This window comes from Acomys minous, assembly GCF_964271855.1.
Source record: "Acomys minous genome assembly, chromosome: 15".
In the NCBI taxonomy this organism is placed as follows: domain Eukaryota; kingdom Metazoa; phylum Chordata; class Mammalia; order Rodentia; family Muridae; genus Acomys; species Acomys minous.
In genome coordinates, this window is record NC_140497.1 from 94,156,519 (window position 1) to 94,220,883 (window position 64,365).

The 64,365-nt window shown below is 47.0% G+C and overlaps 1 protein-coding gene across 1 annotated transcript; it reads left to right on the plus strand.

The window, feature by feature from the left end:
• The first annotated feature begins 12,255 nt into the window (after positions 1 to 12,255).
• Positions 12,256 to 56,957, plus strand: LOC311584015 (ATP-binding cassette sub-family G member 3-like). Its single transcript, XM_084758036.1, has 16 exons — positions 12,256 to 12,518; positions 19,094 to 19,306; positions 21,351 to 21,410; positions 22,583 to 22,697; positions 23,181 to 23,333; positions 26,397 to 26,533; positions 34,925 to 35,076; positions 36,171 to 36,272; positions 39,945 to 40,195; positions 43,663 to 43,745; positions 46,439 to 46,528; positions 47,863 to 47,987; positions 49,625 to 49,779; positions 53,634 to 53,723; positions 54,537 to 54,622; positions 56,360 to 56,957. Exons 2-16 carry the CDS (start codon positions 19,113 to 19,115, stop codon positions 56,547 to 56,549), a joined length of 1,983 nt encoding a protein of 660 aa, XP_084614162.1. The 5' UTR covers positions 12,256 to 12,518; positions 19,094 to 19,112; the 3' UTR covers positions 56,550 to 56,957.
• The last annotated feature ends 7,408 nt before the right edge of the window (positions 56,958 to 64,365 follow it).

A 64,365-nucleotide genomic window follows, 5' to 3' on the forward strand; every position in this document is an offset into this window, starting at 1 on the left:
CCCACCGTTAGGGGTGTGACAAAAGCACCACGCTGGCAAGTGTAGCATGCGCAGAGGGCCTGGTGCACACCCACGCTCGCCGCTTTGGTCTCTGAGCCCTGCTTAGTTGACTCAGTGGGCCATATTCTGGTGACCTCTGTCCTCTCCAACTCCTATGATCTTTCTACCCCTCTTCTGTGGAATCATAGGGACCTGATAGAAATCTCAAATTTAGGCCGTGTCTGTATAATGTCTGGTGATGGGTCTCTGTATCCACTCCCGTGTGGTGCTAGAAGCAGCTTCTGGATGATCTGTGAGTATAGCACACTGTCATTAGGAATCCTTTCATTGATTTTTTTTTTAATGGCCAGTAGTGTTTGGTTCTCGGGCAGTGTCAAGTATGGGCTCCCTCTGCTGGAGTAGGCCTCAAATTAATCAGACATTGGTTGGCCACTTCCACAAGTGCTGTGCCATCACCGCCCCAGCGCATCTTGCAAGTAGGACAGATTGTAGGTCAAAGGTTTTATGACTGGGTTGGTGTGGTGGTTTGAAAGAAAATAGACCCATGGGCTCATATGGAGTGGTACTATTAGGACTAGGACATGTGGCCTTCCTTTTTAGAGTGGGTGTGGCTTTTTTAGAGGAAGTGGTTCACTAGAGCCAGGCTTTAAGATCTCAGATGCTCAAGCCAGGCCCAGGGGCTGCAGATCCAGATGTAGGGATCTGAGCTCCTCCAGCACCACGTCTGCCTGCATGTCACCATGTTTCCTTCCGTGAAGATGGACTGAACCTCTGCACTGTAAGCCAGTCCCAGTTAAATGCCTTTCTTTATAGGAGTTGCTGTGGGCCTGGTGTCTTTTGACAGCAATAGAAGCCCTAACTAAGGCAGTGGTGTCCAGGTATCTTTTTCAGTAGCTTACAGACTACCTTTCCCACAAAGAGACTAGGATGTAGGGGTGAAAGTTATATGCAGGCACCAGCTTGACCGCTCCACATTCAGTGGGCTATGTGGGGTGTTGTCCTCTGCAACGGGGCCTGCTGTCAGTTTGTGGAGAGTAGCCCTCTTGTCATAGTGTCAGTCTGGGCTTGCAAGTGCAGTCTCCATGGCTTAGACCAGACCATCAACAGTGTCTAGAAGAAAACTTCCCCAAACTCAGGAACGACACCCACCCACACAGACACAGGAAGCACACCGAACACCAAATAGACAAGACCAGAAAGAAACTCCCCTGGCCTATGACAGTGCAAACACTAGGTGTGCATAACAAAGGGCGTGTGTATGGAAAGCTGTGGGATAATAAACACAAGTCACACATGAAGAAAATGCATCAGAATAACGACTGATTTCTTGATGGAAAGTTTGAAAGTGTTGAAAACCAGAAGAGCCCAGAGCGATACATTCCAAGTCCTAGAAGACCATCTGCTGAAACAAACAACAGAGCTGTTGAGATGACTCGGTGAGTCCAGGCGCGTGCTGCAGCAGCCTGCTTGGACCCGAACAAATGGACAGGTGGGAAGGGGAAACCACCTGCACAGAGTTGTTCTCTGACGCCCACAGGCATGCTACATCACATGCACACAGCTATGTCACACAAGCAACACATACATAAAATATTAATGATGGTAATGCTTCTGAAGCAATCTCATAGCTTTAATTGTCTAAAGTGAAAGGATTTATTTGCTGGTACTGTCTCCTTGACAAGTCAGAAAATGCAGGCTTGTAGTTGGTTTTAGAAAGCTCTTAGCCATGGCTGGACAGATGGCTTTGTGATGAAGATCATTGCCTTTGTTTTTCTTCCCGAGGATCTGGTTTCTATTGCCAGCACCCACCCTATGGAGGCAGAGAGGGCATCATCGGGCCCCTGGAAGTGGAGTTACAGATGACTGTGAGTGTCCTCTCCATTGCAGGACAGGTGGCCAGGTCTAGAAGCCGAGATTCTAGACCTCACACAGGCTCCGACAGTGATCATGTGTAGGTGAGGCTGTAGCAAATAAAAACCCTTTTCTTTGTCATATCTCCTATAGTTTTCACTATAATTGTGTGCATCGTGTAGTATTTTTTGCATGTGTACATGCATGCTTCTATGTAGTGAGCATGTTCGCATGGGCATATGCATATATGTGGATGTCAGAGGGCAGTGCCAGGTGTTTCTTGGATTACATCAACATCATTTTCCCCACTTTGGAGACAAGGTCTCTCACTTGGTTTCTTCTTAGTGGTTATCCTGGCTGAAAGGCCAGCGACTCCAGCAGTCTGTCCATCTCCCCCATCCCAGCACTGCAGTTACAGTGTGGCTGCCGGGCCCACCTTGTGCATATGTGCGCCGGTGATGGGTGGGTCCACACGCATGCGCAGCAAACACTTCGCTAACTGAGCTCACTCTGCTCCACTGTCCTGTCCTATTTTCCTATTTGGTTGGTTAGAGAGCAACTAAAGTCCCAGGAGAACTACACTGAAAGCAAAACCTACCAACAGGCTCAGCATGAACTCAAAAGGGACAGAAAAAGATCACTGTGTGTCAAGTCATGACTCTGGCCTGCGCTCCTGACTTGCTCAGTCACTCCTAGAATCTGTAAAACAAGAGTGGAGAAAGTGAGGAAAATGCCTCAACAACGTGTATCCTCAGAGTCTGTAGAGAACGTGGAAGACACACTCAAGGAACTCCATCAGTAGATGTTTGGGTGTCAAGAGTCACCTCCCTTCCACGTCTCACTGGCGCCATGAGGAAAGCCCACTGAGAATTGCAATAGATTACCATTCATTTTTGTAATAATGAGTATTTTTAAAAATGTGACGCTGTTGTCACTAAAAGCTCTTAAGTACAAGGACTGGGAAAATTCAGCTGACTCTTAGGTGCCAGCTTACACTCTCACCTACAGCATGTAAGGGTTTCCCCTTTCCCACATTGTCACCATCACTGCCGTTGTTTCTTGGTGCAACTCACTTTCACGGGAGTGAAACGGACCGCAAAATACTTTAATCTACAAGCCCTGGATCGCTAAGGGTGCTGAAAACTTTAAAAATATTTATTAGTCACTGTTTTTTCTTTTGCCCTTTGTGTGTGTGTGTGTGTGTGAGAGAGAGAGAGAGAGAGAATGTCTCTGTGTGTGCATGTATGTGTAGTGTATGTGTATGCGCTTCCTCTGTTGAGAAGTCTGTTCAGTCCCACAGCCCACTTTTTACTGTGGCATCCGCTTTCTTGGTATTTGCAGGCTCTTCTGTATTCTAGCTATGGTTCCCCTGTCTTATGTGGTTCTGAGGAGGATTTCCTCCCCCCACATAAATCCGAAGGGCTCTGTCTCCTATTACAGAGATGCTGGCACTTCTATGTTCCTTGCTGCTCTGGTCATAATAGAGAGGAAATGGAAATATCCCAGCTGTGCAGTGCTTGGGCGGCACTGCTGATGGATGTCATGGAAACGTGGTGCTGTAATAAATCCATGCCAGGAAAAGACAGCCAACACACTGATTTAGCCAGTGAAGCTTAAAAAAATATCCTTAAATTTTGGCCATTGACCAAGAGTGAGCCCAGGCTTCAAAGTCTCTTGGTGAGGAAGATCAGAAGCACTGCATTTTTTTAAAAGCAAAAATAATTTCATTGATGTTGGGCGAGGGGCAGAGTAACCTTGAATCATATGCTTTGTTTTGAAAGGGCATGATAGTTATTTGTTACATGGCAATTTGACTTACACTTTCCAGGTTATTTTAGTTTACGTTTTTATGTCACTAATTGTTTTTGTTATACGTCTAGTTGTTTTGTTATACATACTATTGGAAATCCCAAGTGTGTGTCCAAGGCAGATGAGGGAGGGAGGGGGAAGGAGGTGAGGGGTGGAGGGAAGATTGAAGGCGAGAAACCTGTCCTTTGGGATCCCAAGTGTGGGATCGAATGGTCTAGTAAGAGAACAGGTGATGTTAATTCACTAGAAGGGCAACCACCTGGTACAGGAGCTTAATTGCTACCAGATGAAAAAGATCCTGTGAACAGACTCTGGGAGGAGCTATATAAACGAGCCCAGAACTGGCGGAGGGGCAGATTGGAGACTTGGGATAGATTTGGCTGTTCATCACTGCCCTTCAAGATGCTCCTAGAGAAATCTGCTTGAGGGAAGGCTTCAGAGCTCCGGCTCCTGCTGAGGCTCTGGGGTCTGGATACTCCCGGTTCCAGTGGAAGAAATACTGCGGCTCCCAATTGGAGAATCGTTCCTCGGGACTGGTATCCTTAAGGTTTTGTTTTGTGTCAATTAATCTTCATTTCCTACTGTTTTGGTTAATCTGGTTATAATTGACGTAGGCTCGGTCAATAAGTTGTTAATAAAATATTTTGGTTAAAAAAATTGAGTCTACAGAAGATCGTCTGAAACTACTAACTCTGTATGGGAAAAAATTCATGTGGAGATTTACAATTTTGTGAATCAATTTAAGAAAATTAATTTTAAAAGTGAGTTGGAAGGGTGGTGCCCGTATGAGTGGATACTGCGGCTCCCATAGTCGGAGGTTCTTAGACAACAATCCTGCATAGATGAGGGACGCCTCCTTATGAGCTATTGGTCCAGGGGATCCAGGGGCCAGAGGAGCGTAAGGCAGGTGTCACAGATCCACTCAGGCTTAGACTCAGGCCAGGCTAAGGTTAGTGGGTGAAGAGAATCAGCGGGGACATTCATCACATAGCCACCAGGCCTCAGATCTGGGGGTGTGACTCAGTGTCGTGCCTGGAAGCCCTCAGTAGGTCACCAGCACTGTGACGTAGAAATAGAAACTAAGGAGAAGGAGAGAAAAGACCCACAGAAGCATCAGCATGGCGGTCTTTGGAAAGGACGAGCAGGATGGAGCTGGAGGCAGCTGAGGCACCACCATGTTGTCAGCACAGGAACCTACACATTCAGTCTGTTATCTTCTGTGTTTTGGATCCCACCCCTCCAGCCTCTTTGCTTGTATTTATGTGCAGCTGGTTTGGAGTCCAAGTTATTGTACCTGTCCGTTCTGGGCTGTGGCCTATGAGAGCATCTCCACTGGAGCCTCAGAGCCAGCCTGATCTCCACTGCAGTCCCAGAGTTAGCCTGATCTCTATTGGAATCCCAGAGCTAGCCTGATCTCCACTGGAGTCCCAGAGCTAGCCCAAGTCACAGAACTAGCTGTCCTGTAATAAACACACCACCTGCTAAAACAAACAAACAAATAAGTAGAAATAAAAACAAAATAGAAGTAGGCCAAAAGATGCACAGAGGTGAACATGGAACCTTCAGAAAGGAAGAGCAGGATGGAGCTCGGGGCACTCTGTGGTACCCAGTCTTTCCCTTCGTGTCTCTACTTTGTCCTTCCTCCTCCTCTCCCCCACCTCTGTCATTTTGCATTCTTTTTCTTCTTTTCTTTATGCTCTTTTAAGTTTTGCTTCCAGGTAGAGGGCAGAAGCGGTTTTATTTTATAGCCCAGGCTGGCCAGCGCCTCCCTATGTACTACAGGCTGTCCTGCAGCTTAGAAACCTTAGGCCTCAGGCAATGAGTCCTGATATTACAGGGGTGTGCTTCCCCCCACCCACCCCGCGCCCACTCCTGATACTACAGGTGTGTGCTTCCCCCCCCCCAGTCCTGATATTACAGGTGTGTGCTCTCCCCCCAAGTCCTGATATTACAGGTGTATGCTCCCCCCAGTCCTGATATTACAGGTGTGTGCTCTCCCCCCAAGTCCTGATATTACAGGTGTGTGCTCTCCCCCCCAAGTCCTGATATTACAGGTGTGTGCTCTCCCCCCCAGTCCTGATATTACAGGTGTGCTCCCCCCCAGTCCTGATATTACAGGTGTGTGCTCCCCCCCAGTCCTGATATTACAGGTGTGTGCTCTCCCCCCAAATCCTGATATTACAGGTGTGTGCTCTCCCCCCAAATCCTGATATTACAGGTGTGTGCTCCCCCCCAGTCCTGATATTACAGGTGTGTGCTCCCCCCCCCAGTCCTGATATTACAGGTGTGTGCTCTCCGCCCAAATCCTGATATTACAGGTGTGTGCTCCCCCCCAGTCCTGATATTACAGGTGTGTGCTCCCCCCCAAGTCCTGATATTACAGGTGTGTGCTCTCCCCCCCAAGTCCTGATATTACAGGTGTGTGCTCCCCTCCCAAGTCCTGATATTACAGGTGTGTGCTCCCCCCGAGTCCTGATATTACAGGTGTGTGCTCCCCCCCCCCAGTCCTGATATTACAGGTGTGTGCTCTCCCCCCAAATACTGATATTACAGGTGTGTGCTCCCCCCCCAGTCCTGATATTACAGGTGTGTGCTCTCCCCCCAAGTCCTGATATTACAGGTGTGTGCTCTCCCCCCCAAGTCCTGATATTACAGGTGTGTGCTCTCCCCCCCCCCAGTCCTGATATTACAGGTGTGTGCTCCCCCCCAGTCCTGATATTACAGGTGTGTGCTCCCCCCCCCAGTCCTGATATTACAGGTGTGTGCTCTCCCCCCAAATCCTGATATTACAGGTGTGTGCTCCCCCCCAGTCCTGATATTACAGGTGTGTGCTCCCCCCCCAGTCCTGATATTACAGGTGTGTGCTCTCCCCCCAAATCCTGATATTACAGGTGTGTGCTCCCCCCCAGTCCTGATATTACAGGTGTGTGCTCTCCCCCCAAGTCCTGATATTACAGGTGTGTGCTCTCCCCCCCAAGTCCTGATATTACAGGTGTGTGCTCTCCCCCCCAGTCCTGATATTACAGGTGTGTGCTCCCCCCCAGTCCTGATATTACAGGTGTGTGCTCCCCCCCCAGTCCTGATATTACAGGTGTGTGCTCTCCCCCCAAATCCTGATATTACAGGTGTGTGCTCTCCCCGCAGTCCTGATATTACAGGTGTGTGCTCTCGCCCCAAGTCCTGATAATACAGGTGTGTGCTCTCCCCCCCCCCAGTCCTGATATTACAGGTGTGTGCTCTCCCCCAAGTCCTGATATTACAGGTGTGTGCTCTCCCCCCCCCAAATCCTGATATTACAGGTGTGTGCTCTCCCCACAAGTCCTGATATTACAGGTGTGTGCTCCCCCCCAGTCCTGATATTACAGGTGTGTGCTCCCCCCGGTCCTGATATTACAGGTGTGTGCTCTCCCCCCAAGTCCTGATATTGCAGGTGTGTGCTGCCACCCAGTCCTGATATTACAGGTGTGTGCTCTCCCCCAAGTCCTGATATTACAGGTGTGTGCTCCCCCCCAAGTCCTGATATTACAGGTGTGTGCTCTCCACCCCCCAAGTCCTGATATTACAGGTATGTGCTCCACCGCAAGTCCTGATATTACAGGTGTGTGTTCTCCACCCCCAGTCCTGATATTACAGGTGTGTGCTCCCCCCAGTCCTGATATTACAGGTGTGTGCTCCCCCCAATTCCTGATATTACAGGTGTGTGCTCTCCCCCCCAAGTCCTGATATTACAGGTGTGTGATCTCCCCCCAGTCCTGATATTACAGGTGTGTGCTCTCCCCTAGTCCTGATATTACAGGTGTGTGCTACCCCCCAGTCCTGATATTACAGGTGTGTGCTACCCCCCAGTCCTGATATTACAGGTGTGTGCTCCCCCCAAGTCCTGATATTACAGGTGTGTGCTCCCCCCAAGTCCTGATATTACAGGTGTGTGCTCCCCCCCAAGTCCTGATATTACAGGTGTGTGCTCTCCCCCCCCAAGTCCTGATATTACAGGTGTGTGCTCCCCCCCAAGTCCTGATGTTACAGGTGTGTGCTCTCCCCCCCACCAAGTCCTGATATTACAGGTGTGTGCTCCCCCCCAAGTCCTGATATTACAGGTGTGTGCTCTCCCCCCCAAGTCCTCATATTACAGGTGTGTGCTCTTTCCCCAAGTCCTGATATTACAGGTGTGTGCTCCCCCACAGTCCTGATATTACAGGTGTGTGCTCTCCCCTAGTCCTGATATTACAGGTGTGTGCTCTCCCTCCCCAAGTCCTGATATTACATGTGTGTGCTCTCCCCCCAAGTCCTGATATTACAGGTTTATGCTCCCCCCAGTCCTGATATTACAGGTGTGTGCTCTCCCCTAGTCCTGATATTACAGGTGTGTGCTCCCCCCCCCAAGTCCTGATATTACAGGTGTGTGCTCTCCCCCAGTCCTGATATTACAGGTGTGTGCTCTCCCCCAAGTCCTGATATTACAGGTGTGTGCTCTCCCTCAATCCTGATATTACAGGTGTGTGCTCTCCCCCCAAGTCCTGATATTACAGGTGTGTGCTCACCCTCAAGTCCTGATATTACAGGTGCGTGCTCACCCCCAAGTCCTGATATTACAGGTGTGTGCTCTTTCCCCAAGTCCTGATATTACAGGTGTGTGCTCCCCCCCAGTCCTGATATTACAGGTGTGTGCTCTCCCCTAGTCCTGATATTACAGGTGTGTGTTCTCCCTCCCCAAGTCCTGATATTACAAGTGTGTGCCCCCCCCCAAGTCCTGATATAACAGGTGTGTGCTCTCCTCCCCCAAGTCCTGATATTACAGGTGTGTGCTCTCCCCCCAAGTCCTGATATTACAGGTGTGTGCTCCCCCCCCAAGTCCTGATATTACAGGTGTGTGCTTCCTCCCAGTCCTGATATTACAGGTGTGTGCTCTCCCCTAGTCCTGATATTACAGGTGTGTGCTACCCCCCAGTCCTGATATTACAGGTGTGTGCTACCCCCCAGTCCTGATATTACAGGTGTGTGCTCCCCCCAAGTCCTGATATTACAGGTGTGTGCTCCCCCCAAGTCCTGATATTACAGGTGTGTGCTCCCCCCCCAGTCCTGATATTACAGGTGTGTGCTCTCCCCCCCCAAGTCCTGATATTACAGGTGTGTGCTCCCCCCCAAGTCCTGATGTTACAGGTGTGTGCTCTCCCCCCCACCAAGTCCTGATATTACAGGTGTGTGCTCCCCCCCAAGTCCTGATATTACAGGTGTGTGCTCTCCCCCCCAAGTCCTCATATTACAGGTGTGTGCTCTTTCCCCAAGTCCTGATATTACAGGTGTGTGCTCCCCCACAGTCCTGATATTACAGGTGTGTGCTCTCCCCTAGTCCTGATATTACAGGTGTGCGCTCTCCCTCCCCAAGTCCTGATATTACATGTGTGTGCTCTCCCCCCAAGTCCTGATATTACAGGTGTATGCTCCCCCCAGTCCTGATATTACAGGTGTGTGCTCTCCCCTAGTCCTGATATTACAGGTGTGTGCTCCCCCCCCCAAGTCCTGATATTACAGGTGTGTGCTCTCCCCCAGTCCTGATATTACAGGTGTGTGCTCTCCCCCCAGTCCTGATATTACAGGTGTGTGTTCTCCCCCCAAGTCCTGATATTACAGGTGTGTGCTCACCCCCAAGTCCTGATATTACAGGTGCGTGCTCACCCCCAAGTCCTGATATTACAGGTGTGTGCTCCCCCCCAGTCCTGATATTACAGGTGTGTGCTCTCCCCTAGTCCTGATATTACAGGTGTGTGTTCTCCCTCCCCAAGTCCTGATATTACAAGTGTGTGCCCCCCCCAAGTCCTGATATAACAGGTGTGTGCTCTCCTCCCCCACGTCCTGATATTACAGGTGTGTGCTCTCCCCCCCATGTGCTGATATTACCGGTGTGTGCTCCCCCCCCAAGTCCTGATATTACAGGTGTGTGCCCTCCCCTAGTCCTGATATTACAGGTGTGTGCTCCCCCCAGTCCTGATATTACAGGTGTGTGCTCTCCCCTAGTCCTGATATTACAGGTGTGTGCTCTCCCCCCCCATGTCCTGATATTACAGGTTTGTGCTCTCCCCCCACGGCCTGATATTACAGGTGTGTGCTCCCCCCCAGTCCTGATATTACAGGTGTGTGCTCTCCCCTAGTCCTGATATTACAGGTGTGTGCTCTCCCTCCCCAAGTCCTGATATTACATGTGTGTGCTTTCCCCCCAAGTCCTGATATTACAGGTGTATGCTCCCCCCAGTCCTGATATTACAGGTGTGTGCTCTCCTCTAGTCCTGATATTACAGGTGTGTGCTCCCCCCCCAAGTCCTGATATTACAGGTGTGTGCTCTCCCCCAGTCCTGATATTACAAGTGTGTGCTCTCCCCACTCCTGATATTACTGGTGTGTGCTCTCCCCCCAGTCCTGATATTACAGGTGTGTGTTCTCCCCCCAAGTCCTGATATTACAGGTGTGTGCTCACCCCCAAGTCCTGATATTACAGGTGTGTGCTCACCCCCAAGTCCTGATATTACAGGTGTGTGCTCACCCCCAAGTCCTGATATTACAGGTGTGTGCTCACCCCCAAGTCCTGATATTACAGGTGTGTGCTCACTCCCCAGTCCTGATATTACAGGTGTGTGCTCTCCCCAAGTCCTGATATTACAGGTGTGTGCTCCCCCCCAGTCATGATATTACAGGTGTGTGCTCCCCCCCAAGTCCTGATATTACAGGTGTGTGCTCCCCCCCCAGTCCTGATATTACAGGTGTGTGCTCTCCCCCCCAAGTCCTGATATTACAGGTGTGTGCTCTCCCCCCCATGTGCTGATATTACCGGTGTGTGCTCCCCCCCAAGTCCTGATATTACAGGTGTTTGCTCCTCCTCCTCCCAGCACCCTGAAGTCCTCTAAATGTTCTGTAAAAATAAAAAGTCTGACTTTCACTAATACAAATGTGCCACATTGTAAATGAACATCAAGCTGTCTAGCTAGATTTTCTCTACTTTCTTTGAATGTGCACATGTGGCTGTACATGTGTGTGCATACTGTGGAGGTCAACACTGGTGTTTTCCTCTCACTGAACCTGAGGCATGAACTGAGAGTTTAGGGCCAAAGGAAAAGACACCCTGAACCTGACTTGACCCCAAGCCCAAGCCCAGGGCCAGGAAACAGCATGCCACCAAGCCTGACTCAGGCACAGAAACCCATTTGCTGAGAATGAAAACCTACTGACCCTGAACTTGCCCAAGCTCAGGAATTGGAATCCTCCCAATTTTCATCCTGGAAAGCCCCCCAAAAACTCCTATATAAAGCTTGCTTTTGCCACATCCCTGCTGCTTCTTGCTCTAGCAGAGGCAGCCACTCCCCGGGGTTTCTCTTCCTGATAAATCTCTGGTGTGACTGTGTGGAATTCTTTGGCTCCCAAGTGCCAGGAGACCTCTCTGCAGAGCAGGAACACTTTCCCTGAGCAGGGTTTTAACTCTAGGAGAAGGCTTTCCCTTCAGAGCTGCAGGGTTCTAACTCTAGGAGAAGGCTTTCCCTTCAGAGCTGCGACACTCACCATGAGCTTTCTGGGTCCACTGGAAGGGCTGGCCAGCAAGTGCAGGCACCCTCCTGCCTGCCCCTCCCCGTTACTAGGCTTTGCTGCTGGGCGCTGGAAATCTGAACTCAGGTCCTCATGCTAATAAAGTCAGGTCACTGCCCCAGCCCGCACTGTCTTTGTATGTATCTCGTACTCCAATAAAATTAACTTTAACAAAAACTTTGAAAATTTTTATTCTTTGAGAAATTCTCAAATTTCATACATTATACATTTTATCCATATTCACCCTGACTCACCCTCCACCACTACTGTCCAGTAGAAATCCACTCAAAGTCCCCGCCCAAGTCCAGCTCCTTCCTCCTCCGTGTCCTCCCTGCCCCCCTTCCCTCCCTTCCTTGCCATTCCTCTCCTTCCTTTTCTTCAATAGCTCATGGAGTCTGTCAGTTGTCCATATACTCGGGTGCAAAACGTCCCTTGGTTAGTCAACATAGCACGGAGGAGCACACTCCTGAAGAAAACTGACTCTCCCTCCCCTGAGAGTCACCAACTGTGGTTTAGCCCCTAACCTCGGTGGAGGTGGGGGGTGGGCAGGGGCTGGAGGGAAGATGACTGTCTATCCCTCCCTAATCCATGTTAACAACTATTGGAGTAGTGAGACTTCCTCTTGAACCTTTAAGTTTCAGGGCTAAGACGCGCCCTGTGCTGCACACACTTGCTCTTTTGGAGATAGAGTTTGGGATTTAGCCCCTGGAAACCGAAACTTGTCTCAGCCTCTCAGTTGTAGGGATTACAATAATAAACACAATGGATTATTTCTCGATTGGTCTCTTCAGATATAAAAACAAAGCTATAAATTAAATTATTTTAACAACACGGGTGCTTAACAAAACAACATCCTCTGCTGAGTTTGTCCCATTCTAGGTTACGCATATCTCCACCTCCTGTTTATTTTCCCCATCTGTTTAAAAAAACATAAAATGAAACCCACAGAATCCATTACTTTCCTTTTTGCTTATTCCTGGACTCTGGATTCTCAAAGTTCAGCACGGATGTGGGCCTTACCCAGGCCAAAGGTGCTCGCCTTGCCTCACAGAGCATTGCCGCCCCAAGGCTCCATTGTGCTCCTTGGCCTTATGGTCCCACTGCGAGGCCCTGCCACACTCCATACTCACTACTTCTCTCTTCCTGAGCCCAGGTCGCTGCCCCTGACCTTGGCACGGACCTGGCAAGAGCTGTAGAGGCTCCAGGACAGGGCAAGGCAGAAAGAGCCCCAGGATCCTTAAGGAGGCTGGAGCAGCAACTCTAGTCCTGGGCCCCTCATGAACCAGGTGAGTGTGGGCCAGAGGGAGCAGAGGAGGGCTGGAGGGGACTAGGAAATCCTCCTCAGCTGCTTCATTGCAAGCGTGAAATGCAAATTGGTTAAGTGGTGCAGTCCTCAGAGGGTCCTGTGTTTGGGGAAGGTCTAGGATGTACATACAACCTCTGATCTCCAAGGTGTGAAAGCAAACAGTTGATGTTGGACAGGTAATAGTTTTATCAAGCAGGCGCTACAGTGAGTGCAGAAGAAATTTGTTAACACTACTTAAGGGAACTGAAGAATTTATTGTTTTTCCTTATCTCGTGATATAAAATTTGTCTGGCAATCCCTAGTTTGTTCTGCAGATATTCACCAACCTCTTACAACTCTTACTTGATAGTGCAGAAAATGTTTGAACAGACAGAAAAAATAAAGACCAAAATAACTAGATTGTAAGCCTTTTAGTGGATTGTGTATCTAGGCTGCTGTCTTCCTCTATTTTCTTGTTCAGTACTAGAAATGTAATGTCTTGCTTTAGTTTTAGACACACAGACAGATTCACAGTAACACATTTGTATCTAGAGCATGTGTCCGTGTCTGGGCATTCACACTTGAGATCCCCTTATGGTGTCAAAATGCTCCTCTCTAGCCCAGTGCTTTCTCCTGCACCAAGCGTATTAAGGTGCACACACGAGCAGATCCTATTTCTGCACTCACCGCCACACAGCTGAAAGAAGGAGAAATATGATAAATGGAAAATAAGATGCAAACTAGGCTGGAGAGTTGCCCTGAGACAGCAGTTGACACGGGGAGGGGGAACTCAGAGTGAACGCAGCTGGACTCAGGGACCCTCAGAGCTGAATTGCGTTACATTTTACAGCAATTGGTTCCGTTTTATTTTATGTGTGTGGGTGTTTCCTTTGCATGTATGTAGGCACACTGCTTGCATGCCTAGTGCCCATGGAGGCCAGAGAGGGCACAGGATCCTCTGGAACTGGAGTCACGGAGGATCCGGTGCAGTCCTGGGGGCCTCTTGGGGAGGGGGTCTTCTCCAGCACAGAGAGTCAGAGGGTCATTGCTGAGACAGTGGAGGGGAGGGGGGAGTCAGGCGATGGTCAGGGGAGTTTAGCAGCTCTGGGTGCCTAGCAACAGGTGCTTCTTCACTTATATAAGTCTCACAGAGCAAGGACAAGCTAATGATTACCCAAGTGCTACAGAGTAATATGTATATTTCATTACAAAGTTCAGTTACAGTTAGAAACTACAAACAGAACAGATTTTATTACTTTAGCCCTATGACTCCAATTAAATCTATAGTAAAAAGAGGCCTTGAACCTCTCACCTATTCCCCTGAGCAGGCAGAGTCGGCCAGTTGTCTCTGTTTACCCTGCACCAATTATGCTGAGTCAGCTCAGGGGCAGACACCCGAGAAGACCCCTGGAGCCCTGGCCTCTTTTAGCCTTGTGCTTATCTGTGGTGGACGGTCTCCAGGGCACAGGGAGGACTTCCAAACAGAGGCCAGATGAAGCTAATTTTAGGGTTTTCCTAAATGGACCCAGACACAGTTTTTTTTTAAATCAGGAAAAGACATAAAATGAATCTTAGCACAAAGTCCCCCAAGAATTCAGCACGCACAGACCAAAACCCAAAAGTTAGAGATGGAAGGACAGCGAGGGTGGCAATCCGCTCACCTTTGCTGAGCTCTGCTGGACCTTGGCAGCAGCTGTGCTGGCGTCATGACTCTCACCATTTCCAGCGATATGGCTGTGCACACTGAGCCGTATCTCCAGCTCCTTAACTTGCTTCTTCAGAGCAGAACAAGAAGGGGCCAACCAGTCCCCGTCCCCCCATCCCCCACCCACCCCCACTCAGGAACAAGAGGGGGCCAAGAAGTCTTCCCCCCACACACACACACTCAGGAACAAGAAGGGGAAACAGTGTACCGCCTTCTCAGGAGGCTTCTCCTGGCCTTTGCTTTTAGGGGAACATCTCTAGCCTGTGTTAATTTGGGATGTAGAAGGGATTCAAAGAAAGAGTATGCTTCCAACCATCCCATAATGCTGGCAGCATGGCCTATGCTAAGATAAACTGTGGCTGCCCTTTTTGGTACAGACACCCTTGATGAACAGGTCTTACTTAAAGATACATCAAGATTTTATATGGGCTCATGTGAATTGCATGTTCTTTCAGGATTTGGTAAATACTTACCTTATAGCCACATTGTATATATTTTGGGGTACCATATGACATTTCAGTGCATTTAAAAGATGTGTAGTGACTAGGTCAAGAGAGTTTTACTGCCACCCCAGATATTTTGTTCACTATTTTTGATTAAAGGTTAGTTGTATTTGAAATCTGTTTGAAGTGGGAAATCTTAGACTCATCTTCTTGAGGAAAATAATTGGGAATAATATGGATTACAAAAATTAAAGAGCTAGAAAGCCTACTTTGTATGACACAGACATGGCCTACTTTGTGTGACACAGGCACACACACACACACACACACACACACACACACACACACACATACAGAGACTACGTTGGCACATAGAAAACTAAAATTTCTTCTCCAAGAAACATTTTGCCCACATCACTTTAAGATGGGAACCAAAAATTGAGTCTACATGACTGTGGCTTCACACTTGTTTTCATCAGGAACAGCTTCACTATGCTTATAACTATCACTATACGCCTCACCAACTCACTGTGGCTGTGGATGTATTCAGAGGTGCGCACGCATATTCCATCACTTACTCTGCTTATTTAAACCTGGAGATGCTTTCCCACAGCTTCTCTGGATACAACTGGTCTAAAAGGGGGAATGGAGGCAAACACCAGAGAAGGAAAGAAGTAGGAAAATAATGTGGATGATGGCAAAGCCATCAGAAACATACTATTAACTCTTTACCTAAAATAATAGAATTTATAAAGCACATTATATATATATATATATATATATATATATATATATATATATATATATATATATATAATGTGTTTATACACACAAAACAAGTACGAGATATGAGAACCTTCTTTAGAGTTGTTGGCCAGGGTGTCATGGGTTAGCTCTCTCATGTGTGGGTCTCAGGTTGGGCCAATCATTGCTTGGCCATTCTTTCAATTTCTGTTCCATCTTTATCCCTGCACATCTTGTTGGCTGGGTAAATTTTAAAGTTAAGGTTTTGTGGATGGGTTGGTTTCCCCCTCCCTTCACTAGTAAGTCCTACCTGTCTAAAAAGTGGCCACTTCAGTCTCCATGTTCCCTGCTGCTAGGAGTCTCTGCTAGAGTCATCTTCTCATCCTGCCAGGAGCCTACCCTCTCCCAGGTCTTCAGCTTGTCCCTGAGATGCACCCCTGCTTGGTTCCCTTCTCTCTCTCAGCCCTCTGGCCTCCCACCCCTGCTTTCCCCACATCTGATGCCCACTCTGGTTCCCCTCCCACTCTCTCCCTCCCAGCTCCCTCTTTTCATCCACTTCTGATGTCTATTTTATTTCCCCTTCCGAGTGAGAGTCAAACATCCTCCCTTGGGCCTTCCTTGTTACTTAGCTTCTTTGCATCTGTGGATTGTGTCATGTTTATCCTGTACTATATGGCTGATACTCATTTGTGAGTACAATGTACATACCATGTGTAAAGTCTTTCTTTGTCTGGGTTACCTCACTCAGGATAATATTTTCTAGTTGCAGCCATTTTCCTACAAATTTCAAGATTTCTTTGTTTTTAAGAGCTAAATAGTATTCCACTGTGTAAATGTACCACATTTTCTTTATATATTCTTCAGTTAAGGGGCATGTGGGCTATTTTCAATTTCTGATTGTTACCAATAGAGCTGCTATGAACGTAGTTGAGCAAGTGTCCTTGTAGTATGATAAAGCATCTTTTGGATATCTATCTAGGAGTGGTAAAGCTGGGTCTTGAGGTAGAACTATTCCCAGTTTTGTGAGAACGCGCCAGATTGCTTTCCAAAGTGGTTGTACAAGTGTGCACTCCCACCAGCAATGGTAGAGTGTCCCCCTTTCTTCACATCCTTGCCAGCGTGTGCTGTCACTTGAGTTTTTGATATTAGCCATTCTGAGGGGTTTAAGATGGAATCTCAGAGGCTCCACCCAGCAGCAGATACAAACTAATGCTGAGACCCCCAGCCAAACATTAGGCAGAGCTTGGGGAGTCTTGTGGAAGAGTGGGGGAGAGCACAGAAGGACCTGGAGGGGACAAGAGCTGCACAAGACCAACACGGTCAGCTAACTTGGGCACATAGGGGCTCACCCAGACGGAAGCACCGGCCAAAGAGTGCACATGGCCAACACACACGCGCAGCTTGGTTGTCATGTCGGTCTTCTAGCAAGTGGGGCAGGGTCTGCCACTGACATGGACACTGTGGCCAGATTTTGTATAACTTTCCCCTAGTTGGGCTGCCTTGTCTGGCCTCAGTGGATGACGATGTACTTAGTCCTGATGAGACTTGATGTGCCAAGGTGGGTTGGGACAGGGGGCTTTCTTTTTCTGAGGCAAAGGGGAGGGGGAAGGGGGAAAGGAAAGAAGGGGGGAGAGTGTGGGAGGGGGCCTGGCACGAGTAGAGAGGGGCTGGGATTGTAATATAAAGTGAATAAACTAAATTTAATTTTAAAAACACAACTGGATTTTTAAAACATTAAAAAACAGTTTAAGGTATTAGAAATAATGTACTATATTAAAATAGCACATAAACTTTCTAATTTCTGGAAGACAGGTCTGGGGGCATCAGGGTCATAGTTGCCGTGCACCCTTACACTTGATTGTGCCTTAGGTTGGTGCTGTACTCAGTGCACAGGTGCTGGAAGAAACAGCACATTGTTCACACTGCACACGACCCTGCTTTGTATACTTTTTGTTGCTCCCAGCCGCAGAGGTCTCTGTGGCCTGTAGTCTAGGTAGGCACTTCAGTTTGTGGAGTTTGGCTAAACAAGCAATGTCTCCCAGATGTTTTGAGGGGAAGTGGGGATGGCTAATGGACCATGGTGTTCTGCAATGGAGGGGAAGTGTCCTGGGACCCTGGCTATCTGCCCACCTAAGCGTTGTCAGACCTTATCCAGCAGCAAACTACATGCAAGGAGGAGGAAGTTGTGGAAATCGATTAATCCTTGCACACAACAGGAAGAATGAGGCAGTTTCAGAAACAAGGATCAGCAGGCCACCTGCCCAGATGGCTCAGGCTCAGCAGTCACCACAGGAGCCATGTCATTCCTGGTCACAGGAAACAGGGCTTCCTGTCGTTGTTCCTACACAGCCTGAGCCGTGGGTGTGTCCATCTGTCTGTCCCTTCCCCTTCTGCTCCAGTCCCTCATGGCTGCCTGCCAGCCAGTGCATCCCAGTGCACTATGACTTGTGATTCATGATTTTGGAGTCACACTGAGTCTGGGGTTGAACTCAGAAAATGGAAGCTCTTGACTCCAGCACTGTGAGCTATGGAACGTCTAGAACTAGAGCTGTGACCGTCTCTGTGTTTCTTTGTACAATACAGGACAGTGACTGTCAGAGTGTGCCTTGCCACAGGTGACTCCACTTTATGAGGCAAGGGATTGCTTCATTTTGAGAGTAAATGCTGAGGCAAGATGACTCTGAACCTTATGTGTGCAAAGGTCCAGCAGAGATTGTAAAAAATAGATTTACACTTAACTTATCGATACAATATATCATTCCTACCTATAAACATATTAATCCCACAACACCTGGATGCATACATGTTTGGAGACCTTGTCAGAGGAACCAAGCCTGTGTGCTTGTCTAAAACACCAGCACAATGAACACTGCAAGGCTCCCACTTGGATCCCACTGAGCCTCTCCAGGCCACCTGATGTGCGCATCACTACATGACCAGGCAGCACACTCTCCAGTCCGTCCTCAGGACTTCTGCTCGCCATGGTCAGCCTAGCTGGAAATGGCCCATCTGAGCTCCCGTTAGTTCCCAGGCCTTACACCTGGTGTCAGCTCCATGCTTTGAAGCAGGCTGCACTTGAACCATCTCTGTGCCTTGAACTGACACTGTGCCTGGAACCAACTGTGCGCTTTGGCTGCCCTGTTACAGAATAGCTCTCTGGATGGGTATTGCTTTGTGATTTTTGCCTTCCACAAATATGCACTTATGCACATACATGCATGCGCACATGCACACGCACATGTGCACACACACTTGTGCACACACACACATGCACAAACATGCACGTGCGCACACATGCTCCCACACACACACACACACACACAGGATATGTGGTAATGGTGGTCATGTGTTCTGCCTCTGAACTAATATTGTGTCATAATATGCTTTAGAAGTAAGACATTTCTGCCCCTCATATGTCCCTGCCTTTCTTTATGAATTACAAATAACATTTACACTCGACCCGATGGCCCCGTTTGTTTCTCAGGAATGTGGTGTCTAAGTGGAGTCTATGCACTCGGCCATGTCTGCTCCTCCTTTGTCTTCAGGTCATCACAGCAGCATGTACTGTTCATCAGGAAGGAGTCTACCGATGACAGCACAGTTCAAAATGATCCGTATATGTGGCACTGTGTTATAATTTTGTTGGTCTGGAACATCAGCTGACTATTGTTTTTCCTTCTACAGGAAGAAAGAACCTCTCGAGATGTCTTCCAGTGATGACCCTGTTGTAATCCCAATGATAGGAAGTGACCTCGCTGCCATGGGGACCAATGATCCAAGGACATCAGTGAAGGAGGCTGTGTTAAGTTTTCATAACATCAGCTATCAGGAAACAGAGCAGAGTGGCTTTCTACTCTGTAAAAAGACAAGTGTGACAGAAAAACTATCAAATATCAAGTAAGTACATGGAATAAAGAGACCACTGTATTCAATAAGATCTGTGTATATATCTATGTGTGTGTGTAACTATGTGTTTTATATGTGTATATGTGTGTCTGTAGAAGGGCATGTGTGTGTATATAAGTGTGTGTGTGTGTGCATGCACATCAGCAGATGTGTGGATGCTATGACACATGTGGCACAAGGTTCTCCGAAGGCAACCATGAGCATTGGTCTTCACCCTTACCTTATTGGAGATGGACTCTCTTATCGTTCACTGCCTCATTATCAGGCTGGCAGCCTGCCATACTAATACTCACACACTCACACACACATTCTTACACACACACACACACACACACACACACACACACACACCCCTACAGACACACACATATGCACATATAGACACACACATACACGCAGCTCCTGGGAATCCTGCTGTCTCTGTCTTCCATGTCTCCGTAGAGCACTGGCACTAGTGATCCCCGTGCTGCACCCCCATCCTGTTAGCTCTGGGGATTTACCTCAGTCCTCACCCTTGCACAGCAGGTGCTTCACCCATTGAACCAGCCTCACCTTGTTATACTTACAGCAAGATGCACAATCACAGGAAAATTAGTGGGATGGAGACTGAAGGAACAACATACTGGATTAATGACACAGAAGTTGGTTCTCTGGAAATACAAACAAACTTGACAGACACTTAGACATAGCACCAAGAAATTTTTATTCAATAAAATTAGGAATGAAAAAAGTAATATCAAAGACATACTGTTAAAAATCAAGAAATGATAATGGAATATTGAAATAGTAAATTCCAGAAATTTGAAAATCTAAACAATTGTGTACATTTCTATACACACATGCCCGTCTGAAACATAACTGAGAGTTTATAACAGGCTGACTGGTTGTATCACATGTGAGGAGATAGAAGCAAGGAGGAAATTTCCCGTAGCAGAAAGCCCAGGTCTTGACTGAGATATTTGCAGAAAGTTTGTTATGAGCTACAAATAGGGAAAATCAGTACCCCACACATTGTTCCAAAAAGATGAGAAAGCAGCTTCCAAATACCTTCTAAGGACAGAGCACACGTGCCAAGACTCTTTCTCCCAGGCCCAAGCATGGCCGCTGTTTTGGGCTCTGGTCATCTCTGCTCATCTGCCTAGAATTCCACCATTTTCTTCATAAGAAGGGGATGGGTGGGGCAAAGGGTTGACACATCATCTGAACATTAAATGAGTCATGTGAAAGTACCTGCGCTTTCTGTAAGAATATGCACTTTCCAATCTGAATACTGACTACTCAGTCATTCAGTCAGTTTTCTGAGGCATGATTTGTGCTTATTTGTATACACATCCAGAAAGAAAGTCCTCTCCTTGAGGGATGTCTCCCAATTCTAAACTGAGCATAATCTGATCTATTTATCAGGGAAGGAAACCATCATTTTCCAGGGGTGTGTGTTTTGGTTCTCTATTTTGAGTCAAGTGTTTTTCTTGAGTGTGAATCCTGGCAAAGCTTTCCTGTCCTCTGAGTGCTGGTTTCTAGTCACTGCATTTCTACCTCACATGTATTGGTTTCTGTTGGAGTCTGTTTGGACAGCAACATCACGTAGGATTGATACCCTATGGCTCATTGGCTTATTGTGTAGAGGTCCAGCAGGCAGCAGGCAGGGCCATATGATGACACTGAGCACAGGCATCAGTGAGAACCTGTTATAGACTTGACACATAACGGCTGTGTGTGCGAACAGATCTTCATGAGTACCTGCTGCTTGCTTCCAGGAACACTGAGCTTAGATGCATCACTTTTCAAAACAACAAGTGGCTTAAATAATAAGCAAAAGGGAGTTTTGTGATATCTGAGGCATTTTTTCTGTTGACTCCCTACTAACAGTAGACATCTTTTGTAAATAATAGACCTCTATTAATATTTAATTTTTCCTATGAGTTTGTACTTAATTCTGTCTACAATTTCAGCTTCAATGAGTGTATTCAGTGTAGACCCTGAGCTAATATAACTCTTTAAATTGAAGAATAAACCAATGATTTTATGTTTACAGTGGGATCATGAAACCTGGCCTCAACGCCATCATGGGATCCCAATTTGGGGGCAGTTCTCTGTGAGTATGAAGAAAGCACGTGCAAGCCTTTTGTCTTCAGTTTCTGTGCTTTAAAATAGCTGCTTCTATATGAATGATTAAGTGTTGCTCTGTCTATGTAGTCAGGCCCTACGTGCTGTGGATAATGTGCAGGTCAGACGCATTCTAATTTTGCACAAAGAACAGAAAGTCTGACTAGGTCCACTTTGCTGATAGGAGATGATGAAGTGACTGGCACGAGGTGTCGGCTCATGTTAACACTTCCTGGGGTGGGAGATAGTGTTATCATTAGGACGATGGAGCAGAAGTTGCCTCAGGGCCTCGTTCTCAAGACACAGCAGCACATGACCTGGGTCAGTCTTCAAGGTCAGACAGCAGGGAGGGGGGCCCATGTGGTTCATGCCTTGTACTCATGATTCTGGGCTGTGTTCTGGCACATAATGCAAACAATTGTGTGTGTGTCTGCCTATGAGTGTGTGTAAGTGTCAATGTATGTGAGTATGTCTGTGTGTGTGTATGAGTGCATGTATGTCTGAGTGAGTATTTGTGTGGGAGTGTGTCTGTGTATGAGTGTGTGTATGTGTGAATGTGTGTGAGTTTGTCTGTATATGAGTGTGTGTCTGTGTGTCTGTGAGTGTTTGTGTGGGAGTGTGTCTGTCTATGAGTGTGTATGTGTGTGAATATGAATGTATGTGAGTGTGAGTATTTCTGCATGAGTGTGTGTATATGTGTGACTGTATGTGTTAGTATGTGTGAGAGTGTGCAGGTGAGTTTTAATGTATGTGTATGTGAGTGTCTATGCATGAGTGTGTGTGTATGTTTTTGTGTGCGTGTCTCTGTGTATGAGTGTGAACATATGTGAATGTGTGTATGTGTGTGAGAGAATGTGTGTGTGTGTCTGTGTATGAATGTGTGTATGTGACTGTTGGTGTCTATGCATGAGTGTGTGTGTATGTGTGAGAGAGTTTGTGAGTGTGAGTGTCTGTGTATGAGTGTGTATATGTATGTGTGAGAGAGTTTGTGTGTCTGCATGAGTGTGTGTATGTGTGTAGGAGATATTAGTTAAACTGTTGGCTTGTTCTCTACTTATTTTTGTCTTACTATGCAGAACTTTTATTCTGAGTAGCTGAGGGATGGTGTAGCTTTTACTGAAAGGAGAAACTAAGCTGTACAGTGCGTGTAACTTCCTGCAGGTTACTAAACATCTTAGCTGCGAGGATTGATCCGCGCGGACTATCAGGAGATATTCTGATAAATGGGAAACCTCGGCCTGCTAACTTCACACGTATTTCTGGTTATGTACCAAAGGTAACTGCTGGTGGGCTTGTAATTGTATATGTCCTCTGTGCATATGGGCAGGCGCTCTGCTTATCCACTGTGTTAGTTATATGGCACTCTTATGGGACCAACTTTCTCCATGTCAAGTTTTCATAATGGCTCCTTAGCCTGAGTATGACGCCTGTGGCGCAGTATTAGTCATTGCTGCTGTGATTTAATTCTACAAGGCCTCATCTGTCCACATGGCCCTTCCTTCAGCTCTCTCTGCTGCTTAGAAGTGTCTTCTGCAAATAGTTGCAGGCAGCAGTCACCTCAACCCCTGTGCTCTGCCTGGGAGGCAAATGAAAGGGGGATAAAATAATTGTATCGGGCTCTGTATTGGAATTGGTAATTTTGAAGGCTTATTTCTAAATAAAGCGTTGCCCTGGATACACTGTATGTGTGGACCAGGTTGCACATTAGACTGACATCTTAGTGAGGAGACATCTAATGACAACTCCTCTTACCCTGCAGGATGACATGGTGATGCACACCGTGACCGTGAGAGACAACCTGGAGTTCTCAGCAGCTCTTCGTCTTCCAATGACAGTAACAAGGGACGAAAAGACACATCGAGTTAATGAGGTCCTTAGACTTCTGCAACTAGAGAAAGTGGCAAATAAGAAGGTAATATGAAGAAAAGTCCTCAAAGACTCTAAGCAGTTGGGTGCAGCGGCACATGCCTGTAACCACAGCACTCAGGGAGGCAGAGTGAGCCGCATCTCTGTGAGTTCGAGGCCAGCCTGGTCTACAAAGTGAGTCTAGGACAGACAAGGCTACACAGAGAAACCTTATCTTTAAGCAAGTGCATGGGGGAGAGGAGACATCCCCATGTGGATAATGTGACCCTCTGCCATCAGTTTCCTGTCCTATAATACGTGTAGTCAAAGGCATTAATGAGTAAGTGACTGATTACCTGATATAAAGGTAGAAATTAATCTGGAAGCCATCTTAACAGCGGTTAAGCCTGGGAATGGAGTGTGATGCACCAGGGACAGTGCTCCTGCATGGCCGATTCCAAGTGTCCATCACATGACCCCTCTACCCTTAGTGTCAAACTCATGGCTCATTTGAGAATTGGACAAGAACAAACTTCCTTCCTTCCTTCCTTCCTTCCTTCCTTCCTTCCTTTCTTTCTTCCTCCCTTTCTTCCTCCCTTTCTTTCTCTCTTTCTTTCTTTCTATCTTTCTTCAGTTTATCGTCTCTTCCTCCAGACCTGTGGCTCTCTTCCTTCCCCACTCTGTGACCCTTTAACATCTCAGCATTACTGTCTCACCACCTCACCACCATAAATTATTTTCTGGCTACTTCCTAACCGTAATTTTGCTACTGTTGTGAACCATAATGTAAATATGTGATGTGCAGGTCATCTGATATGTGACTCAAAGGGGACAAGACCACAGGATGAGAAGCGCTGGCCTAGAGGCCTTTGTGCTAATGCTGTTTCAAAATGCGGTTCTAGAACTGACGTGTGATGCGAGATTGATGACCCTGGCTCTGTGGTTCACCCTGCATTAATTTTCCTTCCAGCATCGTCCTCAGTCTCTTCAGCTTTACTTCTAACATGTGTCGTGCTTGTTTTTTCCTGGAGCCTCTCCTTTGCATTTCTGTCTCATCCTGTCTGTGGTGCTTAGTTTTAACTGTGAACTTGACACAGTCTAGAAGCACCTAAAAGCTGTCACTGAGGGGCGGACAGTCAGGTTGGCACGTGGGCATTCATTGCTGCAGGTGAGCACTGGCTTGGTTAGGTTAACGGGGGGGGGGGGGGAGAACCCACTCCGCTCTGGCAGCACCATTCCTTGGGCTTGGGTCCTGGGCACCATAAGAGTGGGGAAAGTGGGCTGAGCCGCAATGGCAGTATGCAGGCAGGCCTGCTCTCAGTGCTCCTGAGGAGGCTGCACCAGGTTCCTGCCTTGACTCCCCTGTGGCAATTAACTGTATTTTTGAACTGTGTGCTGAGAACAAACTTCTCCATCCCTGTTGACTTTTCCTCAGAACATTTTATCCTAGCAACTGCACAGAAAACTAGCGTGTCCTTTTCCCCTTGCTCCCTGATTAATTATTCTCTGTAAACATTCAGCCCCAGCTCCCTTGTCAGGTTTTAGGGATACAGCCTTGAGCAAGAGCAGCAGCAAGTGGATCAGGTGACTCCTACGAAGACACCTGTGTGACCAGGAAGGGCTGTAGACATCAGGGAGCCTCCCAGCTGACTATGAGACAGCTGGCCAGTTTCTTACTGACATACAAAAAAGACTATTATGTGATACTTCATCCCCAAAAACTTCATTATTAAGCATCCTTGAAAAAGGACACTTGCTCACCTTAGCCATTCCATTGCTAACTATCAGAATGAATAAAACCTTGACATCCCCAGCTCTGTCAGGTCTACACCCCTTTGCATTCCCCAAATGCACTTCATTATTACATTGTTAGTAGACCCCGAGCAGGCATTTAATTTAGTGAGTGCTCAGAGAATTGTTTCCCTCTTCTGGGTCCCCGAAACCTTCCTGCCTCTCACAAAGACATTGACTCACCGAGAAGATTATAGAGAGGAGTTTGGTGAGCAGAATTTGGTGCTGTGGATAACCGTGGCCCAGAATATAATTCTCCTGGTTTCCTCCTGCAGTGGTCCTTTCTTAGAACAAGGAGGAATAGGATGACACTGGCTGTTGATTCCCACGATGTTGGAAGGGCCCTGCTGTTTGAGGCTCCAGTCCTCCCAGTCTGGAGAGCCATGCTGAGCTTGGTGCTAGGTGCAGGACTCCCTTTCCCCAGCAGGGCCTCTGACTCTCTGCCTGACTCAACCTGGACAGTGTCTTTAGACATGGATGCCTCTAAGCACATTTGCTATATGGCCCTTGACACAGCTCCCTGCCAGCTCTCCCCTCCTTGTGCCTATAGGATAATTAGGTGCTGTGTTCCTGATCATATGATAGGAGCAAGCTGCCAAATGCAAAACCAGCATCCTTAAAGTGCCTGGTTCCAACCAATGATGTGCACCTGTCCTGGAAACCCCACCCACTCCCCAGAGGCTATGTAGCCTTTGCCCTTCCTGATTAAAATGGAACAGTCTCCTGAAGTAGTTCCAGGAGTGTTTGTCCTCCTTGGTGCTTGTAGCCTGCCAGGCCCTGCGTCTCCTCTTTTGCTCCTCCTGCCTTGGGGGGCTGGTGGGCAACATCTCCCCAGAGATGAGGAGAGCTGCACCCTGATGCTTCTCTACAGTCTTTCATGAGATGTTCATCCTGGTGGGAAGAATAGCAGACAACCTGCAGTTGACCACACTTTCCTGTTTCCTGAGCAATGGAAATTTGTTTCCTTTGGCTCTGTTTATAACTTGGTTTTGTATTTACTATTAGGTACTTTCCTTTGCTATGTTTTAAGCAACAAGAAGGGCAACAGTCATTGCCCTAAGTTGCTTATTTGGTTTTTTATTGACAACACATGAAGGTATACCTCAAATTCTGGAAAGTCATGAAATATAATAGACTGCAAAAATTTTAGTAATATAACTTTTTAATGAGCCTCTTTCTACTCTCTTGGTAAAAATAAAACCTCCTTATACTCCCAGGTGCCCTAGTTTGCTCTTGGGATAATGAAATACAGAATGTCCTATTGCTGGAACATTCTAAGTCACCAAATGACGATGACTGTGGATGTTCTTGTTGGTAACAATGGTCATTGGTGCTTTAGCCTGTATCTAAGGAACTCCGGAAGAGGACCAGCATCGCAGTGGAGCTGCTCACTGGGCATCCCATCTTGTTCTTGGATGACCCCACCACTGGCTTAGACTTGAGAACTGCAACTGTTGTCATCTCAGTCCTGAAAAGGTAAGTGCTGAAGGGACATTACATTTTTATTTACTTAATAGCTGGTTCCTTGTGTGCGTTTTTGGTGCAGGAGATTGAGAAGCTGCAGTAGTTATTCCTTGTTTATTAAAGGAAACTGGCATTAAAGAAGAGGAGGCATTAGGGCCACAGACAGGAACGCAGGGGTGGATGCTGTGGTGAAGGCGGAGCACTGCTCTAAATAGCATGTCCCCAAAACCCTCAAGCACGTGACAAATGAGCTGTGGCTGAATGGGGAGATCTGAGCAGAGTGATGGCCAGAGGGAAAGTGCATTTGCTCTGAGGCAAAGCATGGTTCATCTGTCTGGAACATTAAAGAGACATGTAAAACCCAGTGGCCTGAGGGGAAGGAAGGTTGCTAGTGCCCTGGTAGGGACACCATGGACTGGGTGACTTGACAGGAGTTAACTTTATTACAGTTCTGGATCCTGGAAGGCAGATATTATGGTATCCACAGTCTGCATGCTGAGGCCAGCCTCACCGAGCTGTGGGTGGTGCATCCTCCCTCTCAGTGTGTCTACGCCCTGATCCTGACCTCTTAAATAGACACAAGTTACTTTAGGACACACTTAGAACATCCATTAGCTGTAATTACCTTTTTAAAGGCTCTGTCTCCAGGTACAGCTGCATTCTAAGATCTCAGACGTGAGGTCCATCACAAATGAGCTTTGGAAGGACAGGATTCAGCCCTCCACATTCACGATTGAATATGGGTGTTGTTCATGTTGGATGTAGATTCCCAGGTCACCTGGGCCACTGTAGGTGACACAGTTTTCCCGTGGCAGCAGAGGGGACAGAGCAGTGCAGCCCTGGGGAAGGTTGCACAGCTGCACCATGGGGCTGAGGTGTCAGCAGGAGGCTGAGATGTGGGGGTTCCTTGGCTAGGGAATGGTGGTTTCAGGGTATGCTTTGAAGAGAGAATACATGGGATTATCTCAGGAATTAGCCCTGGATGGGATGCTGGGGGAATGGTTTTCAGTGTCTGCATCCTGATCCCGGGGGAGAATGAAGTGGAGGAAGTGACATGTTCTTCTCTCCAGAAAGAAGTCTGTGGCTGAAATATTTGTAGAAAAAGGTGCAAGGATTAGGCTTCATGCAGTTTCAAAATTAATCAGGCTTTGAAACTGACCGAGGAACCCCAAGAACCATGTGAGGACCCTCCACCCTGCTGACCTCGGCTCCCGGCTGGTGGCCCTTGCTGTGCTCTCTGTCTTTCGTTCCTGCCCCTTGTTCTTCCTTTGTGCAGCCATCATGGTCCATCACACTAAATAGTCCCTCCCGGGAACTCCAGGAACCAAGAGCACTTCCTGCTGTACCTTCCCTGTGAGGCAGTCAGCAAGCAGGGCCTTGCCACCTTCTAGTCTGCAGCCTCCTCAGGGCTCAGCAGCTTCCTGCCTGCTTCATGGCATTCTCTAAGATAGAGTTCTTGCTCACTTTCCAGTACGAACGCTTCTCTCTGCCCGTTTCTCATGCCATTGCTGGTCTTGGTGCATCGTGTGGGGTCATGTTAAGTGTGGCTGATCCCAGTGTTCTGGGTGCAGACTCAGGCCCTGATATGTGCTCTTCTCCTTGGTCTCCACACTCCTGCAAGTGCAGCCTAGTGGTAGGATATATTTTTTTAGTGTCATTTACAGTTTTTATTTAGTGTGTGTGTGTGTGTGTGTGTGTGTGTGTGTGTGTGTGTGTGTGTGCATGTAGAATGCATGTAGAGAGCAGTGGACAACTTTTGGGAGTTGGTTTTCTCCTTCTACCCAGTGGCTTGGTCTTCACACTTGGCAGCAGGTGCTTTGCCAGTTGCGCCATCTCACCTGCCTGTATGAACCCTGATCCCCTAATCCTGCTTGTGGTTGCTGTTATGTGATGTGAAATTACAATGATTCCTCTGGTGATTTATTAACAATCTGTCTCGGAAAACAGTCACCTATTAAGGCATTATTCTGCCCATTATCTCATCTCTACCAACTAGTTTTCTGTGAACTAGTAACTTCTGCTCTTGTTTAATTGCTCTACGAGCTGACATGGCATTCTGTGTGGAAAAGTGCCTCTCCTTGGTTCCCATGTTGCACAATGGACTGTGATACATTATTCTTTATTTTTCTGAGTATTAAATCAATCCCGAAGCTAGTGGAAACCTCTTTCCTATGAGGTTTTTGTTGGTTTCTTTGTTTATTTGTTCGATTGTGTATTCATTTTTCTTCATTAAGAATTTCATACATTATATTTAAATACTAATCTGTCCTTAATTAAGGATTCGTACTTTTAAATTTTTACAATAAAATTCTTTGACTAAGGCTGGGGAGATGGGTTAGAACTTAAGAACACTGGCTGCTTTCCCAAGAACTTGGGTTAAGTTCCCAGCATGCACATGGTGGCTCACAAGCACCGGTGCCAGGGCACTGGATTCACTCTTCCTGACTCCAAATGCCCATGGATACATGTGCTGTGCAACATACATTCAGGCAAGATACCCATACATGTAAGGTATGGTAAATAAATATATTTTAAATATTATTTTTAAAATAAAATGTTACATTCCCGTAAAAAAAAAATTACCTTTTTCTGTGTTGTGAGGCATCAGGATTCTAAACTGCAGCTGTGGGAAAAGAGACACTAACAGCTGCTCCTGGCCTTGCTGTGAGAGACCTCTGCTCGTAGGCCTTGCTGTGAGGGACCTCTGCCCCTAGGCCTTGCTGTGAGGGCCCTCTGCTCCTAGGCCTTGCTGTGAGGGCCCTCTGCTCCTAGGCCTTGCTGTGAGGGCCCTCTGCTCCTAGGCCTTGCTGTGAGGACCCTCTGCTCCTAGGCCTTGCTGTGAGAGCCCTCTGTTGCTAGGCCTTGCTGTGAGGGCCCTCTGCACCTAGGCCTTGCTGTGAGGGCTCTCTGCTCCTAGGCCTTGCTGTGAGGGACCTCAGCTCCTAGGCCTTGCTGTGAGGGCCCTCTGATGCTAGGCCTTGCTGTGATGGCCCTCTGCTCCTAGTCCTTGCTGTGAGGGCCCTCTGCTCCTAGGCCTTGCTGTGAGGGACCTCTGCTCCTAGGCCTTGCTGTGAGGGACCTCAGCTCCTAGGCCTTGCTGTGAGGGCCCTCTGCACCTAGGCCTTGCTGTGAGGGCCCTCTGCTCCTAGGCCTTGCTGTGAGGGACCTCTGATGCTAGGCCTTACTGTGAGGGCCCTCTGCTCCTAGGCCTTGCTGTGAGGGCCCTCTGATGCTAGGCCTTGCTGTGAGGGCCCTCTGCTCCTAGGCCTTGCTGTGAGGGCCCTCTGCTCCTAGGCCTTGCTGTGAGGGCCCTCTGCTCCTAGGCCTTGCTGTGAGAGCCCTCTGTTGCTAGGACTTGCTATGAGGGCACTCTGCTCCTAGGCCTTGCTGTGAGGGCTCTCTGCTCCTAGGCCTTGCTGTGAGGGACCTCAGATCCTAGGCCTTGCTATGAGGGCCCTCTGCTCCTAGACCTTGCTGGGATGGCCCTCTGCTCCTAGGCCTTGCTGTGAGGGCCCTCTGCTCCTAGGCCTTGCTGTGAGGACCCTCTGTTCCTAGGCCTTGCTGTGAGGGCCCTCTACACCTAGGCCTTGCTGTGAGGGCCCTCTGTTGCTAGGCCTTGCTGTGAGGGCCCTCTGCTCCTAGGCCTTGCTGTGAGGGCCCTCTGCACCTAGACCTTGCTGTGAGGGCCCTCTGTTGCTAGGCCTTGCTGTGAGGGCCCTCTGCTCCTAGGCCTTGCTGTGAGGGCCCTCTGCACCTAGGACTTGCTGTGAGGGCCCTCTGCTCCTACGCCTTGCTGTGAGGGCCCTCTGCCTCTAGGCCTTGCTGTGAGGGCCCTCTGCACCTAGGCCTTGCTGTGAGGGACCTCAGCTCCTAGGCCTTGCTGTGAGGGCCCTCTGCTCCTAGGCCTTGCTGTGAGGGCCCTCTCCTTCTAGGCCTTGCTGTGAGGGCCCTCTGATGCTAGGCCTTGCTGTGAGGGCCCTCTGCTCCTAGGCCTTGCTGTGAGGGACCTCAGCTCCTAGGCCTTTCTGTGAGGGCCCTCAGATGCTAGGACTTACTGTGAGGGCCCTCTGCTCCTAGGCCTTGCTGTGAGGGCCCTCTGATACTAGGCCTTGCTGTGAGGGCCCTCTGCTCCTAGGCCTTGCTGTGAGGGCCCTCTGCTCCTAGGCCTTGCTGTGAGAGCCCTCTGTTGCTAGGCCTTGCTGTGAGGGCCCTCTGCTCCTTGGCCTTGCTGTGAGGGCTCGCTGCACCTAGGCCTTGCTGTGAGGGACCTCAGATCCTAGGCCTTGCTATGAGGGCCCTCTGCTCCTAGGCCTTGCTGGGATGGCCCTCTGCTCCTAGGCCTTGCTGTGAGGGCCCTCTGCTCCTGGGCCTTGCTGTGAGGGCACTCTGCTCCTAGGCCTTGCTGTGAGGGCCCTCTGTTCCTAGGCCTTGCTGTGATGGCCCTCTGCTCCTAGGCCTTGCTGTGAGGGCCCTCTGTTGCTAGGCCTTGCTGTGAGGGCCCTCTGCTCCTAGGCCTTGCTGTGAGGGACCTCAGCTCCTAGGCCTTGCTGTGAGGGCCCTCTGCTCCTAGGCCTTGCTGTGAGGGCACTCTGCTCCTAGGCCTTGCTGTGAGGGCCCTCTGTTCCTAGGCCTTGCTGTGAGTGCCCTCTGCTCCTAGGCCTTGCTGTGAGGGCCCTCCGCTCCTAGGCCTTGCTGTGAGGGCCCTCTGCTTCTAGGCCTTGCTGTGAGGGCCCTCTGCTCCTAGGCCTTGCTGTGAGAGCCCTCTGTTGCTAGGCCTTGCTGTGAGGGCCCTCTGCTCCTAGGCCTTGCTGTGCCTGCCCTCTGCACCTAGGCCTTGCTGTGAGGGCTCTCTGCTCCTAGGCCTTGAAGTGAGGGACCTCAGATCCTAGGCCTTGCTATGAGGGCCCTCTGCTCCTAGGCCTTGTTGGGATGGCCCTCTTCTCCTAGGCCTTGATGTGAGGGCCCTCTGCACCTAGGCCTTGCTGTGAGGGCCCTCTGCTCCTAGGCCTTGCTGTGAGGGCCCTCTGCTCCTAGGCCTTGCTGTGAGGGCCCTCTGCTCCTAGGCCTTGCTGTGAGGGCACTCTGCACCTAGGCCTTGCTGTGAGGGCCCTCTGCTCCTGGGCCTTGCTGTGAGGGCCCTCTGCTCCTAGGCCTTGCTGTGAGGGCCCTCTGTTGCTAGGCCTTGCTGTGAGGGCCCTCTGCTGCTAGGCCTTGCTGTGAGGGACCTCAGCTCCTAGGCCTTGCTGTGAGGGCCCTCTGATGCTAGGCCTTGCTGTGAGGGCCCTCTGCTCCTAGGCCTTGCTGTGATGGCCCTCTGTTCCTAGGCCTTGCTGTGAGGGCCCTCTGCTCCTAGGCCTTGCTGTGAGGGCCCTCTGCTCCTAGGCCTTGCTGTGAGGGCCCTCTTCTCCTAGGCCTTGCTGTGAGGGCCCTCTGTTGCTAGGCCTTGCTGTGAGGGCCCTCTGCTGCTAGGCCTTGCTGTGAGGGACCTCAGCTCCTAGGCCTTGCTGTGAGGGCCCTCTGCTCCTAGGCCTTGCTGTGAGGGCCCTCTCCTCCTAGGCCTTGCTGTGAGGGCCCTCTGCTCCTAGGCCTTGCGGTGAGGGCCCTCTGCTCCTAGGCCTTGCTGTGAGAGCCCTCTGTTGCTAGGCCTTGCTGTGAGGTCCCTCTGCTCCTAGGCCTTGCTGTGAGGGCCCTCTGCACCTCGGCCTTCCTGTGAGGGCACTCTGCTCCTAGGCCTTGCTGTGAGGGACCTCAGCTCCTAGGCCTTGCTATGAGGGCCCTCTGCTCCTAGGCCTTGCTGTGATGGCCCTCTGCTCCTAGGCCTTGCTGTGAGGGACCTCTGCTCCTAGGCCTTGCTGTGAGGGACCTCTGCTCCTAGGCCTTGCTGTGAGGGACCTCTGTTCCTAGGCCTTGCTGTGAGGGACCTCTGCTCCTAGGCCTTTCTGTGAGGGACTTCAGCTCCTAGGCCTTGCTGTGAGGAACTTCCGCTCTCTGGTTTCGGTCTCTACCCACTCTCCACCACCATCCACCTAATGCCCCAGCGTATGGCAGAAAGGCTTTCCCTGGGCAGAAGTTGTTCTTCCTATAACCTCTCTAATTGTTTTACTTCCACACCAGTTATTTCTTTTTCCCCATACTTCTTCTTCTTCTTCTTCTTCTTTTTTAAATCTACTTCCCTCTTCTCCTGTTTCCTCTTCAGCCTGTGGTTCTACCCTCCATGGGACCTGACAGCGATCGGCCCACTGAGGCAGGAGCATCAGGAGACAAGATACAGGGCCTGGAAGGCCACGAGCATGACAGGAATAAAACACCCTGGGAACCACTTCAGGACACAGTTGAACCTTAGTCAGGGAGAACAAAAACTATGTAGCCCCTGGGGAGTGGGTGGGGCTTCCAGGATAAGTGCTCATAATTGGTTGGAACCAGGCACTTTAAGGATGCTGGTTTTACCTAGGCAGCACGCTCCTATCATATAAACAGGAACACAGCACCTAATTATCCTATAGCCACAGGGAGGGGAGAGCTGGCAGGGAGCTGTGTCAAGGGCCATATATCAAGTGTACTTAGGGGCATCTGTGTCAAATGACACTCTCCAGGTGGAGTTAGGCCGAGAGCAGGAGGCCCTGCTGGGGAGAGGGAGCCCTGCACCTAGCACCAAGCTCAGAGTGGCTGTCTGGCCCTGGAGGGCTGCAGCCTCAAACAGCAGGGTCCTTCCAACATCTCCCCACTTCCTCCCTTTCTCAAACACATGCAGGCACACACTCACTGTGTAGCAGTGAGCTCGCATAGTTAGTTGAAGAGACATTTATATTTCACACGGTGTGCTGCTGGTCCTCTCTCCTTAGATGGTGGCACTCTGCATGGCCTTCAGACTTAGGGCAGAAGGACAGAAGGCCTGCTGAGGCCTCTCCTGGAGGTGGAGCATCTCTGTGACAAGCTGGAGACCTAAGTCAGGATAAACTCCCAGAAGGATATGAGGGGGACTCTAACAGGGGCTTTGCGAAGAAGGGGACATAGAGACTGCAAAGGACCCCCTTTAACTAGACAGGACTCCTAGTAGATGGAGGGGAACACCAATCACCCACAAAAATTTTTACCGAAATTTACCCCATCTACAAAGATGTGCAGAGATAAAGAGAGAGCAGATAGGGCAGAGATTGCGGGAAGGTCCAACCAGTGCCTGACTCACCCCATGGGAGAGAGCCCACCCCTGACTCTATGAAGGATACTCTGCTTTGCTTGCAGAAGGGAGCCTGTCAGAGTTGTCCTCTGGGAGAATCCACCCAGCAGCATTTGGAAACAGATGCTGAGACTCACAGGCAAACCCTGGGCAAAGTGTAGGGAGCCTTGTGGATTCGTGGGTGGAAGGAGAAAAGGACCTGAAGGTGACAGGAGGTCCACAGGTGACAAGAGGTCCACAGGTGACAGGAGGTCCACAGGTGACAGGAGGTCCACAGGTGACAGGAGGTCCACAGGTGACAGGAAGTCCACAGGTGACAGGAGGTCCACAGGTGACAGGAAGTCCACAGGTGACAGGAGGTCCACAGGTGACATGAGGTCCACAGGTGACAGGAGATCCACAGGTGACAGGAGGTCCACAGGTGACAGGAGGTCCACAGGTGACAGGAGGTCCACAGGTGACAGGAAGTCCACAGGTGACAGGAGGTCCACAGGTGACAGGAGGTCCACACGTGACAGGAAGTCCACAGGTGACAGGAAGTCCACAGGTGACAGGAGATCCACAGGTGACAGGAGGTCCACAGGTGACAGGAGGTCCACAGGTGACAGGAGGTCCACAGGACCAGCAGAGCCAACTCACCAGGGCTCAGAGGCGCTTGCTGAGGCTGGAACACCCACCAGGAACCATGCCTGGATAGACCTTGGCCCCCTGCACTGATCTACCTCATGGGCAGCTCAGGCTTCATGTGGGTCCCCTAATAAGGGGGAGGGGGCTGTCTCTGACATGGACTTTGTTGTCGGCTTTTTGATCTCCTCCCCTTGGTGGGACTGCCTTGCCAGGCCACGGAAGAGAACACACTCAGTCCTGATATGATTTGATGAGCTGCTGTGGATGGGAAGTGGAGCTCCCCTTTTCTGATGATTAGGGGAGGGGGTGGGAGAGGGAGGGAGGGAAGGAGGGTGGGACTGGGAGGAGAGGAGGGATGGGGCTATGACCAGGATATAAAGTTAGTAAGTAAAGAAAGAAAGGAAAAAATTAAAAGAAGAATCCTCTTCTTTTAAATAGAATCTTGGAGCTTGGCTTCTGTGTCAGGGGCATAATAAAGTGACATGAGATGTTTATTAGGAAAGTTCAAGTGGAAATGTGAACAAAGAGTATAACTTCATGAATAAAATATTTTGTCAAGAATGTCAAAGTTTTGATATCCAGTGACTCTTTGAACTTAGGCTGTCTAAGAAGGGATGGACAATCATCTTCTCCATCAGTCGGCCTCCATACTCCATCTTCAGATCCTTTGATAGCCTCACCTTAGTGGGCTCAGGAAAAGTCATGTTTCACGGGCCTGCGCAGGATGCGTTGGAGTACTTCAAAGCTGCAGGTATGGTTGGCTCTGCTGGGACAGCTCCTTCAATCACGGGTCTCAGATGAGAACAGGGACCCTCAGGGATGTTGTTTGACCCTTGTGAACACTCACTGTGTGTGGCTTTCTCCAGTTTAAATGCTTTGGTTACTTTGGTGACAGGATTTTTGTTATCTTAAGAGTACTGGCTTGTTGTTCAGGTCTGGTTTCTTTCTCCTGTTCAGGCTGCATGCCCCAGTTCTAGTATTCTTAATGCAGTTCTTGTTCTGCATGGCCGTGGTGACCCTCTTAGTTGACACGGTGACATCAGGCCTAGTTATCTGTCATGTGAGCTGCTTTCGAGAGCCTCAGTTCTTGCTCGGGTAGCGACACGGTGACATCAGGCCTAGTTATCTGTCATGTGAGCAGCTGTGGAGAGCCTCAGTTCTTGCTCACTTAGCAGATGGCCTTGAGTTTTTCCCTACTGTGCATTCTGAGGCTCAGGAGGTGAAGAGATGTCACTTAACAGTAACTTTGCATCTCGGGTTCAAGCTTAGGGGGAGATAGAGACTTAAGGTGACCTCTGTGGAGTCATACCTTTGATCTGCCATTCTTTTCAGAGTTGGATTGGATGAGGAAATATTTTTAATGTTCATAAGTCACTTTCATATTTTTAGAAATATGGATATAGTTATGAAGGTTTCTCTTTGACTCCAAATATTGCTTTAAAAATATGTGTTTGTTTACTTGTGTTTGTCTGTATTGGTTTTTGAATAATCTTTGTCATTTAAAAATGTGTAAACATCTGTGATTTTGTGGAGTCAAACAAAAATTTAGGCAAAGTTCGAATGATTGTTTCACAGGAAGAGTTTACATATTACTATACATAAACATACATATACACACATGTGTGTATATACATACATTCTGTATACATGAAACAGGAAACAGATTGCTGAACTATTGTGTGAATGTACATACATGTGTGTATGTTTGTATGTATTTTAATATAAAAATATATTATTGAGGGGAAGAGCAGGAAGAGGAAGAAGCTAGATTCTGTCTTCCCTCCCCTCCCCCACTCTCTGAACAAGGGCCCTCAGGTTTGTGTTCTTGGGCTGTATTCTTTGTAGGTTACAAATATGATTCTCAGAACAACCCTGCAGAATTCTTCCTGGACGTCCTTAGTGGAGGTGTATCTGCTATGTTAGATACAGAGGAAGACGGCCATGGAGGTAAGTGTGATCTAGAGTCACAGATCTTTGCATCATTGATTTCATCAAAGCACAACAATGTGGTTCATTGGAATATAGCCTTTTTGTGTTAAGTCTGTGTCCTATGTTGTAGGTGGGTTTTTCCTCTTGTTTCTGAGCTCTCAGAATAATGACTCATGAGACTCAAATATATTTTCAAATACCTAGGCCATATAACTAGGTTCTTCTTTGTTTAGCTCATAATGTAGAATATTCCATTATATCTGTTCTGCTTTCTGCCATGTGGCTGGTTACCTGAACTCAGGCACCATGTGTCTGTCATCTTCACATCTTGGCAGCTGAATCTTGTGCACCTGGTACTATCCCAGAATGCTTTCTGCTTCCCAGATGTTCCACTTCCTGTTTCCTGCCTAAGCTATAGACCATCAGATTTATTATTAACAGGCACTTACACCCACACAATGCACAAGGTATTCCTTCTACAATTCCTGTTTTAATCCAATAAAAGACTCTTTTTTTTTTTTTTGGTTTTTCAAGACAGGGTTTCTCTGTGTAGCCTTGGCTGTCCTGGACTCGCTTTGTAGACCAGGCTGGCCTCAAACTCACAGGGATCTACCTGCCTCTGCCTCCCGAATGCTGGGATTAAAGCCATCTTTATCTTTCAATAATAAACTGACATACAATAATATCAATTATGAAACAGTCATGAGAACTATCATGTAAGATTCATGTTCACAGTGTCCAGTCCATATGCATTTGGAAACATTGGGAAATTATTTTATCATCTACCTTATCTTTGTGAATTCAGAGTTCTGTACCTAAATATATTCTGTCATGACCTGCATCATAAATGTAAATACATCTTCTTAGATCCTAAATAACTAAGCTTAATCGTAAGACTATAACTATCTTGGTTTTAACCCCATCTGAGACTTGAGAAGGAAATAAAATAATATCACCTAGGTAGTAGGACGTGCAGGCAAGCAGCTTCCAACACACAGAAATGGCAGGCAGTTGGCTGCCTGAACAGTCACCCAAGTTCCCTCTAAAATGTTGTAGCATCATCTTCAGCCATCTGTCCCAGAATATCTTGCAGACATACTTGTGAAGCAGGAAATGTGAAGAGCTTGCTTACCCTGTCTTGGCAGAGCTTGGCAGTCCACTTTGAACAGCATTCTCCCTGCAGAGGGAACAGGGCATTTATTTTCCCGGTGGCTAGCTTGCCACATTTGACGCCATCTCCTAATGGAGGTTCTTTGATGTCTGTCACCAGGAGCTGACATGTCTTATTGTCAAGGAATCCTTAAAATAATAAGAACATCTTTAAATTCCACATACTGTAGGTCTCTGAGGTTTTTGAAGACCATCTATTATCTATTCACATCTACCTAGTGCAAAATAATATCACATCATACCATATCTATCTATCTATCCATCTATCTATCTGCAAATCTAAACAGGTAAATGTTTCTTGCTTCTAGCCACCTACTATATTTTCCACCAAGGAAGTATATTTCGTAATAAACAAGACCAGTATATGGCATTACCATGAGTTTGGTTGACTATTAACTTGCATTTTTTAACTTTTCTAAACAGTTCATAATAACTGCTTTTAAAAGAACCGGAAGTAACCTTGTAATTATAAATGAGTTGCATAGGGGCAGAAACTAATACAAGACTTGAAACATATATACATATGTGTATCAAAATAACTTTAATCTTAATATATTAATATAATTATAAAATTACCTTAATTCTGTATCAATATATAAAATTCTATACCAATGTATCAAACATTTTTGAGGGTAACAATAGTTCTATCATTGCAGAGCAGACTCAATAATCTACCCTTTTCTCCTGTTAGTTGTATATTATTCCCATATTCAGCCCTTTTTCTTCTCAACCCCTTCTCCTTTATGTAACATAGAAAGAAGAAGAAAGAAAAAGAGAGAAAAGAAAAGAAAAGGAAGGAGAGAAATCCCCAAGGCTATGTTTTTGTACTCCTGTATCTTGTTTCTTTCCCCCTAACCAAAACTACTGATAACTTCTAACCAACTCCTCTAAATGGCTCCATTAATTCACCAAAACCTGCCTACCCCAACCTAAGCAATGGGATGTCTTTCGTCTTGATATTGTGTCCTGCTGTTTTAGGGTATAGTACCCCCTCTTTGGGGGCTCAAGAAAATTAAAAGAGTGGGAAAGCAAGCTAGTCCTAAAATTAGCTAATAGACTTTGCTCTTGGTTAGTGCTGGGTGGTTTTATTCAATTTACAAAACAACATTTATATGATATTGTCACAAGGGAGATTTCTGTTAGAAAATAAATGCAGCCATTGTCATATTGTCCTTTCTATTGTTTTAGATAGGATTTGCTTATGTCACCAGCCTGGCCTTAAATGTGGGCTCTTTCTACCTCACCTTCCCAGTACAGGCATTTCAGAGTGTGTGGGCTAGTTTTATGTCAACTTGACACAAGCTAAAGTCGTCTGAGAGGAGGGAACCTCAGATAAGAAAGCAGAGTCATAAGATCAGGTTATAGACAAGCCAGGATGGAGGGCATTTTCTTAATTAGTGACTGATGGGGGAGGGCCTGGCCCTGAGAGCTAACCATGGTGGTGGGGGAGCAGGTAGCCTGCTCTGAGGTCAGGAGAGCAGGAGAGCTGTGTCTGCGCCTGCCTGCTGCAGCACCTGGGAGAGTGGGCCCTGCACCTGCCTGGGCACCACAGTAGAGCTGGCTCTGGTGGCATGGGAGTGGGTGAGCTGGTTGCAAGGGCATGAGAGCAGGAGAGCTGGCCCTGGCTCTTGCAGGCTGCAGCATGGGGTGAGCTAGCTGGAGAGCTTACCCTGGTGGTGTGGGTGTAGGGGATGCAGGGCTTTGAGTTGGCCCACCTCAACCTCTACCCCATCTGTCAGCTGTTGGAGCAGGTGAAAAGGCCACTCCTGCAGATCCAAAGCTACAGGCTCTCCATGACACAGGGAAACATCTAGAACTCTGAGAGAAGTCCCAGAGAAGATCCAGTGTTGACAGTGTAGCAGAAGCCAGAGGCCTCAAACCAGACCAATGACTCATTATTTGCAAGCAAATATGTGTGGACAAAAGAGTATACTATGTGACACATTGTGGCACACTGCAGTAAAAAAAAAGAGACTTGTTATATAAATTTACATGTAGCAGAAATCAGGGAGCCCACCGTTATATTAAGAGGCTTAGAGTTATATGGGAACTAAGGCTTTGTTAAGAGTTAGGATACAGAAGGGGAAAAGGCCATTCCGTTTGCTGTATCCATTATGGTAGTCAGGTCAGTTAAGAATGCTCTGCTAATAAGTGAAGTAATTGCCTAGTAGTCATTTTATTGTTTTCAAAATGTGTTGGGCTGAGGATGCAGCTCAGCATGGAGAAGGCTGGCCTAGCAAGCGCAAAGCCCTGAGCTTGGTTCCTAGAGCTGCATACCTGGGTGTGGAGGTGCACACCTGTAATTGAGCACTTGCAACATAGAAACAGGAGGCCAGAAGTGTAAGGCCACCCTTGGCTACATAGCGACCGTGAGGTCAGCGTAGGTGACATGAGAGCTTGTCTCAAAGAAAATCAATACATAATTTATGTGTTATTCATGAATTCAACCTGATAGTCAACAGAAAAATCAGTTAACTTATTGTCTGCTGCTTCTTGTCTTTATCCACTTTTATCCCAAAGCTGATGAACATAAAGAGCTTTTTCAGACAGAACATGAAGTCGCAGGAACATTGGCCAAGATGTATGCACAGTCCTCCTTATACAATGATATAAGAGCCAAACTGGATCAACTGTTGGGGGCACAGAAGGTGGAGAGGAGCTCGGCCGTGGAGGAGATCACGTGTGTCACCCCTTTCTGGCACCAGCTCCGGTGGATTGTCGGTCGTTTGTTCAAACATTTCATGGGTTTCCCACAGATCACTATGACACAGGTAATCTGATGAATTATTTTCATTGTATCATGAAACACTCAAGTGGGAGGAACTTGTTTCTGAGTCAGTTGAGCTCAGGGTCACAGTGACCTTGGGCTCCTTCCTGTGTTTGTCGTCTCCACTACACCTGCCATATAGAGATTCCTAGTGAAGCAAGCAGAACATAATTAACTGTTTCCTTATGGAAAATATTTTTAGTGGTGTGTTTCATTTAGACAACATATAATGACAAATCCAAGTAGGAATTCTTATTTGGGGACTGCAAAAGGTGATCAGGCACACCTGGGAGTTCCTCACACTCACCGATGCTTCCTACACGTTCAAAGTACAGGAGCGACTGAAAAGGCTATTTTCTGATGCAACTGTTCATTAAGTGGATATATGGTTGTTGAGTGAATAGGTAAAATTTGTAGCACATCAGATGAAAGCATGGACGTTGGAAAAGGTTGAGTAGAGAAGTTGTGGGGGTGACAGGAGAGAGAAAGGGGGGGAGGGGAGGGCTGATCTGTACCTGAAATCAGGCGATGAGGAGACAGCGCCACTGAACACCTCCGGGGAGCCTGTGCAGCTACTGCCTGAGAGAGGAGCCTGTGGTGGAGTGCTGCTCCCTCACTCAGGGGCTGGTGTTTGAAAGCAGGAGCTCCTCAAAGAGAGCAGCGGCACACAAGTGCAGTTGGACTTATGGAGGCTCTTCCCTGTCAGCTCCTGAGACTCTTTACACGTGATCTGTACCTACCAGTAACCAACATGCCGTAAGAGTTTCAGTTATTTTAACATGTGTATCGTACACAAATGTAGTTCTCCCAGCTACTCGGCCTTCACTTATTCATTTATTTCTTATTTTATGATGCTGCTGATGATGATAGGAAGAGGATGATGACGATGACGATTCTGCTGTGTTTTCAGTTGATCCCAGGGTCTTAGCCAGTAGATGGCAAGTCTCTACTGTGGATCTGTGTTCCCACTCCTGCCAAACCTTTGTAGTCAGTGCAGCTGTTTGGGGTTGTTACGTTATTATCAGACATTTAGCTGTAGGTGTCTGTTTGGCTACTTTATTGCATCTTATGTTTACCACCCTGCTCCACCCCAGTCCCTTCCACGCTCCCAACACCAGGGAGGCGAGAAAGTCGGTTAGAAGGGAGAGGAGGCAGAGCCCTTCTAGACGGCTTCCTGCTGACCAGGGTCCTCAGGCTGCTGGGCAGCTATGACCTTCACCGTCAGGACATTCAATTGTTTCGTCTAGTCCTTTGTGCATGGTTACGCGACACACTGCTGTGAACTGCAACAACCTGCACCCAGCAGCGACAAGGACAGCACAAGAAGCAGGGGAGCAGCAGCAGCCTCTCTTGGGGCTCTGGCCTTTATATAGCTTCTCAAAAGTTTCCAGAATTCCACAGACTGGCAGACACTATCAGCAGCTGGCAGAACCACGCCCCTGCTAGAGCATGAGGCAAATCATAGTCACCTGTGTGAAGCAGCCTCTTATCCCCACAGCTGGGATTAAAACAAAAACATATTCACATTCACATGACCTAACTGGGTTTTGTTTTTTTGTTTTTGTTTTTTTGTTTGTTTGTTTTTTTGTTTTTCGAGACAGGGTTTCTCTGTGTAGCCTTAGCTGTCCTGGACTCACTTTGTAGTCCAGGCTGGCCTCGAACTCACAGCGATCAGCCTGCCTATGCCTCCCAAGTGCTGGGATTAAAGACGTGCGCCACCACGCCTGGCTCGTAACTGGATTTTTAAAGGCCCCACAATTGTCACTACGTAGTTTCTGCTGAACGCTGAAAGGCAGGATGTTGTTGGCTGTAATGGAACATTGCTTACGTCTAAGTGGGAATGCCACCATTTTCCTTTGTAATATCACTGCCTCTCTCTGTGTATGTGAATATTGTTACCATTTGTGTTATATGGTCAGTTGCTACAAGCACTTTGGGCTTTATACTTGGGTATCTATGTCGTAAAGAGACACATTTATATCCCAACTCACTGAGGAAAGGAAGATTTGATATGACTTGAAAACAAATAGTTACATTTATCAAATTGGGTTACTCTTACAGTGAGAGAATGTCATGAGGTAGGTGTGTGTGTGTGTGTGTGTGTGTGTGTGTGTGTGTGTGTGTGTGTGTTAGCAATGCTGTGAATGGATGACTAAAGTTTTAGATTTTTATGTACTTATTTTTCATGTGTGGGTGTTTTGCCTGCATGTGTATCTGCATCATACGTGTGCCCATGGAGGGCAGAAGAAGGACTCAGATCCCCTGTAGCTGGAGTTACAGGCAGTTGTGACTTCTTGTGGCCTGAACAGCATCCTCTGCAAGAGCAGCAGGTGTTTTAACTGCTGAGCCATATCTCCAAGCCCTGGGATTTTGTTTTTGGGGTTTTTTGTTTGTTTTCAAGACAGGTTTTCTCTGTATAGCCTGGCTGTCCTGGACTCACTTTGTAGACCAGGCTGGCCTCGAACTCAGAGATTTTGGGTTTAAATTTAAGTTATGAAGTTACATGAAAGTATGTTTTCTGTTAGATTATAATTTCCTATTTTAAAATAATTACTAAAGTATCTCAAATCAGGCACAGCATCATGTATCCCTAGTCTGTTCTAACTGAAGCCTCTCTAAAGCCATTTAGCCCTAAGCCAAAGCTGTGCAGGCTCCTCATGAGCTGAGGGTCTGACACTTCCTGAACACAGGTCCCTGGATTGGGGTTGATGGGGCAGCAGTGGGTGTCATGTGTCAGCTGTATTATTCTTGGTGACAGCACCAGTGCTCCACTGCACAGGCTCAGACTTCCCAGAGGCTGCACAGGTGAGGACACGCTCACCCCTGCTCCGCACACAGTCCATTGTGAGGGGCTGTGCTGTGAGTGGTTTTGATGTCATTATTCGGTTTGCACTTGTGGGGATCATGACTAGGGTCTAGTGTCTGCTGTTCAGGGACGGCTCTCTGCATGGAGCTACACCCCTGCCTGCCTGTGCTGCTTCCTAACACTAAGTTTAAAAAAGCCTGAGTTCCTCTGAGCATTGAAGTGGAAAACTGCATGTGCTCACTGCACCAGAGCTGAGATCTCAGGTCAGGTGAACCCTTGTTGTCTTGTGTTTGTTCCCGACCTCCCCTGTGCCTGCATTCTCCCACCCTGTGTCATGCATGTTTCAGGACTGAGCTGGGCCCTACAATGGCCTTTCCTGCTGGGGAACTGGGAGAAGTCTTAGCTTTTCCAGGGTCTGTATAGTTAGAGTTTCAGATTGCACGGTCCGTAACTTTCCATTTAACATACAAGCAGTCTATTAACCTGTGTGTCTTATATTCTTCCAGGGACTCTGGCCAAAATACAGTGTTCATCTCACTGTAGACATCTGATTAGGAAACCCTCTATCTTAAAATACTGAGCAATACATTGAGTACCTATTACTCCTAATGGAAGTTTTTCTTTTTCCCCGTTTTTTTTTTTTTTGTTTTTTTTTTTTTTGATAGATGGTTATCATGGTCACACTGGCAGCAGCTGTAGGTATCGCTCTCCTTTTCCTGAAAAATGATTGTGTTGAAATCCCGACCAGGTAAGCAAGCTTGGATCCTGATTTCAAGAAAATGCTATCATTTTGTTCAAACTGTTATAAATCCATTAAGAGTTGAAGTTGATGATGAGCACAGAGGGCGCATTTGCTAGTGGCAGAGGGTGTTGTACGGTGAGGGCTGAGTGGAAGAGCCCACTTTTCCACATGTGTTTGTGTGTGGATGGTTTGAAATGATTCACACACCTCACATTTCACATTTTCCAGTTCTGTTTTATTGTTCTTTCATATATTACATCTCTGCCACATTTCCCTTCCTCCCTTCTCCCCAGTCTCTCCCTCTGCCTCCTCCTCTCTCCCGGCTGCACCATACCCACCTCTCCTATGAAAGGAGCAGGCTTTCCTGTGACGTCAACACTGCAAACACAGCATAACAAGCTACAACAAGACTAGGCCCTCACCCTCATATCAAGGCTGGTTGAGGCAACCCAGCAGCAGGAGAAGGGTTTTAACTGGTTTTAGTGTATGCAGTAGCTTCACATTATGCGACTATCAGCACACTGTGAATGTAGGACACGTTTTCACCTTCCCAAATGGAGTCCTGTAGCTCTGAAAGAAGACTCCCAATGCTAAACACTCCCACTTTCTGGCAACAACCATCCTACCTTCTCTCTGTGACTATGACTAAACCAGGGCCGCTGAATTGGAGTCAGAAAGTATTTATGTTTTCCTGCTGTTTTGATTGGCTCTTGTTTCGTAGCCTTGTTTTCCTTACTGTAATGTCTTCAGAGCTCATCAAAGCTTGGCAGGTGTGGGGTGTTCACAGGCTCTGAAAGGCAAAGTAATAGATAATAGTCCACTGTGTGCATACACTGTTGCTTCCTGTTCATCTGTGGCTGGAAATGTGGTGTGCTCTCACCTTTGGCTACTGTGAATGATGCTGCTGAGTGTGAAAATATGTTTGAACTCCAGATTTTTGTCCTCTGATATGGAAAGCTAATATTGCCTAGTCATGTTTGCATTGTGTTACCTACCTGAGGAAGCGCTGTCCTGTCTCTGACTGCACTGTACTATTTCATATTCTTTCCAGCATTGTACTAGGCCTCCAGATTATCCACATTCTAACCCAACTTATATCCCTTCTTGTTTTGAACAAGATTCCTAAAAAAAAAAAAATCATGATCCACCAGATGCTTTATGAACTGTCTGCAGAACTAATTTTCCCATTTAAATTGGATTATTTTCTTTTCATTTTGAAATTACTTACTTCTTTACTTAGTGTATATGTGACATGCGTGTCCTACAGCATGCACATGGATGTCAGAGGGCAATTTACAATAGCTGATGCCTCTACCTCATGGGCTTCAGGGATTGTACCCAGGTCACCAAGCTTGGTGGCTGCCATCTTATCAGCGGAAGTACCACTCTGGCCTTTAAATTTTCCTTGCTGTTGAGATATAGTTTTTTTTCTGTGATATGAACCCCTCACCAGACATGTGACCCACATACATTTTCTCCTTCTGCCTGTTGCCTTTTCATTCTGTTGATAAATACTTTCAGTGCATAAATACTTTTAGTTTACCAAATTATTATTCTTTTTCTTTGGGACCAATTTTCTTGAATATCTTTGCTTGTTGGAATGTGAGTGTGAGGCAATAGGCTGAGCTCAGTTATCCTGACTTGTCATACAGGTGTCACTTTTCTGGTCCTTGTCCAGTTTGAGTTATAATGTGGCACGCTTTCGTGTTACATATCGCATGCTCCAAACATAGTTTCTTAGCTACACCACCATTGTCAAATTCTCACTGTGAGTTTGGATGGCAAACCACTCTGCTCGATACTGTGTTCCCTGCTAGAATTCCCCAGCCTCAGGGTTCCTCACAGGGGCAGAGAGGCTTGATGGTTAAAAAGACTTCAGGAAGATTCTCTTGAGTGTGTGTGTGTGTGTGTGTGTGTGTGTGTGTGTGTGTGTGTGTGTGTGTGTGTACACATGTAGTATTGTATGTTATATGTGTGGAGCACATGCATGTTTATGTGGGTGTGTACACATGTGCATGTGGGTCAACACGCATATGTATACATTGGAGGCCAGAGGTTGATGTCAGGTTTTCCTGGATGGCTTTCCATATCGTCTTTTGAGACAAGACTCTCACTGAATCTGGAGCTCAGTGATTGGCTAGGCTGGCTGGCCAATGAGCTCCAAGCATCCACCTCTGTGTCCATCATCACTGTAGTTACTGATGTGAGGTTTGTGCCTGGCTGTCACATAAGCACAGGGTTCTGAACTCAGGTGCCCATGATTGCATGGCAGACACTTGGCTGAATGGGCCACTTGCCCAGCCTCATAAATCTGTTTTGATGTGTGGGGGAAACAATTAGTTTTGAAAGAAAGAAGAAGCATAAAAACTGGCTTTTATGTGCGTTCCCTTCCATTGATCAGACCTTAGTCAGTGGTGTGTTAGTCATTACAGCTGCCCCATACCGTCCTCTTTCCACCCTCCCTGAAGTCCACGCTCTGAACACTTTCCAGACCCACTAGTCCTTGGTCTGTACCACATGTTGATGGATCATCTTAACCCAGCACCCACAGATCACAGAACAGACAGTGTAGACACGGTCACAGGAAGCATTCAGAAACAAACACAGAAAGACCTGAGGTGGATATGTTTCTGGAAAATGCAGACAGAAAGTGGAATGTTGAGTTAGTGGTTCCCTTTCACTCTGTTCTCTCCTGACAGAGCCGGCCTGCTTTTCCTGCTCACAGTCTTCCAGTGTATGACAGGTGTGACTACAGGGAAGCTCTTCATGACTGACAGGGACCGATTCCTGTGAGTAGCCCTCCTCCAGCAGGCACCAGCGGCCCCTGTTCAAGATGATTATATTCATAGTTGAGCCTAGGATGTTATCTCATGAATTACCAGCATTTCTCCTTGTTTAGTTGAGAAGTGAACAAAGTACGAACTTTTGTGTTCATCAAGTGGCACCATGTGTTTTGAAGTATGTAAAGAGATTATTAATATTAACTGAAAAAATGTGTGGGGAATCAAGAGCACAGGTGTCTGCAGCTCAGGGAAAGTTGGGGTGTGGTCCCCAGATCTCAGTGCTGCAGACAAAGCAGTAGTAGGGGCTGAATAGCACAGTTCACTCCTGAACCCCCAAAAGACGGCAGGGTTTGACGGAGCTAAGCATAGTGGGTTTAGCAGCACACTGGGGCTGGAGGGGCAAAGCTGCATGGACAGGAGAGTGCTGCAGCCCTCCTGGGTGAAGGCTCAGAAGAGCCAGGGGGCAGCCATACAGTAACAGCTGTTTGACCTCTGGTGGCCCTGGCTTAGGGTTCACAGCTTCCATGGCTGGCAGGGTTTACCTACAAGTACACACCAGGGAAAGGGGCCATCAGGGAGGAGCTGAGAGCATAGTGCAGTGGGTAGAGTGCTTGTTTAGCATGCATGACCCCCTGGGGCAGATTCACAGAGCCAGGGAACCCTCAGCATGGCTTGGGGGGAGGGGCAGGAGGAAGGTCATTCTTGGAAAAATATGGAGTTTGAGGCCAGCCTGCACTAAAAATAAATAAATAAATAGAAAATTAAAAGTACAATCAAGCCACCAGACAATGAAGAGCTTGGAGCTTGGGATGGCTTAGAGAAACATGCCGAAGGGGAAGGACCATGTTAGCTGGTGAGGATCCTGGTTGTAAAGTGAAATCAGAAGGAGGAAGCCTCTCCGAAAGTGAGAGATGCAGAGGAGAAGGGTGTAGTGGCCTGAAGCTTCATGGTGTCCTCAGAGTGACAGTGTCACCTTCTTCATGAGAAGTGGGCGGGGCAGAGCCTCCATGACCAGGAGGTGAGGTACTAGAGCTGCTCTCACCAGCCTCAGAGGAGCAAAGTCTCTGGGGACAGAGAGGACATCAGACAGTTTCTCTTGAGGGGCTGTTCTGTGGCCAGAGTGGACAAAACAGGAGGGAGTTCTCTGATGGGGAGTCGTATGAGAGTGTCAGGAGGACGGTGGCCTAGGCATGCCAGTCTCCAAGGTGGGGACAGGTGTGGGCGTCAGCCGGGAGCACAGGGGACACTACTGTCCAGTTAGGCTCCCTGTGTAGCCAGGGTCCCACCTGTGCCTTCTGGACTAACCTGAGGGTGTGTAACGAGGTCTTTTGTTTCTGTAGACATGAGCATGGCAGTGGATACTACGAAGTGTCGTCATATTTCTTCGGGAAATTGCTGGCTGAGCTAGTGCCAAGGAGGTTATTTACAACTATTATATTTACTGTTGCAACATATGTCATAGTGGGTAAGTAACAAAAGCAGAGAACAGGTCTTGTGTCTTTCAGGAGCATGCTCTGGTTCATACAACTGTGGCAAGTCTTAAAGCAGACAAGCATGTCTCCATGCACTGTCTACAGTGGATGTTCCGTGAGCAGAGCCTCCCAGGCTCCTTAACGGAAGATCTCCAAAAGCTGTTGATGAAACTGTGTTCTACTAAGATGTCCTGTTATTATAACGGATGTAGACATAACTCACATGTGAGGCAGTGCCAATAGAGCAAAATCATCTATTAGATATCCATCCATGGATGGATTTTTCTTTTATTTGTATTTGTGTGTGTGTGTGCGCGCGCACGCATGTGTGCACACATATGCACCCTAACTGAATGCAGTGCCTATAGAGGTCAGAACAGGATGTTGGATCTCCTGGAACTGGAGTTACAGGAGAATGTGCGTGACCATCCAGGTGCTGGGAACTGAATCCAGGGCTTCTGCAAGAACTGCACACGCTCCTAACCACTGAGCCATGTCTCTAACACAGCTGTGTAATTTACTCTGTGTTTCTGTTTATGTGTCTCCATGTAAATACAATATAGAAAAGTGAATAGTATCTCATATGTATGCATATGCATGTAAAAACCTAAATATACACACTGTCATTTGAGAACTCTGAATTTGGGATTTATTGAAATTATGTAATATAAATAGTCACTTCAAATATGTACACAGATTCATTTATGTACAGTGATTTATTTTCATCTTATTCTGTATAGAACTTCCATACTTTTCACACACACACACAAACATATGCACACTTATACACACACATGCACATCTTTAAAAATAAGTATTGATAAAACTTACAGAATCATTCTCTTAGGTCATGGGGTTGCTGGTGGGCAAACACGCTTGTCCTGCAAGCCTGACAACATGGATTTGATCCTCAGGATTCACAGTGGAAGAGAGAATCACTGAAGAAAGTGGCCCTTCGACTCCACAGGCACATATGGCACAGGCACATGCCATGGTATGCATGTATCATGGTTTGTTTGCCTGTGCCATGTGTGCATCTGTGATGGTATGCAAGTGCCATGGTGTGCAGTATCATGGTTTTCCTATGTCATGGTGTGAAAATATCATGGTTTTCTTGGGTCATGGTGTACATGTATCCAGGTGTGAATGTTTCATGGTGTGAATGTAATATGGTACGCATGTGTCATGGTGTGCATCGGTTATGGTCTACATGTATCATGGTGTGCATGTGCGATGTGAGCATGTCATGTTATGCATGTACCATGTATGCATGTGTGATGTTGTGCATGTGCTGTGTGTGCCTGTAACTACAATTGTAGAAGATCTGATGCCCTCTTGTCACCTCCAGAGGCAGCTGTACACATGCGGCATACTTTCACACAGACACATGTAAATGCACGTTCAAAGTCGAGTACATGTTTAAAAAGAGAAGCCTGCATAAAAACTTTATGTAGTCAAATGGAAGGAAGTGATGAATTGGGAGATCCAGAGTCGTCGGGTGACTGTAAAACTGCTACTCGTCCCTTTGATTATTAGTGTTATTTGAAAAATGTCCAATTCTCATGACTTAGGTAACTGGACTGACCTTCCTTTTTTTTTTTTTTTTTTTTTTTTTTTTTTTCTCCTTAAGGAGTAACTGCGAGTGTGACCAGTTTCTTCACCGTGATGTTTACTGTCTTGATGCTGGCTTTTTCTGTCAGTTCCCTGCGCCTGTCCATAGTCACAGGGGAGAACACAGCAGCTGCACCAATGCTACCTGCCACCATCTACTTCATGTTCACGCTGGTGAGTGTGCACTGCGTTTCCGAAGAGAAAAACTTTCCTTGTGTTTGTTCTTGCACATGCAACCCACTTGATAAACCAGCTCTTGGGACATGAAGCCTTAAGCTAAAGCTTATTATGGTCTGTAGTGGAAAAGAAGTCCCCTTTCCTCCTTTGAGGCCACTGCTCCAGTGTCAGTACTGTGATGTAGCTGACGTGCCCTTCCTAGTGAGCTCTTCAGAGGCATTTCTTAGGGTCATATTGCGAAACCTTAATAACTGGACTTTCAAGAAAGTGCTGTGATTGGCTGATTCCCTTACAAGAGGAGCCGACTACTGCCTTCCTTTCCTGCTGCTGTGAGAGGCTTCCTGCCCTTTCAACCACAGCTGATATGACGTGGTCCACTCACCAGTCTCTAATGGGAAAGCAAAAGTCAAGTGTTCACCAGGAGGCATCTGCCTGGGGCTCATGTGGGCTCTGAAAAGCATTAGAAACAGAGAGGAGGCAGAGTCCCTGGTACTAACTCGGTCTCCTGTATTAGCACCTTCTGTTTATCTCTTTAAAGTTGGATGCTCAGCCTTAGACCTGCATGTGCATAAACTATACACTTGATGTATATGACTCAGCCGATGAGTGGAGCCAGGTCCCACATTTCCCCACCAAGCACATCAAGTAAACACAACTGTTTAATGTGCTAATGTTCATATCAGTTCTGCTAGTGTAAGAGCATGCTGCAGCTTGGCAACGGGAGGTGCGTGCTCCTGAGAAAGTGCTAAGTTTCATCTATATTTCCTATTTTTATGATCACATATGTATGGCAATCCAGTAACGTAAATCTCCAATAGGTGTGTTTTAAATCGTTTTTGTTTGAGGGATTCATAAATGCATATAAAGTGCTTTGATCAATACTACTCCCATTTCCTCCCTCCCAAATCCTTCCCTGTGGAGTTTTGGATGAGAAATGTCCCCTAAGGCACAAGGACTTATACACTTGGTTTTCAGTAGGTGCTGTGAGGGGTCCCTGGGGGCGGCTCTGAGGGCTGCAGGCCTGCAGTGCTTCCTGTTCCCTCCCTGCTTTGTGCTTTCATGTCAAGATGTCAGCATTTGGCTTCCTGCTCTAGCTTCCTCCCCTGCTTCCTGTCACCTGCTGCCTGCTGCCTGCTGCCTGTCACCTGCTGCCTGCTGCCTGCTGCCTGTCACCTGCTGCCTGCTGCCTGTTGCCTGTCACCTGCTGCCTGTCAACAGAAGCCTGCAGAGCCTTTATGGGTACTTGTTGTCCACAACAGGCTTTAGACAGACGGCAGAGACGTTGTTATCACCTATTTCTTCCACTGGCAGAAGAAAATGCAAATACTGATTATTAAAATGAACAATTAATAAATTGTTCCTCACACTATTAATCATGGTGTCTTTATAACATCAATAGAAACCAAGTTCAGATAGGAGTCTACACAGGGGTGTGCCAGATAGGTATGTGTGTTAACGATGTGTAACTTGCCAAAAGAAAAAAGGAATTTGGAGATAATTAAAACCCAGATGGGAAATCTGAACTGAAACCCTTTGAAGGTATGTAGATGAGCTTCTACAAACACCAAAGAAGCCAACAGGCTGAAACATATCTGTACAGTGATAGGGTGACAAACAGAGGCTCCTCCCCTGCTGCCCCCCGCCCCCGCCATGTCACTGCTGCTGCTGCTGCTGGGATGAAGAGGGTCTTATGTAACTCAGAACGAAATAGATGTAACTCAGATTTTAAAAGCTCTTGGAGGGCCTCACTCCACAAGAATGTTCCATGGCCTTCCACCAGAGAAACTAAAATTGTTTCTCATAAATACTGTCCCGGATCTCCCTTATCCTAGCCTCTCTCAGGACACAGTTTCTGCTAAAATTACCAGACCATTATTTTCTGCTTAGGGACCAAACACTGGTAAACTCCTGAAAAACAAAACCAAACCAAACTGAAACAGACCTTGGGAGGGCCCCTTTCCTGTGATTTTGGCTGAACCAAGTTAAAGAGGTGTTAAAGAGATGTGACCTTTCACACACAAGTGAAAAGGCCTCATTCAATGCTCAGGGGACTGGACTATCTCACCACAGTGAAGTCTTAATTAAAAATGGAACAGTCTTGGTTATGATTGAAAAATCAAAAATAACCCAGCACTCGGGAGGCAGAGGCGGGCGGATCACTGTGAGTTCGAGGCCAGCCTGGTCTACAAAGTGAGTCCAGGACAGCCAAGGCTACACAGAGAAACCCTATCTCGAAAAACCAAAAAATAAAAAATAAAAACTTGCTAATGAAACTAAAACAGCTTTCTTTTTAAAAACACTTTTATTTTATGTGCATTGGTGTGAGGAAATCAGGTCACCTGGAACTGGAATTAGACAGCTGTGAGCCACCATGTGGGTGCTGGGAATTGAACCCAGGTGCTTTGGAAGAGCAGACAGTAATCTCAACTACTGAGCCATCTCTGTAGCCAACCCCAATAGCTTTTCTACTAACAGTTCAGTTCTGTGACTGTCTAGTCTTACACTTAAAAAACAAACAAACAAACAAACAAACAAACAAACATGGTTCCTCAGATGAACAAATACCCGAGGCCTAAGTTTCCACCTTTGGATCATCTAGGCAGCCTTCAAAATTAATTCTCAAAACGAACCTAACAGCACCTCATCGCCTAAAGGACACATGTTGCCAGATCACGTTTCACTTTTATAAATGGGCTCATAAAACTAGACGTAGAGAACTGAATACTTGGGTCCACAGTGTAAGAACACAGCGCATGCGCCCGAGGAGTGCTCGCTGTGCTTGTGAGGCAGGACACCACAGGCCCAGCGCACAGACCCTCTTCATTCGAATGGGACACTGATCCTACCAGAGCACAGTGCACGCTAGTCTCTTTATTAAAGCAGGACACACGGGGTGGGAAGTTTGCCAGAGACTGTGCTTTTGTTCCCAGACCTCTATCAACTGAGAAGATGACTTATTCCTGACACAACGGGGCAGTGGGTTCTCTCACCAAAGGGGGTGATCCTGCACTAGGTGGTGATCCTCCCTCCACTGGGTGGTGATAGCGCCATCAATTTTGTTGATGTGGTTGTTCAGGATTGTTCTGGCTAATTGGGGTCTTTTGGTTTTCCATGTGAAATTTAATATTGTTATTTCAACTATGTGAATTGTATTAGAATTCTGATGGCACTTGCATTGAATCTGTGGATTGCCTTGGATAAGATGGGCATTCTCATATTTATTGTACAAACCTATAAGCACAGGAGAATTTCTATCTCTTGGTATCTTCAATTTATTTATTTTTTCCGTTTTTTAAAAGTTTATATTGTAAAAGTACCTCACCTGGTTACGTTTATCCCAAGACACCTCCTCATTCCCCACTTTAGAAGTCACTAATGTGGATGACATTAGTTTCTGCATTTTTTACACATTGTGTCTGTACTTGTACTTAGAAAATCTTTTGTATGCATTTATTACAACAACAACAGAGTAACGAAGACAGCTGGTTATTATATAGTTTCTATATGGGACATTAAAAACTAGGTACAAAGCCAGATGGTGTATTTATGGCTTGTGAACTTTAAAGGAGGTGCGTAGGTCACACGCCATTTTAACAATAACATAAGTAAGCATCTACAGGGTTTGCCTTCTGCAGAGTTGGAGGGCAGGGCAGGTGCTTCTTTTAAAACCCACAAAGAGCCTTGGCTTTGCCACGACTGAAGACTTCTGTCTAGAGTTAACTGAGAGACTGTTTCAATGATGTGCTCTGAGCAGAAATGTTCAGAAGGAAGCAGGGACTTGAAGAAGGAAGAGCTTGTCTAGAATATGGAGCCACTCGTTTGGCTCTAATTTACAGTTTTGCTCTTTGCAGGTTTTCTCAGGCCTATCACTCTATTCAGGGAGCTTCCTGCCTAGCCTCTCATGGATCCAGTACCTCAGCATTCCTCATTATGGATTTCAGGTAGGTGTCCTCTCTGTCACTGTGCTGGATTCTCCGGCTGTAATAACTGAAGTGACTCCCCACCTCGTCCTTTCCCCAGCTCTAAGCTCTCAGCAGCTCCTATTCAGGAATCTCCTTCCAGGGGCAAGAGATGAGCAATTTCCTGTTATGTTTACCTACCCTAAGGTCCATAAGTCATCAGGGGTTTCCCCAGTCACATGGTATTCTAGGGAAATGGGGTGAGGGAGAGAAATCTTGGAGTAAAGAGGAGAGGTGGATGAAATGGTGACAAACATACTTCTGTGTTTTTACTCAAAAAGGAAATGACAGGATCAAAGGTTATGATACATAGTTCATATTATGAAATTAAAGCAAAGCATGTGATACCCATAGCCATAGTGGCTTTATAAGCCCATCTCTGTGGTAAAGTATCTTAAAATATTTTCTGGCTCTCAGAATCACAATTGGTTTTGATGAGAACAAGCAAAAATACTGTCACTATAAGTCAGTAGTATTGTTTTAACTACAGTGTTTATGGGGTTTGGGGATTAGCGGGGGCAAAGAAGAAGAAGTGTGCCTAGGGTAATGTGGTTAGAGAACCCACCTCCCAGCTGATTGGAAGCACCATCATGTCAATCACAAGCCTCCTGGTGGGGGGGGGGGCGGGGACAGCGATGCTCTGCTGAGCAGCTTGTGAACTTGGTAGGGTGTTTTTGTTTTTGTTTCAATTAGAAATAAAAGTAAAGATTGAACTTGAAGTTAGCTGTATTTATTCTTTGGAAACTTATGGACATAAAAACTATTTTCCTTCCTATGATCTTGCTTGTGTTACAGGCTTTGTTGTACAGTGAATTCCTGGGACAAAATTTCTGTCCAGAAAACAACACAGAAGAACTCAGTAGATGTCAGAACTATGTGATGTAAGCCGGAGTTCAGTGACATAACGGGGACACAGGATGCTACTCAGCTGAGGGGAAGCCTGTCCTTCAGGGCCAACACTCTGTCTTATGCCTGTCCCCAGGAGGAGTCACTGTGCACTAGCAGACGTGTGTTTTGTCCTATTGCTGCACGGTGTAGATAGTGTACAGAAAGGGTCCTTTGGGGGCCTCTTGAGCAATGGTTTTGGTGTTTTAAGTTTGAGTTCTTTGTTTCAGAACATTTGAGTTTGACACAGGCTGCTCTGATAGTTTAGCAAGCGCACATGGTTTCTACATGTATCGATCACAGTCCTGTGAACCAAGCCTGGGAATGTCAGGGCAGCAAAGGCCAACTGTGGTGAGCTTTGTCTGCCAGCATTCAGCGTCTTCCCTCTGCCTCACACACTGGAAGACTTCAGACAGCCCTGTTTGAGTGTGTGTGTGTGTGTGTGTGTGTGTGTGTGTGTGTGTGTCCTATCAGTGGATATGTCCAGATATCGTTCAGTATATTGAGAAGGAAGTCTCATTTTTGTCTATTGCATTAAAATAGAAACACAGATGTTCAATAAAATAAAAGTATGTTGTTTTAAAGTTACAATACCTTCACTTTCTACAAATGTTCTCATGATTTGGTTTTGTTATATAAATGAGAGGAATATGCTGACATTAAATCTCTCATGCATGTTCAAAACAATAGTGAATAGTAGAGGTGTAAATTTATGTTCTGAGGTCCTGATGAGAAAGCCTGTATGGGAGAGATCTTATGTGCACATCTCCTCTTTCCTGGTGGGGTCTGGCGTCTGCCTCATATGAATTCCTTCCTAGCTTCTGGTCAGGAAGCCATGGATGGAGAAGCTGAAAGCAGAGCAGGGCAGGCACACACTTCACACTCACATGTCTGTCCTCATAGGAGGAAGAAGAAATCTGTGCTTTCAGCAGATTTGTGACCTGGAAATCCTAAGAGATGTGAGGGAACAGAGAGGTGTGGGGTGGACACACAGAGGCAGGAACTGGAGCTATGTGCAGAATTGTCCGCAGCAGCTGCCCTTCTACCCCAGTCAGGTCCACGGCATCCTGCTGTGCTCCAGCTCTACCCAGCCTCAGCTGCCACTGGGCTGCTGGGAAGGTCCTGTAGCTAAGCATCTGTGGCTGTCACTACATTCCTAGTACATGAGCTGACAGGAGTTGAGCAGCTCTTGTCAGAAGCCCGTGACCTCCTCTGGTCCTCGGTCTAGAATTCCGTGCTGTGTTCTTTTGCAAGACTGTCTAGTGAGTCAGCAGAATTCACAAAGCTTTGATCTCTTTGGAAGGTCTGTGTGTGTCATTAGGAGCTGGGGTTGCTGCTTCAGGTGCAGCCAGTTTGGGATAAGTGTCTTTGCCCTTGAAGAGAGCAAGAGAGCAGCACTGTAGACTCAGAAACGAATGGCACTGTGAGGTCCACGAAGTTGGATCACAGTGTGACTCTGTAAATGTGGCCAGGTTTAGAAGCCTACTTCCTGTATGCTGTTTAGTGGGTGTGGGAGCTGCAGCACTTTGATTGTGTTTTAAATGAAGTAAACTGCCCAATTCAAGTTGTGTAGATTGATTAGCATAATTTATAACAAAATTGTAAGCATATTCTTACTACTATTTATTAAATATAAAAAAGAAATTTTAAATGATGTGTTGAAACAACTTTTAAAAGGAAGTAACAGTGAATAATAAATATTGACTTTATTTTGTGTGTGTGTTGAATTACAGATGCACTGGTGAAGAATTCTTGGCAACTCAAGGCATCGATCTCTCATCATGGGGCTTTTGGCAGAATCACTTGGCCTTAGCTTGTATAATGTTTATCCTCTTTGCACTTACCTATGTGCAATTATTACCGCACAGAAAATTACAAGTTCTTAGGTCCAGGAGGAGAAAGATTTTACAGATGTTTAAATAGATGTGATTCCAAACTGTCTTCTAAATGTTCATAATTACACTCATGGGCAAACGCTACAGCCCACATTATGCAGAGGAGATTCCATCTGTTGTGAACTGTGGTGAATGCAGACACTCATGGCTGCTCATGTCACCAAGACTAAGTGACACCTGAGTTCTTCACCCCAGTCAGGACAGCTAGTCACCCCTCGCAAGCTTAGAACTTGTGGAAGAGGAGTGGAGAGAGTGCAAGAGCCAGAAGATGAGAAGAGGGGCTGGCAGTGCTGTACTGTTACAAGGAACTTGTTTGTATGGCCTAGGAAGCCAATAACTGACACAGTAAGACTGACTTGTATTCTTAAAGCTGCAAGCACTATGCTGGGCAGAATCTAAACTGCTACTACTCTCACAATAAACTACAATAAACTACTCTAAGCCTCATAACCTCCTATATCCCAAGCACTTGCCGATCTAATCCTCCTCAGGAGGCTTCTCTCCACCAGCTCCCAACCATCAATTGCCAACTCTCAACTTCTCTCCAGGCTCCTCCCACCTCCCGTGGAAGTCCTGCCTTCCTCTTCCTGTCCTTCGGCCCAGCTGATTGGCTAAACAGCACTTTATTGACAACTGCTATATCCACTCAAGGCATTCCTCCCACACTGTACTGTGGGCTTGACATAGCTATGGCAACCTTGGTCTGTCTCACAGCACTATAGCTACCTACACAAGCCTGGGTCCCTCATCAGCACAGCCAGAACCAGAGAGGAATCGGGGGGACCATCCCCCATTCTGCTGGACTATGGGCTTTGGTAGATCGTGGCAGAGAGGCAGTCAGTGATTTCATATGTAAACACACAGATGAGCCTGCTAGGCTCCAGTGGAAAGTCTGAAACTCAGACTTACACAGACAGCTCTGTTTAATCTCTGCGTTACAAGACAAAACCCAAAGATATAATTTCAAAAAGAGACTTGTAAAGAGTACTTGAAGGGAGTGTAAGGGTGATAAGAAAGGTGGGAATGAAGGAGAATTGGTGAAATGCATTATGTGCCTGTGGGAATTGTCATTTTTTAAAGAAAAATTATATATATAAAAAGGAACTTGTGTATCTAATGAAGACATTCTCCTGTTTGTTTTCTATTATGTTGTAAATCAGCAACAATTTTTTAAGTTCACAAAATAGCAACAAACTAAATTATAAGTCAAAGATTCCAAGGCCCCAAATAATGTTATTAAAAATTGCATGTTAGTTCATATCATCAATAGTAACCGTAATGTGAGACAATCAATGATATTTTTGACATGGAAAAAGAGAATTTATCATAGAACATTTTACATTCTTAATATCCTTGGTATCATTTTCTTCATCTTTTCAGTGAGAACATAGACTACCGTTCTCTTAATGTAATAGGCAATGAAGTCATGATTGGAGCTGGGAACACTAGGAGGTCAGGGCCATCCTTAGCTAGATCATATGTCAGAGGCTACCCTGGGCTATAAAAGGCACTACCTCAAAACTAAAAAAACAAAAACAAAAACAAAAAACAAAACCAATCAAACAAAGAAATCCACACATAATGAGTGATCACAAGGAAGGTCTTTGATGATCGCTTTAAGTAAGATTTATGGATGATATCTTAGAGTTTCTGTTCCCATGATGAAACACTGTGACCAAAAAGCAAGTTGGGGAGGAAAGGGTTCATTCATCTTACACTTCTACATTGCTGTTCATCACCAAAGGAAGTCAGGACATGAACTCAATCAGGACAGGAACCTGGAGGCAGCAGCTGATGCAGAGACCATGGAGGGTGATGCTTACTGGCTTGCTCCTCATGGCTTGCTCAGCCTGATTTTTTATAGAACCCAGGACTACCTCAGTGGGCGGGGCCTTCCCACATTAGTCACCAGTTAAGAAAATGCCCTACCACTGGATTTTATCCTTCCTCTCCGATGACTCATGCTTCTGTCAAGTTGTCATAAAACCACCCAGTACAGATGGTCAGTTCTCTGTGGTGATGTAATAGATGAGGAGTCTTGATTGGGGCCTTTGGCTGGAGCATCAGTAAAAAGACAGGGTTGTTGTGATATGAAATGGCTCCTGTGACACTGCAGGGTAACGCTGGATCTGAAAAGTCACTTAAGCTCCCGGGTAACTCTATGCTATGGAGTTAACTGGAGGCTACCCCGAGGAACATTGCTGAGAAGCAGATATTTGGACCCTGTATTGCATGATGTAATGAAAGATGGAGTCTGGCTCTTGGTACAGGCTCGGTGTCCCCATGGCTCTTCCTGTTGGCCCCTTTCAGTTGTTCCTCCTCACCTTCCCCAGTCCTCTGTGACTCTGCTGACCCACTGAGTCTCTCAAGCAAGGACTCTGAGCTGCCACACTTGACTGTTATTAACATGAGGGACCTTCATCCTCCTTTCTGTCTGCCATCTGGTCACCAAGAAACACATCAAATATTGTAACTCCAGATTCGTAGATCCCAGCACAGAAAACATAAACATCAAGACAATATGCCTCCTTGAGAATCCAGCAACCACATCAAAACCTAGAAATTTATCTATTGCAAGATCCAGCCTTAATAATCTTGGGTAGAGCCCCAAACCTATCTACTTATGACCACAGAGACACATCTCATCCATGTTCACTGCTGATCTGTTCATTATAGTCAGAAATCGGAAACAGCCTCAATGTCCACCAGCTGATAAATGGACACTGAAAACATCGTACACTGACGCAGGAAACATTATCCAGATGATAAGAAAAAGATGAGCCATGAAATTTTCAAGTAAATGAATGCATTAGAAGCAATCCTCCTGAAAGAGGTAACCCAGGCCCCAAAGACAAACAGTGCATGTTTTCTCTTATATGTGGATGTTAACATGTAAGTTTTAGACAAGTGTGTTTCATTGTGAATAATAACACAGGTCATAGAGCCAGGGACCAGCGAGGATGAGAAGATCTTCAAAGGAAGGAGAGCATAAAGACATAAGTGAAAAACTAGACTAAGATTAAGTGGGAAGGAATGGGAGGGCAAGGAAGAGGAAGGAATAAGGTAAGGGACAGAAAAAATAACCCTAAAGACCATTTTAAAGGACATATCCAAACTCACCATCATAATAGCACCCTCAAATCTATACATATATAAAAGGAATTTAATAGAATCACCATATAGTGGAGGAGACATCTTATGTTAACATGTGACTATTGTGTCACCTTGAGTGCCAGGAACGAATTACATCATGTTGAGTCATTAGTCAAAGAGGTTCCTACAAATCCCCACAAACATCACAGACTCTTAGGTTATCGGTTGCTGCCCGTAACCTGACAGTAGGACCTCCTGCTGAAGACCCATCTCCTATGCCACTGAACACAGATAAATCTAGCTGGTACCCAACCAACCAGCATCACCCACACTGCTAGCATTCCTGGTCCTGGACAGGACTTGGCATGCTACTGGAGAAGAAGGGTCCTCACCAGCACCACCTAGCTACACATACTGTGAACTACAGCAATAACATCCCTGAAAGAGATCCTGGTACAACCGAGGCACAACTGTTATGGGAGTAACCAAAAGGACTAGCCCACGTATGATGTCACAGAGCTTGTGGCAGCACACACAAGACCTGTGCAGCTCAAGACAGACAGAATCCTAGCACTGAAGGGGCAAGTTGACACAAAACCGCACCCGCATTCACCAAGCTGTTTGTACTGGTGCTGGCAGCAGTATCTGCTAGACTCCAGGCCACGCCCAACTCCTAGGCCTACTTGGCCAACACAAAATGGCCTCCATGTGGTTGGGGTAGCTTTTGTTTCGCTTTGGTATTCATTATCTTCTTGATTTTCTTTTTCTTTAATTTGTCTGTTTTAATTCTGGAGTTTTTGTTTTTGTTTTCTTTATTTTTTTGAAGCTGGGGAAGAGCAAGATCAGGGAGTTAGTTGGCTAGGTGGGTGGGAAGGATCTGAGAGGAGTTGAAAAACAGGGAAGTGAAAGAACATGCTCAAAATACATTGTATTTTGTTTTACTTAAACGAATTTTCAAGTACAGTTTGGTGAGTTACCTTAAAACAAGATACATTGCTAAGATGACTCTAGGTCAGGACGTGGAATGTGACTGACACATGTATTTAAGTTTTCCACTCATTTCTTAGCCAGTTTCTTGTTTCTTAATTTACTGAGACCAATTCTTACCCTCAGGACCAACTTGCTGAAGTTCATGCTCTCCTGCCTCTGCGTCCTGACCCGCTGGAGTCATAGCAGTATTTGCCTTAATAGGCTAAATTTTCAAATAAATTTGTGTATACAGAAAATTTCGGGTGATGCTGCAAAAAGTTCTTGTGTGTCATTTGCTCATATTTTATTAATGAGAGATTTCCTTTGCCAAGGTACTTTGGTCAAAGCTGTCATTAACAATTGGGATATTACTGTTGATTAAAATGAATTCTATTCACAGCACTTTCCTGCTAATACTCCTATATTTCTTGGGGATCTAATTTGGGATATACATTACATCTATCTCCTCTCATTAAAATAAAATATTTTAGAAGTAAAAGAGCCTAGAGATCCTTGATTTTAGAGCCTGTGACTGGATTCTGAGTCATATTTAGCACAGTGGACGCGGCATTGTTTCAGCATCAGCCTGGAGGACACTGCTATCAAGTTTCATCATTGAACTTTAAGGAAGAGAATTTTTTCTCTTGTGACACTGGCTTACTGCATCATTACAACTTACTGTATGTCCTGAATGTTTTGTAAATACCACAGTGTGTTAGTTAGGGTTTCTATTTTGCTAATAATTCATCACATACTATAATCAAACACAAAATGATCTTATTATCTCAATAGATTTGATAGATTTTCCTTCTTGGGTCTCTGATGGGATTGAAGACTAGATAGCCACAGTGTTACTAGAAGCTTTAGTAGATTAATAATTACAATTTCTCATGAAAAAAAAGGACTCTCTTTGGTAGGATAGTGGTATACTTTCCCTTAGGTTAACAAGTATAAAAGGACTTTGTTATGTTCTTGATACCTGATGAGTATGTATATATGTATATATGTATATATGTGTATATAGTTCTTAATTTTTTAAAGAGAAGGGTGAGGTGTGGGAAAGATTAAGCTTTTTCGCAGGTGGAAGCAGTCTTGGCGGGCTTTACCCTTGGGGCACCCCATAAATACCTTGTGAGAGACTGTTTGGAGCCTTCCTGGTCTTGGAATTCAGGAAGCCTACCTAGGAACCCCACTGTGGCTATTGTTTTCCTAATTGACCCTCAAAGGGAGAAGGGACCGCTCTTTGCATATGACTGGAAAGGTGGGGGAGAGAAAAACAAGAGGTAGAGGGAGAGAAGGAGAAGGCACGGAGAGGAGAGCGCGGCTGGACCAGCACTCTGGACGGAAAAACACCTAAGGACCTGTCCAGTGGAACGGATACCGGAGGTTCACTCTTCTGTCCCTTTAACTTTTTTTTCCTTCTTGTGTGTGTTAGTTGGGTTGTATAATAAAGTTTAATTGTTAATAAACAGAGCCAACAGAAAGTATTTGAAAAAAACTAAGTTTTGTCTTTATTAAATTCCTGAACAACCCAGGAAGAGAAAGCTCACACCTCCAGATAATAAAGACCTCACAACAGCGTCTCACTCAACAGGGAATAGCTATAGTGAGTTCCTTAACATCAGGGTTAGCCAAGGATGACCATTCCTTCAACTGTTATTCAATACAGGGCTTGAGACCTCAGAGAAATGTGTGTGTGTGTGTGTGTGTGTGAGAGAGAGAGAGAGAGAGAGAGAGAGAGAGAGAGAGAGAGAGAGAGAGAGAGAGAGAAACAGACAGACAGGGACACACACAGAGATAGAGAGAGAGACAGAGAGCGAATCTGGAAAGGAAGAAATCAGATTCCCTATTTGCAGATGAGATCCTTCTATATTTAAAAATCCCACAGGGCTGGCAGAGCACTTGCTGATCTACACAAGTCTCTGGATTTGATCTCTGAACCACATAGGAAGAAAAAAGTATGAAATCATCCAGGGCCCAGCAAGGTGGCTCTGCAGGTAAAAGCCCAGGCTGCAGAAGACTGAGGATCTGAGTTCCAGCTCAAGACCTCCACAGGAAGGGAGAACAAGGAGGCATGCGTTTGTAATGCCAACACGGGACTCACCTGGAAGCTGCTGCTCCAAAAAGTACAGGACAGACTCTGCCTCAGCAAGCTGGAAGAGCTGACTTTAGAAGTTACCCTAAGATCTTTCTCCACACAGGGTGTACTGCTCCTCCCCTCCCCACACACAGTGTGCTGCCCCTCCCCCCCCACACACACAGTGTGCTGCCCCTCCCCCCACACACACACAGTGTGCTGCCCCTCCCCCCCACACACACAGTGTGCTGCCCCTCCCCCCCCCACACACAGTGTGCTGCCCCTCCCCACACACACACACAGTGTGCTGCCCCTCCCCCCACACACACACAGTGTGCTGCCCCTCCCCCCCCACACACACAGTGTGCCGCCCCTCCCCCCCCACACACACAGTGTGCCGCCCCTCCCCCCACACACACACAGTGTGCTGCCCCTCCCCCCACACACACACAGTGTGCCGCCCCTCCCCCCACACACACACAGTGTGCCGCCCCTCCCCCCCCCCACACACAGTGTGCTGCCCCTCCCCCCACACACACACAGTGTGCTGCCCCTCCCCCCCCACACACACAGTGTGCCGCCCCTCCCCCCACACACACACAGTGTGCCGCCCCTCCCCCCCCACACACACAGTGTGCCGCCCCTCCCCCCCCCACACACACAGTGTGCTGCCCCTCCCCCACACACACACACAGTGTGCTGCCCCTCCCCCCACACACACACAGTGTGCCGCCCCTCCCCCCCCACACACACAGTGTGCTGCCCCTCCCCCCACACACACACAGTGTGCTGCCCCTCCCCCCCCCCACACACAGTGTGCCGCCCCTCCCCCCACACACACACAGTGTGCTGCCCCTCCCCCCCCCCACACACAGTGTGCTGCCCCTCCCCCACACACACACACAGTGTGCCGCCCCTCCCCCCCCACACACACAGTGTGCCGCCCCTCCCCCCCCCACACACACAGTGTGCCGCCCCTCCCCTCCTCTCCTCCCTCAGTTAGGTCCGTGGAAGCTACATAATAGAAGGAGAAAAGGAGAGTTGTACTCTGACCCCCACATGAGCACGACGCGCGCGCACACACACACACACACACACCTTAAAAAATCCAAGTGCTGTGCCACTTGCTTGCTTCAGAAGCATTGGAATGTGTTGATTTGAAACACAAGCCAGAACCGTGCTATTCAAAGGCAGAAGCCTTGATCCTCAGGCCTGGAACATAGTGTAAGCTGACAAGTTATTAACTCCAGCTACAAAGTCACAAAGTCCCTGTTGGCTTAATGCTGTGGGGATCATAACTGAGCCACCTGGAGGCATTTGGATCTGTTGTAATTGAGCAGAATGCTTTAGGGCTTTTCCCCTGCCACCTGTGGTCTCAGTGTGAGCCATAGGACAGCAGAGTGACTAAGCACACCTTTGGTCTCATGGGGTTCACACTGAGTAGCTTTGTTGAGTTACAATGTATTCCGGAAGTCAGCCTCTTGGTCTTTGTTTCTAGAGTTGCTTAGGACCTGACTGTGTCAGTAAAATAGTCTGGGGCACCACAAGCGGCCAAGGACAGCTTGTGAAACCAGGACACAAATACTGGGTGCCCAGTCTTAGAGGACCCAGGGGCTGCCCAGTGCGCACCACACTAGCCTTGGAGCTTGCCGCTGCTATTGTGTCTTAGGCTGTAAGTAGTCTCACCCACACTTTGCACACAGCA

Bases quoted from the DNA above. Each gene is read 5' to 3' on its own strand.
- LOC311584015 (XM_084758036.1), top strand. From the start codon at position 19,113: ATGTCTTCCAGTGATGACCCTGTTGTAATCCCAATGATAGGAAGTGAC. The intron at 22,698-23,180 runs GTAACTGCTGGT...CTTACCCTGCAG, and splicing joins TTTCTGGTTATGTACCAAAG to GATGACATGGTGATGCACAC. The intron at 53,724-54,536 runs GTAGGTGTCCTC...CTTGTGTTACAG, and splicing joins TTCCTCATTATGGATTTCAG to GCTTTGTTGTACAGTGAATT.